Source organism: Bos javanicus, chromosome 14 (genome assembly GCF_032452875.1).
Source record: "Bos javanicus breed banteng chromosome 14, ARS-OSU_banteng_1.0, whole genome shotgun sequence".
In the NCBI taxonomy this organism is placed as follows: Eukaryota; Metazoa; Chordata; class Mammalia; order Artiodactyla; family Bovidae; genus Bos; species Bos javanicus.
In genome coordinates, this window is record NC_083881.1 from 77,211,087 (window position 1) to 77,280,914 (window position 69,828).

The 69,828-nt window shown below is 42.2% G+C and overlaps 1 protein-coding gene across 1 annotated transcript; it reads left to right on the plus strand.

The window, feature by feature from the left end:
* The first annotated feature begins 21,266 nt into the window (after nt 1–21,266).
* Nucleotides 21,267–31,984, plus strand: LOC133260764 (carbonic anhydrase 1). Its single transcript, XM_061439456.1, has 7 exons — nt 21,267–21,392; nt 21,878–22,075; nt 23,553–23,671; nt 26,394–26,489; nt 27,750–27,812; nt 30,280–30,435; nt 31,295–31,984. The coding sequence occupies exons 1-7, from the start codon at nt 21,356–21,358 to the stop codon at nt 31,409–31,411; spliced, it is 786 nt and encodes a 261-aa protein (XP_061295440.1). The 5' UTR covers nt 21,267–21,355; the 3' UTR covers nt 31,412–31,984.
* Nucleotides 31,985–69,828: the final 37,844 nt, after the last annotated feature.

The window sequence follows — 69,828 nt, forward strand, 5'->3', positions numbered from 1 at the left end:
AAGTCAGGTGTGTTGGAAGCTTATTTCTCCTGTGCAGGGTCTAAGGGTTGGAATGCCTGAAAAGTGAAAGTGTGAGTTGCTCAGCCGTGTCCAGCTCTTTGCGACCCCATGGACTATACAGTCCATGGAATTCTCCAGGCCAGAATACTGGAGTGGATAGTCTTTCCCTTCTCCAGGGGATCTTCCCAAACCAGGGATCGTACCCAGGTCTCCCGCATTGCAGGAGGATTCTTTACCAGCTGAGCCTCCAAAAATCCTGAATTGGGTAGCCTATCCTTTCTCCAGGGGATCTTACTGACCCAGGAATCAAACCAGGGTCTCCTGCATTACACACAGAGTCTTTACCAACTGAGCTATGAGGGAAGCCCTTGGGATGCCTGATGTGGAGCTCAAATCTCTTGCTTCTCAGGGAGATAATCACGCCTTTGTGATCCTTCCTGACTGTGGATCACTGGGGCGTGGATACTGTTTTATCCTTGGCATGACCATGTCTCAGTTTTTCCAGCTCGCCTCAGTGATATCCTTTTACCCTGTGTTGTGGAGTCTCTGTTTTTCTACTTGTTATCTCCCTTTCAGAGGGAATTATTCCACGTGCAGCTGTAGGCTTGCTGTGTCTATGGGAGAAGATGAGTTCAGGATCTTCCTAGCCCACCATCTTGAACACAACTCTTAGGCCAAATTTGATATTTAAGTGTCATTGGAACACATGTGTGCCTTTTTTCATGGAACAATGGTATTTCAACCTATAAATTAAATGGTTGGCTTGATTTTCTATTTAAGATATGACTATTTAAGAAGTGAATATTTCAAACATGATGGGTAAAGACTCTGAAAAAACAACACGAAATCTCATCTTTTAAGTTTTCCTGGAAGGATTTATGGGAAAAGGACTATGTAATTTCTCCCCACAGACTGGATGATGGAGACTTAATGAAGCTTAAACTGTTCTTTCTGTATCTTTGTGTCTTGTTCTTGTTCTTCTTTTTTTTTCTTCCATTAACCAAATGCTACAACCAGGAAACATAATCTGTCTTGGACAATTATCACATGCTCACCATGTTCCTCCAAAGAATTCGGTCTCCTCAGTGGTATGTCATATATAACTCTAGTAAATGGGTTTTGAGTCAGCTGTGCTGACCTTCAGTCCAGTTCAGTTCAGTCACTCAGTCGTGTCTGACTCTTTGCGACCCCGTGAATCGCAGCACGCCAGGCCTCCCTGTCCATCACCAACTCCCGGAGTTTACTCAAACTCACGTCCATCGAGTCGGTGATGCCATCCAGCCATCTCATCCTCTGTCATCCCCTTCTCCTCCTGCCCCCAATCCCTCCCAGCATCAGAGTCTTTTCCAATGAGTCAGCTCTGCCAGAGGTGGCCAAAGTACTGGAGTTTCAGCTTTAACATCAGTCCTTCCAATGAACACCCAGGACTGATCTTCCTTAGAAAGGACTGGCTGGATCTCCTTGCAGTCCAAGGGACTCTCAAGAGTCTTCTCCAACACCACAGTTCAAAAGCATCAATTCTTCAGCGCTCAGTATTCTTCACAGTCCAACTCTCACATCCATACATGACCACTGGGAAAACCATAACCTTGACTAGATGGACCTTTGTTGACAAAGTAATGTCTCTGCTTTTTAATATGCTGTGTAGGTTGGTCATGACTTTCCTTCCAAGACAGTTTTCAGAGAGTCTAGACATCCCAGGGTAACTGAAGGAGGTCATACGGGTCATAGTGGAATAAGCTGTGTTATAAATTCCACCTCGTTGTCAACTAGATGTAACGTGCCGTTGCAAGCCGCTTCCACTGGGTTCTTGCCCAGAGGAGAGAACAGAACCTTTGATACAATCGGTCTGTTTCTCCAGCTTCCCTTCAGCCTCACTTCTATCTCCACGTCAGGCTTTCTTTTAGTTTGAAACCCAATGTTTTACTCCTTTCAAACTCTCCCCACCAGTTAAAATAATAAAGGTCCATTTGGGATCATTCGCACTTTGTTGAACCTTGTTTTGCTTTGTTAGCTATTTCCAGTATATCTGTTTTTTGGTGTAGTTTATATTTCCCGAAGTCTCACCCACCAACCTGTAAGGACACATTAAGTCACTGATTTCTTGATTGGATCTGCTGGAATAAGATTCTCTACTCTCTGACCCCAAATGAAACCTCACCCCCCATTCATCCTTGGAGTCCTCTAGGTTTGTCATAGTTTTTCTTCCAAGGAGCGTCTTTTAATTTCATGGCTATGTCACTGTCTGCAATGATTTTGGAGCCCAAGAATACAAAACCTGCCACTGTTTCCTAGACAGCATATGAAAACAGTAGAGACATCACTTTGCTGACAAAGGTCTGTATAGTCAAAGCTATGGTTTTTCCAGTAATTGTATAAGGATGTGAGAGTTGGACCATAAAGAAGGCTGAGCACCAAACAATTGATGCTTTTTAACTGCAGTGTTGGAGAAGACGCTTGAGAGTCCCTCGGAGTCCTAGGAAATCAAACCACTCCATCCTAAAGGAAATCAACCCTGTATAGTCATTGGAAGGACTGATGCTGAAGCTGAAACTCCAAACCTTTGGCCACCTGATGTGAAGAGCTGAATCACTGGAAAAGACCCAGATGCTGGGAAAGACTGAGAGCAGGAGGAGAAGGGGGTCTAATTATGTAATTGGTATTATACTATATCTATTATTATCCAGTTTAAATTTTTGCTTAGTTATGTTTTTGAAATGTATCTGTTTTGATGCATATAGTTATGTTTACATTCCACTGTATGACAATGAATTTGTCCATTTTCCTGTTGGATGACATTTGTTTCCAGCTTTCAGCTATTAACCACTAAAAATAATACTTCAATAATTATTTTTTCCTTCTAATGGAATTTAAAGCAATTATAGTGTGGAAAACTTAGAATAAGGAGGTGTTCTTCGGAGATTGTGGTTATGGTTGTTGGGGAAGGTCAAAGTACTTGGCTTGGGGTAAGAGAAGGGTGGTAAGAAAGAATTGTTTTCCTAGAATATCCCCTCCTTTCTTGTACCTTCTTCCCGACTCTAACAACTTTTGCCTCCTCTCTTTCTGGCACCAAGACTCCCCTAAGTAGCCATGAGAGCCAACCTAATCTCTTCTAGTACAATAGTCTGCGTTTGGAATTTCTACCTCTGTGAAACTTTGAACAAAGTGGTATAAACCAACCAAACTTTATTTTTCTCATCCATAAAATTTAAAATAATATTAATAAGAGTGTTATTGTGAAAAGTAAGAGATAATATCTGGGATCTTAAGGCAGATTAGACTCTTCCCAAACAAAACTGGAGTATGTCCCCTCCTGTTGAATCTGGGGAGCTCTGTGACTTAGCACCTCTTTATATGATTTTTCTAGCAGGGCAATCAACTTTTTAAATGCAGACTCATGCCTCCAAGAGCTTATTCCTGGATAAAGAAAGTTGAAGTTATCAGCCTCAAGGCCTGAGCCTGGAAATCGGTGCAGTCTCTTTCACCCAATTCCACTCGTCAAAGCAGTACTAGAAACTGGAACACTCTATTAACTGGTCTCATCAATCATAAATCCTTTCCTTACTTCAAAGCTATTAATAATTTTCCACCTCATTTAGTATAAAAGAACTTTACACGTATATGGCCCTGAATGACTTTTTAAGTGTCTACTTCTTTAAAAGCATTTCGTATCAGTTTCCGCTGTTCACTGTGCTTCAGTTTTTGTTTCCATTCTTTTGCAGGTAGCAGACCACCCCCCAAAATCTGTGATTTAAGGCAATTATTTTTTTATCTCACAATTGTGCGGTGTGGGGGATCAGGGGGTCAGGAGGGCTGTTCTGGTTTTGCCTGGGCCCACTCCTGCAGCTGTGTTTAACCAGAGGCTCAGCGGGAAGCTAAACTCTGTGGGCACCCTTGGGTGATCAGGCTTGGCTCTCCAAGTGGTGTTTCCATTTGCGGGAGGCAAGACCAGGCAGGCTCTCTCTCAAGGCCCACCTGTGTTCCAAATGAGTGCTTATCAAGCTTCTGTTGTTCGCTGATGTCCCACGAGCCAATGAAGTCATGCAGCCAAGCCCAAAGTCAATGCGGGCGGGGGGGCGGGGGGTGGATTTCACAAGGGCATGAACACCAGCAGGCAGGGCTCCTTGGGGGCCATTAGTGTGACACGACCCAAAGGCCTGATTTCATTGCCTAGACTTCACCAGGTTCTTTTCTACCCTAGGCTGCATCGTTTCCTCCTTTACTCATGCAACAAATACTTAGATACCCACGGGTACCGGACATTGGGGCTCTTAGGAAGTTTTCCTTTTAAGAGGGGAAACACAGCTAGCAGGTGCAAAAGTAAGCAAGGTGATTTCAGATGGTTATAAGAGCGCTGAAGAAGTCAATCAGATTAGCGGGGAGACAGTGGCCGGCAGAGGTGGAGACCTTGAGTTGAGCGAGGTCAGGAAGACTTAACAGACAGCTCGGGACCTGAAGTCTGCATGAGGAGAAGGAGCCAGCCCGGGGCGGCGCAGGCGCGGAGGGCTCCAGGCAGAGGAGCAGCCCGCCCTCCGCCAGGCCTGGGCCCTCCAGCCGCCTCTTCACGCCGCGGGTGCCGGCTCCTCTCGACCTGAAGGCCACTTCTCTCGCTTGGCTCTCTCTGTCTGCCTAACCTAAAGTAGCCTATTCTCGCCCTCACCACTCCCTACCTAGTTTAGTCTTCTAAAGAACTTACAATTTTCAGGTATTTGGTCATTGTTTACTTATTACCAGTCCCCAGTAAGCTATAATTCCCATGAAAATAGGGTCATGTCCCAATGTTTCTTGAATAATTTCATCAGTCAGTTCAGTTCAGTTCAGCCGCTCAGGTGTGTCCGGCTCTCTGTGACCCCATGGACCGCAGCAGCCCAGGCCTCCCTGTCCATCACCAGCTCCTGGAGTTTGCCCAAACTCATGTCCATGGAGTCAGTGATGCCATCTGATAGAACTATGATTATTCAGCATTCACAAATATTGGGTAAGCAAACACATAAATGAATTAAGATAGTCCCAGTCTGAAAGGGTGACCACAAATGCCTGGCGTGGGACAGGTTCCCAAGTCCGATTCTTGATGAGCCCAGACTGCTGCAGTCCTGCAGGCTGGTTGGGGCATCCGCTTTCCCGAGGTTTCATTTTCAAAGCTCCTTGGAGCTTCCTGGACTCTGAGTCTTGGTCAACACTGCCGCGATACCTCAACAGGTTTCCATCGTTTTAAACCCCAGAAAGGAGACTTGGGAGTCTGTTTCCTTAAAAACTCTCCAGAGATTCTTATACAAAATTCCTACCTCTCTCTCCTGCTACTTTCAAAATTCTTCATGGGGAAAAAAGAAAAAGATTTTAATTCTTTATCTTTAGACACCACCTGCCACGAACATTGATAGAGGGGTCAATCATCCGACTTTGCTTACCAGAGAGCAGACACTTGAAGCATAATATTAGTAGCCCTCCCTTCAATCCTGCAAGGTAGGAATTCTTTTCCTCATATTCCAGGTGGGGAAACAGACTGTCAGAGGTCAAGAAACGTGCACAGTCTCATCTCAGGGCTGAGTGGAAGAGCAGATAATCAGACTCCTGAGTCTAGAGCTGATGGTGTTCCTACCACCCACATTGCCATTATGCTGACCCACTTCACGCAGGAGAGGGAAATACAGATCCACCATGGCTTGCTCCCAACCCTGAAATCCAAAACTTTCTGCAAACCAAAAACTTTTCTGCAAAAATCTGACCTGACTTGGCCTGAACTCATTTGTGAACAAAACTTGACCTGAACTGAAATGAAGCTAATTATACTCCTTTTTGGTATACAAATAGTAAAATGTTAAATTGCAGGGTGCTCTTCCACCTCCTTAGTGCCCCATTAGGTCATTATGCATATAATATCTGCCCTGTAATCCTCCTTAAGGTCTGAAAGTTCTAAACTCTGAAGCACACGTGGTCCCAGGAGTTTCAGATGAGCAACCAGGAATCTGTTATATTTGTGAGTGATCCTATCATCCACAAAGCTTTTACAAACTGGAAGTAATTTTTTCTCATCTTCTTCTCATGCCCAAAGAGGAATTGAGAAAATTTTCTAACATGCCTTATTTTCTTGCTTTTTATAAAACCACTTCATTCTGTGGTTTCAAGGTATTAGCTGTACTTGATGTCAAGAGAAGTTTGCGGTTATTTGTTCGAGAAAAAAAAATTTAATTTTAAAAATTAATAACATGCTAAGTGGGGGAGGTGAAGGCCAAAAATGTATACAGAGTATGCTAACTGTATTCTTTGAAAGAGAAAATCTTCAGTTTTTTTCATGTGTGTTTATCAACTAGAAAATTATGAGCAAAATTGATAACTGTGGTTCTCTCTGCGATGATTGAGGGAGATTTTTTTCTTTAATTTCGTACCCTTTTATACCTGTAAGTTTAGAACCACATGAACTTATTATCCACCAAGAAACTTATAGTCATAAGTAAACATACCCACGAATGATTTTTCACAATGTGTGAGAGACTCGAGACACAGGTGCCAAGTCAGCGGAGGTACAGTTCACAGCTTGTGTCAGTCATTCTCGCGGCACACAGTTGATGGCCCATGTTTTCCTTGCTTTCTCCCATTCCCATTTAGGACAGGTGTTTCCCTCATCTTCCATCCCTGAAGAGCACGTGCTGGCCTTTGTTTCTGGCTCATGCCAGCCTTCCCTCTCTGCTGCTTCAGTCTCGGAGAGTATTCTTCTCTGGCCAGAGCTCTCAACCCCTGGCCTAAGTGGTCATCTGAGCCAGGGCAGAATGAGAGGGTCCTGAACAGGAGGCTGGGCAAAGCTGGTGGGCGGGGTGGTCAGAGCGGGCCCACAGGTCGCAGCAGGCAGCGGTCGGTCTGTGACGGGCACCCCAGACAAGGGCAAGGGCTGGGCGCACCACGGGGATGGGGGCTGAGGTGCAGAGACCAAAGCCACTGTGGCTGGCACCCAATGAAACTGAAGCTGGGGTGCAAGTGTTGGCTTGACGTTCAAGCTGGGCACGTAGAACAGAGTTCAACTTCCAGAAAAGACAGGCTCACACATGTTTACGCCAGAATCGAGCTATAGCATTCCCGCTGGACTGGAGAAGACTCTTGAGAGTGCCCTGCACTGCAAGGCGATCCAACCAGTCCATCCTAAAGGAGACCAGTCCTGGGCGTTCATTGGAAGGACTGATGCTGAAGCCGAAGCTCCAATACTTTGGCCACCTGATGCGAAAAAAGGACTCATTGGAAAAGAACCTGATGCTGGGAAAGATTGAAAGCAGGAGAAGGGAACTACAGAGGATGAGGTGGGTGAATGACATCACTGACTCAATGGACATGAGTTGGAGCAAAACATCTGGAGACGGTGAGGACAGGGAGGCCTGGCGTGCTGCAGTCCATGGGGTTGCAAAGAGTCAGACGTGACTGAGCGACTGAACTGAACTGAACTGGACTAGTTTAAGCACTTTCCCCCCAAGGAAAATGAGAAAGCTCAGGATTCTGTACTGTGCTGCTTGTAACAGAGTGGATGAGATTTCCTCCCCTCCCTCACGCAGGGCTGTCCCACCCAGTTTTATACTCTAAGAAGCAACAGATCATGGAAATCCCTGCAAACTTGCATTGTCCTTCCCCAAAAGTTGGGTTGAAATGATCTGGGGACAGCCTTGACGGCTAAGGAGGCAGGCTGGTGACCTCAATGGCAGTGTGGGTGCAACGGTGAGTCACACACTCAACCCACAGCTCATTGCAACAACCAGAAGTCATGGTGCCCAACTGCCGTGGTACCTTTTGTCTTACGCTTTGTTCATATTGTGATGAGGGGATTAACTGGGCTCAATTTAGCTTTGTGTAGACACTGCAGTTCAAGGCTTGTCCGTAGCTGTATTTCAACCCTCCTAAATCTAATAGACTTAAAAATCTCTCAGGGGCCTCCATTTAGCATCCATCTTTTCACTGGCTCAACAGGAGCCTGACAAAAATAATATAATGCTGCCTCACCTCTAGGTTCTCTGCAGAGGGAATGGAAAGAACTGGACTTTCCAGCTCACTTTGAAAGAGGCAAGTGGGAAGGAGACCGAGAGCAGACCATAAATCTGTTGCTTGAGGCAGGACACCTGCCCTGTCAGTCTTTGCTCCATCCAAATGGAAACATGGGTGATCTAGGATTACCCTCCCGCAATGCCGACGGTCAACGCACTGAAAGGTCACGTCTATTACGGTTGGCGTTGCTCTCCCCGCTGAGCTGCTTTCTGAGTGGACGTCATACTCATCTCATGCAGAAGGCATGTTGTCCATGCCAGAATGCTGCTGCTAATATTTGATCTAATAAAAGACACCCTATCTTTTCTTCAAGCTTCATGACGTCTAGCTGCTGTTAGATGATCATTCCTTTCTTCTTCATCATTCCAACTTTGTGTTCTAAGGACTTGAATCCTTCAGCAAAGTTTTACTTGCCACCTCTCATTTTAAAGTGATTCTTTTAAAAAGATGAAAACGAAAGAAAACAGCTTTATTTGCAGAAGTAACTTTATGTGAATAGTCGGTGTGCCTTTGGAAGGAGCCATTGGCCTTTACTAATACTATCAGCTTCCCCAGCAAACCACACGTTGCTGTTTGTGTAGGATTGTAAGCGGGGAGAGGAAGGACTGGAAACACAATCTTCACCAAAAAATAGGATCAAAACATGCAGCAACAGCTGGAACCAGCTGCGAGCAACTGCACAGTAGAATCCTGTCCAAGTCCACAGACGGAAGTCTGAGCACTCTTGGAGCCTGGAACAAGAGGAACAACAGACCGCTTAGTAAGAATGTCACACGTAAACCCAGCCAGCTAGCACCCCCAGAAATCGGCAACAGGAGGAATTCATCTTCTTAGATCCAATCACTGGGTAAAATCAGCCCTGTTTGTTCTAGGAAGTCCACGCACATGAACTTCATGCTAACTGGAGCTTGGTTCTCAGCCACTGGGACCCTTAAGGACTCCTTTGGACTCTGTGGATCTCCATTTCAAAAGCGTTATTGACATGAAGCTGGGGAGCTTTTTCCTGAAGTTCTTTCTCATCAGACTGGTTCTGGCTGCCTCCCGGGTGATGATGGAAAACCAAGGTGCTAGCCAGCATGTCATCCCCTCATTTTGTAATCATCAGGCAGTTGCACAAAGGTTATGTGGAACTTTCCCAAGTGGTCAAAGGCACAGCCCCGGGCAGTCTTCAAGGATTTAGGACTATTAACGCACTCCCCAGATTGCATATTAAGGAACTCCACCGCCGGCCAGGTAAACGAGGTATGAGGGAATACAGTCATCACCTTTTCACTCTCAACCATGACCTTTGGAAACCCAAGGCCTTTCAAGTCACAGTTGAGAACTGCTGCTTGGCTAACCTCTCCAACATTTTCTGATCCCAAAAAGGAGCCGTAAGAAACCGCAAGGAAGGACCCTGAGCACTCTTGCCGTGGAGTCATTGCTAAAGGAGAAGCATTTTATCAGAGATGCTTAAGAGTCCTTAAAATCCTTCACTTATGGCCAAGTCCTTCTTAGAGATCAGCTTAATGTAAGTTCCATGTTTAGGTAGCTCTCATTTGCCTCAGGGCTTTCCAGGCGGCACTAGTGGTAAAGAATCCGCCTGCCAATGGAGGATATGTAAGAGACACGGGTTTGATCCCTGGGTTGGGAAGATCCCCTGGAGGAGGAAAAGGTACCCTACTCCAGGATTCTTGCCTGGAGAATCCCATGGACAGAAGAGCCTGGAGGGTTACAGTCCATGGGGTCACAAAGAGTCAAACACAACTGAGAAATTTAAATAACAGCAACTAAACAGAAATTTAAATAATAGCAACTAAACAAATAATCTGAATATGGGAGACAAGACCTGAAGGGACTTTCATTAAAATCTTGCTATTTGGTCTTTAGCGCAAAGGACAAGACTCTTTTATGAAATCCTGTTGTAGGGATTCTAATGTAAATTTTCTTTTTCTTCTTTTAGCCCTAGGAATAGAAGAGAGGAGGATATATTATGGTCCATCCTGTGCTCTGATCCTTCACCCTTAGGACTAGAAGAAATAAAGTAGACTTTTGCATGAATGTAGAAATATGTTTACCAGCTACACCGGAAACAGGGAGTTGAAGTCATGCAGAGCTTGGTTTCTCCAAAGACATGTTGGAAGTGTGGGCACTGAAAGAGTGTCGTGGGCATTTAACTCTCCTGTCCAAGTTAACCACAGTCCATGCAGTTTCCCATCATCAGCAGTACACTCAGTGGAAAAAATCACAGCTGTGTTTTACTGTGCATCAGCTATGTGCCTGTATCTCTAATCCTGATACAAAAAGAAAAACCTTCAAGAGAGTACTATCATTAAACCAGTTCAAAATAAATAATACAATGATTCAGAGAAATTGGGATAGACAAGTTTTAGTTAATGCTAACGACTGAAACAGCCGTGAAGCCGTGACAGTCTTTAGAGCCCTAGGGAGCATCGTGTTAATAGCAATGGCTTCGTCCCCATTAGGTGGCTGTGTTCACCCTCTTAAGATCAATAAGCAGAATGCCGACAATGTGCGTCCTCTGAGCACTCCGAGTCCCTCTGCACACCACTATTTCAGGTGGTGGTCTTGCCACTCTCCTTTGGTAGCCTCAGGAAGACGAGGATCAGTTAACGGTAAACTAAATGGCAGCCTCCGGCATGCAGCCGTGGGTATTTCCACTACTAAAAGGCATTTGGTTATTAGGTTTGTCTTCACTTAATCATGGACCTGACTTGAACACTCGATTCAAAATCCCCTGCAGAGCAAGCTATCACTCTGTTGTTGTTAGCATGTTGACCCAATAGATAAAAAAGCATTAAAAAAGAAAAGAATGGAAAAAGGTTTTCTTTTCTGAAGTCAGGAACTAGTAAAAGGCTCAAAGGAGTTTTAAAATCTTAGAGAGATTAAAAGCTAGTAAAAAAGTAAATATTTCTTTCAGTGGCTGCTCATATTTGTATTCTTCCTAAAGGTGGAAGACATGTCAGGAAGATGACATTCCTCTTAAAAGAGTTTTGCAAAAGTGTCTAAATGTATTTGATCAGAGATGTTTTCTTTGAAGCATATCTTTCATTAGTTAGATTGTGAAGGCTGATTCATATAGCCCCCAGATGCATCTGAAAAGGCTGCAGTACCACTAATGCTGCTGCTGCTAAGTCGCTTCAGTCGTGTCCGACTCCGTGCGACCCCATAGACGGCAGCCCACCAGGCTCCCCCATCACTGGGATTCTCCAGGCAAGAACACTGGAGTGGGTTGCCATTTCCTTCTCCAATGCACGAAAGTGAAAAGTGAAAGTGAAGTCGCTCAGTCGTGTCTGACTCTTCGGGACCCCATGGACTGCAGCCCACCAGCCTCCTCCATCCATGGGATTTTCCAGGCGAGAGTACTGGAGTGGGGTGCCATTGCCTTCTCCTACAATACCACTAATACAATACCACTAATGCAACGCCCCTGAAAGAGCTTGAAGTTTGTTAGCAGTCCAAACTGGCTCGGGTCATCTCCCAAAAGTAAGGGACTCGATGAGACATGCATGTGCATTTTCACTCACGTGTCCGTGACTCCAAAGCCAGTGATCTGCAGCCTGTATGTTACAAACCACAGGGTCAAGAGAGGACGTATTCAGTCGCAAACTTGTTTTAGAAATCTAGCCTTTGATAAAAATGGTTTGAGAGCTAACAGAATTATTTGGGAAGTCAGGAAAAAATGTTTTTAACTCTTCAAATAACTTTTTGGTAGATGGACCCCAACAAAGTTTGCATGAAAGATGTTACAAGGCAGTTGATGTGACTGACTTCCACCCCCTTGATATTTAAGTTTGAGAACTTATCTCCTTTTGTGTTTACATGTGGGATTTAGTTTAATCTGTGGCAAGCAGATTTCTGTTACACAACTGTTTGAATTTCAGGCCACATGCAATCACTTGAATTATTTTACTTAATTTCATGTATTTATCTTATGTATTTACCTGAGAGTTAAAAATCAAACTTTTTTGAGGCTGAAGTTAATCATTTACATTTGTGCAGTATTTTAAGGTTTGTAAAGCATTATACATACTATTTTCTTTTTAGATGAAAAATATTGTTTAACTATGTCATCTGCTATAGAGGAGTTCATTAATTCTCTAAACATTATAGTAGATAAGACATAAATATTATTTTGTCTATTTTGAAAATAAATACAAGGATAACACACTTAACCTGCTCAAGTTACCCATTCATCTAGTAGAAGAGGCTCAACAATTAGCTTTAAAGTGCATAAGCCTATATTTTCAGTGTATTCAGTATATATCTTTCCAATCAGTGATTTTTAACATGTATGACAATCAACTAGACATATTTAAAATGTAATGTTTTCAAAAGCAAGAAATTGTAAGAAACCAGAGCCTCTATGCTGTGGATTAAAAGTCACTTTGGTTAACCTGGTTATTAGAAAAATATTCATTAGTGAATTTTAAAACTGCCTTCAGAAATAAAAATAAAATGTTCCAATGCAGGAAATATCAAGTTAAAAGTTTTTCTTTAAGAGTTAGGGATTTATGAAATTTGTATGTCAAAACTTCAAACCACATTTCAAGAGTTAAGTTTTGACACTTACAAGATATCTAAAAATTTGACACTTATAAAGACCAACATTCTCACTCTCCCAGCAGTGACTGACAGACACACACGGGTCCCTTCGTTCCTCCATTAATAGAACTGAAAAGGGAAAGCTCTGTTTTCTGAGTTCCGAATATGAACATGAGTTTACCTCCGGCAAAGCTCATTCACACCTGAGTTCAGACCAGTGCATTTGGGTGGGCGTAGTTCCTGATGATGGAGAAGGCAGTGGCCCCCACTCCAGTTCTCTTGCCTGGAGAATCCCATGGATGGAGGCGCTTGGTGGGCTGCAGTCCATGGGGTCGATAGAGGTCGGACACAACTGATCGACTTCACTTTCACTTTTCCCTTTCATGAATTGGAGAAGGAAATGGCAACCCACTCCAGTGTTCTTGCCTGGAGAATCCCAGTGATGGGGGAGCCTGGTGGGCTGCCGTCTATGGGGTCACACAGAGTCGGACACGACTGAAGCGACTTAGCAGTAGCAGCAGCAGTTCCCGATGAGGGTTCTGTTCTTCCAAGTCTTTATAAAAATACAAGAATTAAAGTTCAAAATGACCACTTAATAGTTCTCTCTAAACTGTTTATTGAACACCACAATTTACCATGCCTGTTATAATTAAAGTTAACATAGTGAAATAAAAAAACAATAAAATAGCCCATTGTTATCAAGGGGTCACTATAGAGATGGTTATAGGTATCAAGCAAGTAAACAAATAAATTTCAGAATGGAAAAGAATGAATAATTTCAAGATGCAACAAAGATAATGAAAGACCTAAGATGGAAGGAAGTAATAGAGTGAGAGCTGGGCAATATGTTCAGTTTGGAGGTCAGGAAACCTGTCTCTGAGAAGGTGATATCTGAGCCTGTGGAAAGACCTGGACACAGAGAAATCCAGACAGAGGGGAGAGCAAGTGCAAAGCCCTACAATGGGAACCCTGTGGTGGGGGTGGACACAGACCTCCTTGGAAAGGATGAAGCTGGTAAAACGGCTGGTTACAAGGGGAGAGAAAGACCAGTTTGGAAGAAATAATCCAGCCATTTAAATTGATTCAGCAGAATTTCCAATTGTCTTACTGCAGAAATGTCCGAGCTAATATTACCATTTTCCATGTCCCACTTCTCCACTAGAATTAAGCTTTCTCTTGTCACCCTAAACAATATCAATTCTGGAGAAGCAGGGACATTAAGAAGCGATGTGAGAGTTATGCCAATTTAATAAACATGACACTTGATTTTCACTATGTATATTTCCTAATTTTAGGGAAAATATGGGTCCCAGGAAATCCACGCATCCTATGGAATACTAAGATTATAGAACTGCTACTGTCTTTTGGAATTTCTTTTCAGTGGCATTTACAGATTTCTACCATAATGAGACATCATTTTTTCACATTCTTAGTTCCTTCTCTACCAAAGAACTATTTTTAATTATAAATTTAAACTTGGAACTCATCATAATTTACTTGCCCTCATAATAGTTCATGTTCTCAATTTTAAAATATGAAAGTAGGAATCAGAGGAAAATGTTCATTTAAGAGACTAGGAGAAAAAAACTCAGATAAGAAACACTAAGACTTTAAAATGTAGAGTCGCCTAACTATGGTTTTCAAATGTTGTGAAACACTGAGAAAATGTCTCTACATTTTAGGGCCCTAAAATTATCTTCGGTAAAGTTAATTGATGCTACTCAATAAATAAATGTCATCAGCTATTCAGTTCAGTTCAGTTCAGTTCAGTTGCTCAGTCATGTCTGACTCTTTGCGACCCCATGAATCGCAGCACGCCAGGCCTCCCTGTCCATCACCAACTCCTGGAGTTCACTCAGACTCACGTCCATGGAGTCAGTGATGCCATCCAGCCATCTCATCCTCTGTCGTCCCCTTCTCCTCCTGCCCCCAATCCCTCCCAGCATCAGAGTCTTTTTCAATGAGTCAACTCTTCGCATGAGGTGGCCTAAGTACTAGAGTTTCAGCTTTAGCATCATTCCCTCCAAAGAAATCCCAGGGCTGATCTCCTTCAGAATGGACTGGATGGATCTCCTTGCAGTCCAAGGGACTCTCAAGAGTCTTCTCCAACACCACAGTTCAAAAGCATCAATTCTTCAGCACTCAGAAAGTTTAAAGCAAAACTTCTATGGACAGTCTGTTAAAGATGGTCATGTGATAAAATAGGGAAGAGGATGCGCTTTGGGGTTTTAGATTCAAATCCTGCCTTGTCCACTGGAATATCCTGAGCCTCAGTCATTCCTTTTTAAAAGTGGAGTGAGACTAACCTAACCCCAAGTCTTCTGTGAGAACTGAATTAGATCATCGTTTTTAATCTTATTCAGTGACCCATAGTTTTTTTCTAGTCTATTGCAATACTCCTAAACGTGTGCATCGTAACTAGCTGGCCTTAATCACAGTAAATCTTTTGTGTTCAGATGCTCAGTCATGTCTGACTCTTTGCACCCCATGGACTGTAGCCCACCAGGCTCCTAGGTCCATGGAATTTTCCAGGCAAGAATCCTGGAGTGGGGAACCATTTCCTCCTCCAGGGAATCTTCCCAATCCAGAGATCACATCCATGTCTTTATGCGCCCTGAATTGGCAGGCGGATTCTTTACCACTAGCACCACTTAGTTCGGTTCGGTTTAGTTCAGTTCAGTTCAGTCGTTCAGTCGTGTTCGACTCTTTGCGACCCCATGAACCTCAGCACGTCAGGCCTCCCTGTCCGGAGTCCCGGAGTCCAACTCCGGAGTCCACCCAAACTCCCGGAGTCCACCCAAACTCATGTCCACTGAGTCAGTGATGCCATCCAGCAGTCTTAGGAAGCACATAAATCTTTTAGCCTCTTTATAGTTCTTTTTGTTTGTGTGTTTGCTGCAAGAATTTTATTTACTGCAAAGGATGGTCAAGAGATAAAATTAGGGCATATGGTTTAAGAGTAAAGATAATATCAACATTTTAGCTGTAAGTTTTTTTTCAGTAAATATTTGACTTCTAAAATTCCATTTTAGAAGGTTAAGAAAGCAATCTTTCTTCCCTCTCCCCCAGCCCATTAATACACTTTCATCAAATTTGAAAATTAAACCAATGTAATTGTTAAAATTAAACATTCTGCACACCATTCTTTCAACATTTAAAATTTTTTATTTCAAATACTACAATATTTTATTCCTATTTTCTCCATTTTCTGACATATAGCTTGATACTTCTAAATGTTATCAATTAACCAGTACTCTATCAAAATTGACTTATGTAGTTTTACAGTACTTTTAAAATATATATATGTTTTTCCATCAGCTTACCTGCTCCTGCTTCAGTTCCAAGTACCTATGGATTTCTTTGGAATATTCTAACAGGGCTTGGGAAACCTTCTACATATGTGCTTGCATCCTTGATGGTTTTAAAGGAATAAACTGTTTAAATCAGAAGAGCAGAGTTCAGTGTAGACTAAACTCTTCAGTATGCAAAAGCAGTCCAAAGATTATAAGCTTCGAAAAATGTCCTGTGAGGATGTTACAGGTGAAAGTGGAAGGAACACAAAGGGAGACATTTGGATTTAGTGCCGATATTAAGCTAAAAGGTGACGTTTGTAAGCAGAAAAACTGGTGAAAGTAAATGAGAGGCGTGTCAGGATGTAAACCACAGGTGCTCATTAAATTGTACATCTTTCTCTATATAGCTTTCTGCTTGTGGTCGTAAACAAGCACACCCAAGCTACATAATCGAATAAAGGGTCATAATGGTTAGGATTCAAGCCAATTTTGTGCCTGAACTTTAAACAAATTACCATTCCTATATGAATGTTAAACATTCATGTGATGAATTGTCATGTAATCATGAAATAAAGAGGGAGTTATCTCTTCTCAAATAGGTTGATTAATACAGTAGTTCAACTTAAAGTTACTTTTAACAAAGTATCAGTCAGCAGGCATCTTAACTAGACGAAACTTAGCAACTGAACAAAGAAATAAAAGCAATAAATGACAAAGCGTAGCCTATTTCTATCCCTCTATGTGCTTCTGGGCAACCTGAGACTCTAAATCTAAAATAAAGTAACCTAAGGGTCAATACCTTAAGAGTTCCAAAAAATAGCAAGAAGAGATAAGAAAGCCTTCTTCAGCAATCAATGAAAAGAAATAGAAGAAAACAACAGAATGGGAAAGACTAGAGATCTCTTCAAGAAAATCAGAGATACCAAAGGAACATTTCATGCAAAGATGGGCTCAATAAAGGACAGAAATTGTAGGGACCTAACAGAAGCAGAAGATATTAAGAAGAGATGGCAAGAATACACAGAAGAACTGTACAAAAAAGATCTTCACGACCCAGATAATCACGATGGTGTGATCATTGACCTAGAGCCAGACATCCTGGAATGTGAAGTCAAGTGGGCCTTAGAAAGCATCACTATGAACAAAGCTAGTGGAGGTGATAGAATTCCAGTTGAGCTATTCCAAATCCTGAAAGATGATGCTGTGAAAGTGCTGCACTCAATATGCCAGCAAATTTGGAAAACTCAGCAGTGGCCACAGGACTGGAAAAGGTCAGTTTTCATTCCAATCTCAAAGAAAGGCAATGCCAAAGAATGCTCAAACTACCACACAATCACACTCATCTCACATGCTAGTAAAGTAATGCTCAAAATTCCCCAAGCCAGGCTTTAGCAATATGTGAATCATGAACTTCCTGATGTTCAAGCTGGTTTTAGAAAGGCAGAGGAACCAGAAATCAAATTGCCAACATCTGCTGGATCATGGAAAAAGCAAGAGAGTTCCAGAAAAACAACTATTTCTGCTTTATTGACTATGCCAAAGCCTTTGACTGTGTGGATCACAATAAACTGTGGAAAATTCAGAAAGAGGTGGGAATACCAGACCACCTGATCTGCCTCTTGAGAAATCTGTAGGCAGGTCAGGAAGCAACAGTTAGAACTGGACATGGAACAACAGACTGGTTCCAAATAGGAAAAAGAGTACATCAAGGCTGTATATTGTCACCCTGTTTATTTAACTTCTATGCAGAGTACATCATGAGAAACGCTGGACTGGAAGAAACATAAGTTGGAATCAAGATTGCCGGGAGAAATATCAATAACCTCAGATATGCAGATGACACCACCCTTATGGCAGAAAGTGAAGAGGAACTAAAAAGCCTCTTGATGAAAGTGAAAGTGGAGAGTGAAAAAGTTGGCTTAAAGCTCAACATTCAGAAAACGAAGATCATGGCATCCGGTCCCATCACTTCATGGGAAACAGATGGAGAAAGAGTGGAAACAGTGTCAGACTTTATTTTTTTGGGCACAAAATCACTGCAGATGGTGACTGCAGCCATGAAATTAAAAGACGCTTACTCCTTGGAAGGTAAGTTATGACCAACCTAGATAGCATATTCTAAAGCAGAAATATTACCTTGCCAACAAAGGTCCGTCTAGTCAAGGCTATGGTTTTTCCTGTGGTCGTGTATGGATATGAGAGTTGGACTGTGAAGAAGGCTGAGCACCAAAGAATTGATGCTTTTGAACTGTGGTGTTGGAGAAGACTCTTGAGAGTCCCTTGGACTGCAAGGAGATCCAACCAGTCCATCCTAAAGGAGATCAGCCCTGGGATTTCTTTGGAAGGAATGATGCTAAAGCTGAAACTCCAGTACTTTGGCCACCTCATGCGAAGAGCTGACTCACTGGAAAAGACTCTGATGCTGGGAGGGATTGGGGGCATGAGGAGAAGGGGACGACAGAGGATAAGATGGCTGGATGGCATCACTGACTCGATGGACGTGAGTCTGAGTGAACTCTGGGAGTTGATGATGGACAGGGAGGCCTGGCATGCTGCGATTCATGGGGTCGCAAAGAGTTGGACACGACTGAGCGACTGATCTGATCTGATCTGATCTGAAGGGTCAACACTGACTATTGGTCATCTTGAGACAGACTAGTCTGGATCCACCAAGTCAGTCCTTCTGCAAACAGAATCAAGTGAAGATTAATGGGTATTTGTTGACAGTGGAAAGTCAAGGAAGAAGACAAGCACTGGAAACAAACAGATCTAGGTTTAAACCCTCGCGTGACCCAATGTACACATCCACTTACAAGCATTTATAACCCTGCGGAGTTGTCTTCAGTTTCTTCCTGTGTGAAATACAAATGTTGATGCCTGATTGGCTTATTGTGAGAATTAATGATTTGCTGCACATAAGCTTTTAGCATAGCATTTGAGATATCCTGGACCCTCAATAAATGCTATCTTTTAAAAGATCCCTCTATGTAATAATTTTTTCCACTTACTAAAGTGAGGAATGGAAACTCAGGTGTCTTCCCATTCTACGTCTGAACCGGTGGGCTTTCAGCACCCAAAAGGGGCAGAAAACCTGGCTCTGATAAGCCTGGCTAAGAGCTATGACAGACCCTCTTCCTTCAGAAAGCCCAGGGAGCTCACAGTACGCGAATATGGAAGGAGGTATGACTCCCAGGCATGGAAAGCGCTACTATGAAGGCTTTTTTCAGGTTGCGTTTCCTCTGAGCACATCTAGAGCCTTGGAAATGCAGACCTAGCCAAGATCTGACACACATTCATTACTCTTCTTTGCCTCCTTGACAAGTCCTGTGAATCTTCTCATCACTCAACAGCTGGCAAGTCTCACCTCAGTGCAGGCTTCAGCTGGACTTAAGAGGATCATGGGCAGAGATGGGAAACTGGGGATCAGCCACCTCCTGGCTCGGCCAGCGGGGCCTTCAGCGGAGATGGAGGCAAAGAAAGCAACTAGATGTGGAGGCTGGAGCCTTGGCTTCTCCCTGGTTGTGGTGAACCCCTCAACTTCTCTCAGCTGCAAAATGATAACTCATTGTATAGGATTTTTATGTATGGTGTTGATGGTAAAATAATATGAAAATGCCCTATAAATCGTATGTGTGTGTGAGCACTCAGTCATGCCTCACTCTTTGGGACCCCATGGACTATAGTCCACGAGGTTCCTCTGTCCGTGGAATTTTTCCAGGCAAGAAGACTGGAGTGGGTAGCCGTTTCCTCCTCCAGGGGATCTTCCCAACACGGGGATGGAACCCTCATGACTCTTAATCTCCTGCATTAGCAGGCATGTTTGTTTGGGGTTTTTTCCCTATAGATTGTATAGAACTATACTAAAGAAAGGCTTCTATTTGAATATTTGATGTGTAAAAAAGTATTGCGCTGTATGTAATTTCAGTCTTAATAAAATGTTCTCCATTTATGGTGGCTCTAGGGAGAAGGAACTGGCAACCCTCTCCAGTGTTCTTGCCTGGAGAATCCCAGGGACAGAGGAGCCTGGGGGATGCTGTTTGTGGGATTGCACAGAGTTGGACAGAGCTGAAGTGACTTAGCAGCAGCAGCAGTGGTAAAGAATCCACCTGCCAATGTAGAAGATGCAAGAGACACAGGTTCAGGAACCCCTGGGCCAGGAAGATCCCCTGGAGTTGGAAATGGCAACCCACTCCAGTATTCTTGCCTGGAAGAATTCCATACAGAGGAGCCTGGCGGGCTACAGTCCAGGGGGTTGCAAAGAGTTGGAAACGACTGTGCTCACACATAAAACAAATCTCCATTTGTGAATTCTAATACTGCTCAAAAATGAGGAACTTTACTCTCATCTTGTATGTATTTGAAATGTACTGTCATCAATAATATATTGAGTTGGCCAAAAAGCTTGCGTTTTTCCCTAAGAATTTACAATATACTACAAACTGCAAACCCAATGTATTACAAATGACTCAGTTCAGTTCAGTCGCTCAGTCATGTCCAACTCTTTGTAACCCCATGAATCGCAGCATTCCAGGGCTCCCTGTCATCACCAACTCCCAGAGTTCACTCAGACTCACGTCCATTGAGTCAGTGATGCCATCCAGCCATCTCATCCTCTGTCGTCCCCTTCTCCTCGTGCCCCCAAACCCTCCCAGCATCAGAGTCTTTTCCAATGAGTCAACTCTTCGCATGAGGTGGCCAAAGTACTGGAGTTTCAGCTTTAGCATCATTCCTTCCAAAGAAATCCCAGGGCTGATCTCCTTTAGGATGGACTGGTTGGATGTCCTTGCAGTCCAAGGGACTCTCAAGAGTCTTCTCCAACACCACAGTTCAAAAGCATCAATTCTTTGGTGCTCAGCCTTCTTCACAGTTCAACTCTCACATCCATACATGACCACAGGAAAAACCATAGCCTTGACTAGACGGACCTTTGTTGACAAGGTAATATTTCTGCTTACAAATGATTAGTGGTTCTCTTATCTGATTTTAAATTAACATCATGATATTGGTTCTGATCTGCCTGTAAATATGCAAATTATTCTCCTGACTCAATTCCTGTTGCTAGTATTGCTTGAGTGTCCAGCAAGGGTAAAAGCTGGGAATCTCAAATGCACAGTCCTTTTTAACTGGAAATTCAAAGCATCATGTGTGATAACTCAGCCATATCTTCTACTAACATGAGAATAACTGGGCTTGGTTTTGCAGAAGCTAAGATTTTTATATTTCTCTTCAACAATATAAGAGAATAAAGCAATTGGAATTGACCTTACCTTTGTGAGCTTTTATAAACGATACCTTTTTTTTAACATGCATATACTTCCTGATAGATAAAGATGATGAAATAGTGGGCTGAGTGACTAACACACATGCACAAAGGCAGAGACTTTCTATAAAAACCCTGTGAACTGCGGTTTCAGTTGTCTATCGCACACTCAGTTACAGTCAGTTATTCCAGGTATTGTCTTTGTTTTCAGGAAAAGAAAACTAAGTAGAAGATCATGGCAAGTCCTGACTGGGGATATGATGGTGAAAACGGTAAGCATTCTTCTGCTCATGTAGATCAAATAACGGCTTCTTCCCTTTTCCAGGAAAAGAGATATTGAGCACTTAAAATAACAGTAAAGTCATAGATCAGTGGTTTGAAGTGCCTTTGACTTATACCAGCTTTGCATACATTCTCAACAGTTGTCCTTAGGGCCCATGATTGTCTACAAAATGTATTCTGCCTCTTTTCTCCTCTCTGCCTCTCAGCCTCTCTCCCTCCCTATGTATAGACAGGTCTATTTCTAACAGCAAAATATGTACAGTCTGATCCCATAGACCATGAGACTTCTGTCGACAAAGACACTACTTGCCAGTGTGGCACAGAAAAGGGGCATTCTCACACCTGGGATTTCCATTAAGCTAACCGAATACCATTTGAGATACCTGAATAAATCCTAATCTAGTAAAACTATATTCCTAAAACTTGGACTCAAGCATTAGATCAGTTTTGATTGTAATCATGTTCGTCCTGGTAGGTCCTGAACACTGGGGCAAGCTGTACCCCATTGCAAATGGAAATAACCAATCTCCTATCGACATCAAAACCAGTGAAACCAAGCGTGATCCCTCTCTGAAACCCCTCAGTGTCTCCTACAATCCAGCCACAGCCAAAGAAATCGTCAACGTGGGACATTCCTTTCATGTAAACTTTGAGGACAGTGATAATAGATCAGGTGAGCCAAAAGATCCTTCTAATTTGTGTCTTTGACTTTACTGGGGAATGTAAACAGTAGGGCTTTCAGAAACACGAACACCCATATGCAGTGGGTGCACACGGGTAGCATTGATGCCATCTACTGAGGTATCTTGAAGTTTTAAAATATTTCCAAGTGTTAAAGGTGATTCTGGGGACTCCCAGCTCGGTCTTTTTTTAGCCCTTCTCCTTCTCAGTGACTCTATTCCATCTCTTCTGGTTTCCAATATCTTTATGCTAACTTTACACCCTCTGAATAAACAGTACTTTTTCACAAAATTCTGTGAACCATCATGAATATAAAAACTGAAAAGGCAAATATTTTCTAACTGAGATGAGGTTGGAGAAGCGCATTAAGGAAGAAGATGTGCATCTTCCAGATGAAGAGTATATTTATTTTTTGTGGCCAGGAAAATGGCTCCATAACAATGAACTGCTTCAGTTCAGTTCAGTTCAGTCACTCAGTCATGTCCGACTCTGCAACCCCATGAATCATAGCATGCCAGGCCTCCCTGTTCATCACCAGCTTATGAAGTACTTGGGTACCAGCATAAAAAAAAAACAACAAAAAACTGGTCTTGGGTGTATCTTGCATGGAATCATTCTGTGCATAAGTATTTTTGTCTAGCTTCCCCTCTCCCTATTAGATCATAGTAACTGAATTATCTTCATCTCCCAGAATCTAGCATACTTCCTCGCTCACAGGAAAATTCTCAAAACTGTTTACTGAATAATTTACTAAATGGCAATTTCATAAATCAGCTCTACTGTCAAAAGGCAAAGTTAGTCATAGCACTTTCCTACAAGGTTCTGAGCCTAAGTTTTAGACATCCTGGGGCTACGTCCTTTGTTAATATTGGATTAGGTCTGCTACTACGTGTGTTTTATTACTCATATGGTTGGACAGACTCTCTAAAGCAAAATGATCCTTCCGTGTTAGAATTTTAAAAGTGACTCTATCCTCCTGCTGGAACTTTCTTTTGGTCCCTGGCTAGGGATTCTGAGTAAAGCTGTCAGAATACCCTCTTGTATCTTAATCAGTTACAAGATATGTGCAGAGTGATTTGTTACTAAAAATAAATTGCTAGATATCTTAATGCATACTGTCCATTACTGTCTGTTGAAAGAATGAATGAACTTATAAACTAAAGCAGAATCAAGGAAAGAGCTCTAATCCTAGAATTCACTCATCTTCCAATATGTTTTCCTGAAAACAGGAAAAGATAAGATTATCGCCCATGTGCTGAGAACCATGTAACTCACGCACCATCTGAAGGTGCTCTGCACATCTGAAGCCCATCATTGTGGACACGGGGAAAAACCAACAAGACGGAAACTTTAGACTACTGTTTATTTTCATTTCTACTCGCCCCAATTTAATGTTAATTTGTATTAAATGCAAAGACAAGCTGGAGCTCATGACTGTAACACTAATAGCAGTTTCCTTTTTCTTCTAGTGCTGAAAGGGGGTCCTCTATCTGAAAGCTACAGGCTGCGGCAGTTCCATTTTCACTGGGGCATCACAGATGACTGTGGCTCTGAGCACTTAGTGGATGGAGCCAAATTTTCTGCAGAGGTAATGTAGCGTAGTAAGTGAGGGGAGAGCTACACAGAGCCCTCCCGGAAGTAGCACCCTTATACCATGTGGATGTGTGTTAGTCGCTCATCCATGTCCAACGCTTTGTGACCCCATGGACTGTAGCCCGCCAGGCTCCTCTGTCCATGGGATTCTCCAGGCAAGACTACTGGAGTGGGTAGCCTATCCCTTCTCTAAGGGATCTTCCCCACCCAGGGATCAAACCAGGGTCTCTTGCATTGCAGGTGGATTCATTACCTGTCTGAACCACCAGGGAAGCCCCCCTTATCACTTAAGACACAATTTCAATGGCTCCAAAGGAATGAACATTTGGGGGCCTATAAAGAATTCCCTTGCTCATTTAAACTTAAACAGTGACACACTGCATTTGGCAATAGGGGAAACTTTTTCACGTGAGGGAGGCAGGTGAATTTGCAGTCAAACTCCTGGGCCTCAGAATCCGCTTTCATTTCAGAGTGTCTCAGAAACTGCTGCCTGACATCAGGCTATCCTCAAGGGGAGTTGCTGCTCTCCTTTTAAAGCTCTGAGCCCCAGGGGGAACACACCATCATTCTCTTCTCATTTAAAGGTTCGAGTGTGCACACACCCACAGCAGAGGTGTAGCCAGGCCAAGACACTCCATTAGATTCGACTAAGAGGGCCAGTTTAACCTCAGGAGTCATCACAACGAGTAGCACACTCTAGACGAGGCTTTGGGGCTCCCTGGCAGCAGGCCACTACCCTCTGGCCTCTTGACTTGCCTCCACATGGAAGTCTGTGATTCAGTTCAAGACATTCTGCCTGATTATCCACAGTAAAATCAAGAAAATGTGCATCAAACTCTCAACAGAGGGTATAGAGACTGAAAACAAAAAACTTTTGTTCTTTGTATGCATGACTATTCAATAAGTTTGTACCAGCACAGACTGGTTGGGTTTTTTGCTTTACTCTTGTAGAATGAATCTGTAATACACATAGTTTTGCAACAATCTTTTTTTTTTTTTCATTTACCAATGATCATGATCATTTTTCCAAGTCAGTAGGAATTCCTAAAGTCTGTACGGTATTTCCATGTATGCATATGTTAGAATTTATTAACTAACTCCTACATAGGAACAATTGCAATGCCTTTCGCGTTTCATTCTGCTGTTGTTTTTTGTTCTTTACCAAAAAAATGGGTAATAAATACACTTGTACAAATATCTTACACACTGGTGAAGGCAATTGTATAGGGCATTTTTGTAAGAGGGATTGTTAGGTTCAGAGTATGTGTAGTATTCATTTTGATACAACACTTGGGAATAGTATACAACTAAAACTTACTTTATGTTACACTAGAAAGCCAGGCTAGGAACTTTCAATGGTGCAGAAATCTATTACATGTTTCGTTTTTTCCTATTTATTTTTCATAAAATTGAAAGTGGACTGAAATCAAATGGGCTGAAAGTCTAAATTAGCAATAGTATTACGTCTGGGGGAGGATATTTGGCTGTATCTAAGAAATCCGGCAGTGGGTGATGGACAGGGAGGCCTGGCCTTGCGGTTCATGGGGTTGCAAATATTCAGACATGACTGAGCGACTGGACTGAACTGAACTGAAGAAATCTGAATCAATGAATCTCCTATCTAATTTGAGAAAAGTGAAGTTAATCCAGGCTGGAGGCGACAGGGACTAGTCACTAAGTTTGACATATGAGAGGGTAGGGAGGGTGGGAGGGAGACCAGGAGAGGGGAGTGGTGGGGAGAAAGACAGAGCGGAGACAGAGAGGAGACGTGTGGGTGGCGGGGAGAGGACTGCTTTGGTTTAGAGTCATCCAAGCGACCCAGTGATCACTTGACATTAGGTGGTCAGAAAAGACTTTTTCAGGAGTAGCATTTGAGTTCAGCCATAATTCAAGTCAAAATCTTCCCATTTTGACTTGACTTCCCAGAGGAAAGTCAGCAGTTATGCAAAGCCTTAAAGCTGTGGACTAAGTGCAAGGGTCACATCCATGCGCTGCGCGGAAGGATGGATGCCAATCAGTGGAGAAGAGTAAGAATGAATAACTGCAGTTTTCGGTTGAGCAGTCAGATGGAAGGTGATGCCTTTTCTTAAAGCAGGAAATTGAAATGGATCTGGAAAAGAGAAAGTCAAGAGTGCTAGTTTAGCTGTGTTAAGTTTGAGATGCATATCAGGCATCCATGTGGAGATATCAAGAAAGCATCAGGAGACGTGCACACGCACTTGGATATACAGGTCTAGAGTTTCACAGAGAAGGTAGGCAGGGGATGTTGGTTTGAAAGGTGTCTGGATACGATCAGGAGAACCTGCCCTTGGCCACCACTCCAGACATCTCAGGAGCCCCTTCTCACAAAGTTACCGGGTACCTCAAGTTAGAAAATTATTTCAGTTTTTGTCTCCAAACTAGTTAGCTAGAAATACTTGATCTTCTCACACCAAACAGAGAGGTGTTTGGTTTTTTTGTTTTGATATTGTGGAAAAAAGAAGTTCTACTTACTGGTTCCAGGATTTGCAATGTGCCCACTCTCTTCAACTCTATTTTCTTAAGAAAATCCTTCTTAAAAGTGCAAACATAGCCCTTCCTATGCCCTGGATAAGGGTCACACAAGTTTTGTTTACCCAAGCCAAGATGTATCTGTATATATCAACATGTTAAGGTCTAACCTGCTTTTTCCCTTCACCGTGGTGTGAACAACTGCTCCATCACGCTGTGTTTTTTAGCTTCATTTAGTTCACTGGAATTCTGCCAAGTACCCCAGCTTCGCTGATGCCGCCTCGCAGGCTGATGGTTTGGCGTTGATTGGCGTTTTGGTGAAGGTGAGTCGTAGAGTGTCTCGGAGCTCTGCTAAATTTATTCCTTACCAATCAGACCGCAAACTAGGGTGAAATAGAGCAAAGGGATGTTTGGTCTCTCTTTTTTGAAATGTGCCCGTCTACTAGTGACTGCACAGGTGAGCAAGCAGGTCTCTGGTATGTTTGTTCCGCTGGACTTTCCCCTCTTGAAGAGAGAAAGCATTTCAGGCAGAGATGAAATGGGAAGCTGTTGGTGGAACTAATTTTTTTATTTTTCAGCTCACCTTTCACTTTTCTTCTAAACTTTCTACATCACAGAGTCAGGAGTTTATCAATTTAATTCTCACCAGGAAAAAAATATGAAGAGGACTTTTGTCCCATAAAGACAGTTGAACTGATATTTAATATGGAAGATTCAAATCTTCTGTAGGAGAGTCCCTGAAAAGTCCTATAGGGAAATTTACTATTAAATTCAGGATATTTGGGTGACTAACTTTTGGAATTATAGTAATTCTAGTGAATCTTTATTGAACACTTGTAACATACCATTCATTTCACTGATTAGAATTAATAGAACAGACCAAAGATGTTTGCTTTTGTATTTTAGTTGTGCTAAATTCCTGTATTTTGACTTGCATATCTTTTCTTCAGTTACTGGTTTTAATTCTTTTTTTAATTTTATTTTATTTTTAAACTTTACATAATTGTATTAGTTTTGCCAAATATCAAAATGAATCCGCCACAGGTATACATGTGTTCCCCATCCTGAACCCTCCTCCCTCCTCCCTCCCCCTACCATCCCTCTGGGTCGTCCCAGTGCACTAGCCCCAAGCATCCAGTATCGTGCATCAAACCTGGACTGGCAACTCGTTTATTACATGATATTTTACATGTTTCAATGTCATTCTCCCAAATCTTGCCACCCTCTCCCTCTCCCACAGACTCCATAAGACTGTTCTATACATCAGTGTCTCTTTTGCTGTCTCGTACACCGGGTTATTGTTACCATCTTTCTAAATTCCATATATATGCGTTAGTATACTGTATTTATGTTTTTCCTTCTGGCTTACTTCACTCTGTATAATAGGCTCCAGTTTCATCCACCTCATTAGAACTGATTCAAATGTATTCTTTTTAATGGCTGAGTAATACTCCATTGTGTATATGTACCACAGCTTTCTTATCCATTCATCTGCTGATGGACAACTAGGTTGCTTTAAGTAACTAAATAGGATTTTACTTGGTAACCGTTTTTATCTCACACTTTATTTTTTTAATCTCCAGGTGGGTCAGGCCAACCCAAACCTTCAGAAAGTACTTGATGCCCTAAAAGCAGTTAAAAATAAGGTAAATAGACTCATTAAGTTAGTTTAAATCAGAGAACAAGAATCTACAGAACCTCAGAAATCATTTAATTGCATATTTGATGTGAGGAGTAGGAAGTCCTGAGCAAAACCATCAATCCGAAAATCAAGGTGCTGCTTACACGTTCCTGGTTTCTGAGGTCTCTGAGCAGTGATTTATTTGGGTTTCATTTTTCATAGTTACTGCTTATCTATTTCAGCAAGATGAAGCCTGTAGAAGAATAGTTTTCATAGCCTTTTCATACATTATAACTATGATGCCCACTGTCAGCTGAGAAAAAGATGAGTTTTTCTGATATATTTAACCTTAGTTTCACCATTTTGACAATAAAGAGTTAAATCATTGTCAGAGATTTGCCATTGACATTCACAGTTTGTAGAACTATCATACCTTTATATAAAATAAATCTAGTTCATGTTGAGTCCAAATAAATTACACTTTTATAAAGTGAGAAAGTTTACAGGTAAATAAGCACTCAATTCAAGAATGTAAAAGATGATAAATGAAAAGAAAGTAGAAGGAAATGATTAATTAACATGAAGTAAAACATTAATAAAATAAGAAAGGAAATGAATAAATACAGGTAAAATTTTATTAATAAAGTGAAAAACTAATTCTTTGGGGAAAAAACAACCAAAAAAGGGCACTTTTGGCACATTTAATGATGGGGGGAAAACAGAAATACAACAAATTATTACAAATAAGGTAATGGGTGTTAATTCAAGATGCATTGGAAGGTTTTAAAAGAGAAAAGTTTGTACAGTGGACCCTAGAGCAACACGGGTTTGAACGGCACAGGTCCAGTGACCTGTGGATTATTTTTCTGATAAATGCTTGCTCCAGCACCACACAATGGTCCCTGAAATGAACCTGCTGATGCACAGCCACGATTATGAGGGACGACCATAAACTTATGTGCGGATTTCTAACTGCTCAAGAGGTCAGCACCCCAACCCCTACATTGCTCAAGGGTCAGCAGTACCACACTACATGAGCAAATTCGAAAATTAGATCACATAGATGAATGTCTAGGAAAACATAGAGAAACTGACTCAAAATATGTGGAAAGTCTAAATAGACCAATAATATAAAAAGAAGTCAAAAAGAGTAGTTTAAAAAAAATGTACCTAGTAAAAGAAACCCTAGGCCCAGACCACTTTATGGGCAAATGTTACACAACTTTTAATAAACAATCATGCCACTTTGAACTAAACTGCCTAGATTAGGGGACCAAAAAAACCTAATTCAAGGAATTAATTTAATTTAATGAAACTTAATACACAAACTGGGTAAGAACACCACAAAAAGGATATCATAGGCCAATCTTACTTAGCAGTGTAGCTAAAAGAAATATTAAAATAGATTACAGCAAGTCATATTCAACAGTATGTTAAAAGAGCCATGCTTTCAAACTAGTAGAATTTACCCAAAGCATGCAAAGATGATTCAGTATTAGACTATCTCCCAATACAATCCATTACATTAGCAAATTTCACTTGTTAGATGCTTGAAAAATGTTTGATTAAAATTCAATATCCATTCCTGAAGAGTAAAAGAGAGAAAGAAAAATATTACTCTAAAATTTAAACTGAACTTAAGAAAGAATATCAAATAGAAATTTGAAACAAGCATCAAACTTTGTAGTGAAATATTTGAAGCATTTTCATTTCAATCAAGAATAAGACCAGGGTGTCAATTGTGACCACCACAAAAGAACATTCCAATGATTGTCCATTCAATGTAGTTAAATAAGGAAAGAAATGAGTACATATTAGGATAAATATTAGAAAAACAGAGACAAAGCTATCATCAAGTGTAGAGGATACGATCATTGACATCCACCCTGAAAACTACAAAATCAACATAATTAATTCACAAGTTCTAATCAAGTTGACTACATAAAATATTAACATATGAATATCAATTTATTTGTATATACCAATATGACCAATCAGTAAAGAAACAAGAATAAAGAATATAGATGATAAACAAATGTTTAACCTCTGCTTACACTTAGCCAAATGAAGAAGGAAGAAGATAGATCAGTCACAATTCTAGTGTAGTGTATTTTCAGTCATGTTACTTTTATTGTTTGTATCTACAAACATGTTGTTGTTTAGTCACTAAGTGGTATCCGATTCTTTGTGACCCCATGGACTGTAGCTCACCAGGCTCCTCCATCCATGGGATTCTTCAGCAAAAATACTGGAGTGGGTGCCATGCCCCTCTCCAGGGGATCTTCCCCACCCAGGGATCAAACCTGTGTCTCCTGCATTAATGGGCAGCTGAGCCACCACAAACATACCAGTCATGCAATACTATATAGTAGAAAAACTGATTAAATTCTTTGCTAAGACCTATCTACCAAATAATATGTATGTCATATATGCAATGATGTAAATATTTTACATCAGGGCATAATGATACATTGCTTATCTTTTTCTTTCAGAACAAGAAAGCTCCATTCACAAATTTCGACCCCTCTGTCCTCCTGCCTCCATCCCTGGATTACTGGGCCTACTCTGGTTCACTGACTCACCCTCCTCTTCACGAGAGTGTCACCTGGATCATCTTTAAAGAGACCATCAGTGCGAGCTCGGAACAGGTAGAATGTCAGAGGGGCATGTGCGGGAATTGGAAGTGCAAAGCAGGAATATCAGTTCAATTCATACTGAGAGCAATTATTACTGCCATTCGATTTTAGAGAATTCCCTTTGCCTTTCAACTGAAAAAGATTTATTAGTGACATCAGGTCTATTTAATAGTCAAAAAGTAGAGTGTATTTATAAGCACTTTTTTTCCTCTATGTAGAGATTCAGAATTCCTGCTCTTCTTTCACCTTAATAAGGAAAAATCCAACCTCTTCAGGGAACTGTGACTCTCCAGTGGCATACCTTGATCATTGACATTGGTTTTCCGTTCTTTTTTAAAGCTTAAGCTCTTCAATATTCAGTAAAATATCTCATTAATCATTGTTTATAATTTTGATAAAAACTGCCATTGATTGAGCAGCTCTTTTCATCAGGTGCCTTACGTACATTCTGTCAGTCAAGTCTCACAGCAAACCTGCAGTGTGACCTGTTGGTATAAGAGCTACCACTTCTAATAAGCTACATGCCAAACGCCATTCTAAGAACCTTATCTGTGTTGAGCCATTTAGCCTTCACCAAAACACAATGAAATAGTACCGTATGGAAACATAGGCGCCAAGCAGGGAAGTCTCTTACCCAAGTGTGAGGAAGCTGGAATGCTAATCCAGTCAGTCATCAATAATTTAAGCCAAATGCTTGGTGCAAAGACATGTGGAAGAACTGTTGGCTTCCTCCCTTTCCATCAGTGAAACTATTGCAGTCTTCAACCTGATTTTCTAAATAACATTGCATCAATCATATTAGGAAAAAAAAAAGTGTTCTGTGTGACATCAATAGTTTTTGCTTCTCTAAACATGTTATCCTTCCCCCAAGCTGGCGCAGTTCCGCTGTCTGCTAGCAAATGCTGAAGGCGATGGAGAACTCTGCATCAAGCAGAACCACCGACCACCCCAGCCTCTGAAGGGCAGGACAGTGAAAGCTTCATTTTGATGGGCCCAGGAGGAAGCTCATCTTCCCTCAAGAAGCACAGCTCTGCTTCTGACATAATCCTAGAAAACAAGCTTTAAAAACACGTTTATTTCAATACTAGCAAGACAGCCTGCTTGCGAATTTACTCTGCAGAACGCAAAATCTTTTTCTTCTTTCTGTTGAGCTCAAATAGTAATCTGGAAGTTCACTAAACTTCTGCTTAAATTCAAATCTATTGCATTGACTTCCTTATCTTGCAATTAAGGCATACTTGATTTCTTAATGACTTTTATCCCTTCCCATTTTATTCCATTTAATTGGACCAAAAAGCATTTTATCCCTTTCTTCTTGTCTATTATGTACTATACTTTTAAATGGCATTAGGTTTCTACTCTATTTACATTCGAGAGTCTTATGCTTTCATTTGCAACATTATTCTGATGCAATATCAGGTCTATTACTCAAATATAATGACCTAAGAGCAGCTTGAGATGAAATGTTAAGAATTCATTTGCTTACTCTTGAAGACAAATATGCAGCTACGATGACAACTGGATTTTGTATTATGATGAAATAAATGGCCCAACATTGCTACCGTTTGTGTGCTCTATTATGAAAACCATGTATCTCCTATAAGAACTGACACTTCTGGTTATTCCTCCATCCATTAGCAAGGCCAGTGGGGCTGTTCCATCATTATAACTAGTTAGCCTACATGAAGAATCTGTACGTCAAATTTGGAAGAAAAATCACCTGTGACTTATTTTTAAAAATAATGAAGGAATCACTTGACTTAGAATCATATAGAAACATCACATAATCTTCTAGTCTGGTGTGTACTTAACCTGAAGTCAGTTCTTTCTGAAGCCATATCTACACTCAGAATTCTACAAATCTTGTGTCCAGCATTTAGTTTTGTGATTTACTTATTTCTCTTCTTTGAGAAATCATAATGGCGATCAAAACCCACATCCATTCCCATGTTCCAGTCTTGTCTAATGTCACAGAACCAGTCAAAACTGCTCATGTAATCATGGTTAAAAAGACAGACAAACCAGATTCTTTATTGCTCTGAGGACATTAAATTCCTAGGAGACATCTTTGTACCTCAAAATCCTAGGAGACATTTTTGGAAATTTTATTTGGGCCCAGAATTTAAGTGAATCTTTATTAAAAATGGAAGGGCCAAGGAATACTTCATTTATCTCAGCCCCCATAAGCATTTTAAAGAATTAAATACTTTCTTTGCAAACCTACTCTGACTGTGTGTTTTAATATATATTTGCCAGATATTGAGAAGGCCTGAAACAGGCTTGATAAAATTTTCAGCTTAAGTTATCAAAGGTCAACATGAGGGCCAAAGAAAGAGGAGTATGATTTTAAGAAATACCTTTGCAAAGAGGCTCAGGACCTATAACATTTGAAAGTATTTTCTGAAAATAAATTGAACAATTTAAAAATAAATCTCATGGCAAGGATAAGAAAAGGACCTGACTTGATGACCCATATTTCTTTTTTAAGAAAGTTAAAAATGGATTCCAGGATTTAAATGCATCTGTAAGTCTTAGTATGGAAAGGGCAAAGAAGTGACAGAAGATATATGATGCTCATCAAACCTTATCCCTTAGCTAAATGCCAGTTGGAAAGCATGGTTCCAGGTTACTTGCTTCTGCCAGAATTTCCCATATTTGGCAGGGCTTGCGAGGTGCATTATGGGAGCTATCCACGTTTCTCTGAAGTAGCCGATAAAAGCAGCTGCTGAGAGGAGGCATGTGGACAAGACATCGGATCACCTAAGCGTGCAGCTCGAATGTTTCTTTGACTCACGTTCCTGTTTTGTGCCCTCTCCCTTTGTTGCCAACTTAGGTGGAGGATTTGAACGTCCTGCAAGGATTCTCTGTCTCTTCCCCGATGTTTGGCAGCTGACTTTCTTTATGCCAAATCTGCTGGGCTTCTACCCATCCAGAATAACACTGCCAGCTGATGGCCTCAGCAATAGGTTTAAGAGTAGAAAGCTGCTTCTACTCCCTGGTGTCTTTTGTCTTAGGACCACGCTCGTCATAAATATCACGCTGAGCTTTCATGAAACCCTTTAGTTAATCTGTGAGTCCAGGTACCTCCAGCTGTTTTCTAAGTTATTCATTTCGATAAGCTTCAGCAAAATAACTCTGAAAGCATTAAATTCATCAAAGAGAATTAGGGCAAAGGAAGCGAAGGGGGGAAATGTTGAAAGATTTAATTTCCTGACAGAACTCAAAAGAGAAAATTGTCCTTTCTTGTAATTCTGGTTGTTCTATATTAGTGGTTCTTCACCCTTTGGCGATCATGGATTCCTATAAATATGTGAGTAAAGCTATGAAACTTCTCCCTACCTCCCCACAAAATGAAAAGAATTCTACATATGTGAAATCTGACTTAGATTTCTAGAGTATTTAGGGACTCATTCCCTTCTTTGGTTTCCCATAACAAAGTCAATCCTGGACCCCAGGACAAGATCCTGACTCTAAAGTATATATTTAAAAAAATGAACTACCACGGACTCCGGGTTTCTATCTCGCTTCTTAACATTTATTTTTGCTTTTGTGCCTCATTTTTTATAGCAGGTTCTTAGAGATAGAATAACAGTGTATTTCCAATATAGCTCATGAATTAACCCTTTGCTGTTTTTCTATTTTCCAAATATTATTTTGAGTTGGTATGAGGTCCCATTGTAAAAGAGATGAAAAATTAAAACAAAAAAGATAATCCAAACCTCTGTGAATTTGTTCATTTATTTGTGGGCAGACTAACCAAGAATTATAATGAGAGTATAAAGGCTTAGAAGAAAAATATCTTTTGAGGAAGAGATCATCAGATAATAATGGGTTCAAATAACTGAAAGTCATCGACACTCTTTGTATCTAAGACCAGGAAAGCATAAGGAAATACTTACATTCTGAACATTATCTTCATGATTATCTACAAAAACCAAATACTTAGTTACCTACTATTCTCTATGAGTCATTGTACTAGGATTCCCTTATTACTCTTATCAGATTTGGTTATTTTAAATTTCACAAGGTAGACAAAGAGAAAGACAGGCATAGATAAACATGAAAGCTGCATTTACTCCAGGACTGCTCCATTTGACATAATGGAAACATGGATGTGGATGTTTAACCTACTGCAAGAAAATAGTGGATTTTATGTTCCTAGGCTTCTGTGGACACATTTATAAAGCTAAAGGGAAATGTATAAAATTAAAAAGATCTTAATAGAAATGTAACATACTTGAAAGAAGTTAGGAGAAATGGCCTCACGTATTTCTGCTTACAAATACCACTTTTAACAGAGAAGTAACTCATAGGAGTAACCTAAAGTCTTAAAGATATGTGCATACCCTCATTTTGAATCTTTACAAGTATCTTTAGTATCTTTATCCTAAAAGTAAACTGATGGACAAAGGGTAATGTTTTCAAGCATTAGAATGCTCAGAGCCCAAGTGCGCTCACTAGAGGTTTCTCAGAAAGGCATGTAGGCTAATCCCCTTACCAGGAGAAGGTAGAAATAGCAATTATGTCAGAGAGGAATAACCTTTAAGTGGCCTTATTTTTTCCCCTCAAAGACTAGAGAATATAACTTTCCCAAACCATCAGCAAATATTTTAATACCCTTTTAGAAGCAGATACAAGCCAAGCTATTTGGATATGTTATTTTCCATCATTTTATTAAATCACCCAAACTGCCAGCAAAAACAAACAAGCATACCATGCAGAAATAATGTTTAGTTATTCAGAAAAAATTAGTTAGAAAATTAGTTACTTTGGTGTATCTCACTCATACCCCATAATAAACCTGAGATGGATTAGATTTTTCAATGAAATAATGTTATAAAAATAAGTAAATATTTAAATATATGGTAAAAGAACTTTTTCTCAAATACCAAAGCACACACTGAGAAATAACCTGAATATGTAGGTCAAACAACAATAACAAAATATTATAATGAAAAGAAAAGTCGTAACTGGAAGAAAAGGAGAAGACAGTGGCACCCCACTCTAGTACTCTTGCCTGGAAAATCCCATGGACGGAGGAGCCTGGTAGGCTGCAGTCCATGGGGTTGCTAAGAGTCGGACACGACTGAGCGACTTCACTTTCTCTTTTCACTTTCATGCATTGGAGAAGGAAATGGCAACCCACTCCAGTGTTCTTGCCTGGAGAATCCCAGGGATGGGGGAGCCTGGTGGGCTGCCGTCTATGAGGTCACACAGAGTCGGACACGACTGAAGTGACTTAGCATAGCATAGCAACTGGAAGAAAGTGTTCAATAGAAATGCCAGCCACAGGAACAAGGCCTTTCCTATAGAAAGAGTTTTCATTATTTGTCAACATAAAAATTGAATTCCTAAGAGAAAATAGCAAGAAGACATACATAGGCAACTCTGTAAAGAAGACAAATAATTGACAAATGTGTTAAAAAATCCTCAGTCTTAATCATCAAAGAAGTATAGCTTTAACAATGTTCTCTGATTCTTTGCATATAATATTGGTAAATGTTTTTAAAATAATACACAGAGTTGTCAGTGATGTAAAGAAATAAGAACTGCCATACATTGCCGAAAAGAGCATAGTCAGTCCATTCATGAATAATGCAAAAGTTGTATTCCTTCTCCAGGGGTTCTTCCCAACCCAGGGGTCTAACCTGCATCTCCTGCTTTGGCAGGAGGATTCTTGCCACTGAGCCTCCAGCAGGGTGGAAAAGGTCAAACGTGGCCCTGACTAACTGATGCCACCTCTGCACTTGAAGTGATTCCTTTGGTTCCAACTTTTCAAACACAACTTGGATCACTATAATCCTCTATGTCTATTCCAAAAGGTAATAAACAGAAATCTCAACAGAACAGAGTCTGGAGACCAGAATAGGGTGCTCTCCCATCCTGTGACAGTAGCAGAGCCCAGCAAGAAGTGGAGCCAAAGACCTACCTTCCCTGATGAGGACCCGGTTGGTGGAGAGCAGTGGGTTCTGTTTCCTGTAGCCTCCTAACTTCCTTCCACTCCCCGTAAAAGCCTTCTTCCCTTGTCATTTGGGGTCGGGGGCAGGGAGGTGGGGGGGTTTGGGGGGGTTGGGGTGGGACTTGAATGTGGCTCTCCAAGGCTGCAGACACCGAACTGCAATTCTCTGCTGATCTTAAATAAACTTTTGTTTTTCTTTTTTCCTGGGGAAATAGCTGGCAGTCTCTTTGGTTTAGGTCAACATTCAGAAAAGATCCCCGTAGGTATTGGGGCTCGTGAGCAAACAGGTAGGACACCCACAATTGAGCTCATTAGGCTCACTGCTTGTCTCGCTGACCCTGGAGCATGAAGGTTTGCTTGTCTCCTGGGTCCAAGCTTACACCATTCTTGTATTTGAAGTTCTTCAGGCTTTATCCAGAATCTGTTTCAAGGTTTGATCCTTTCTGGTTAAGACTTCATTCCATACTTTTGTCTCTGAGGTCAGTTCAGTTCAGTCGATCAGTCGTGTCTGACTCTTTGTGACTCCATGGACTGCAGCACGCCAGGCCTCCCTGCCCATCACCAACTCCCAGAGATTGCTCAAACCCATGTCCATTGAGTCAGTGATGCCATCCAAGCATCTCATCCTCTGTTGTCCGCTTCTCCTGCCGTCAATCTCTCCCAGCATCAGGGTCTTTTCCAATGAGTCAGCTCGTTGCATCAGCTGGCCAAAGTATTGGAGCTTCAGCTTCAGCATCAGTCCTTCCAATGAACACTCAGGACTGATTTCCTTTAGGATGGACTGGTTGGTTCTTCTTGCAGTCCAAGGGACTCTAAAGAGTCTTCTCCAACACCACAGTTCAAAAGCATCAATTCTTCAGTGCTGAACTTTCTTTATGGTCCAATTCTCACTTCCATACATGTCTACTGGAAAAACCATAGCCTTGCCTAGACAGACATTTGTTGACAAAGTAATGTCTCTGCTTTTTAATATGCTGTCTAGATTGGTCATAGCTTTTCTTCCAAGGAGCAAGTGTCTTTTAATTTCATGGCTGCAGTTACCACCTGCAGTGATTTTGGAGCCCTGCAAAATAAAGTCTGTCACTATTTCCATTGTTTCCCCATCTATTTGCCATGAACTGACGGGACCAAATGCCATGATCTTAGTTTTCTGAATGTTGAGCTTTAAGCCAACTTTTTCACTCTCCTCTTTCACTTTCACCAAGAGGCTCTATAGGTTTTAGTTTTCTGCCATAAGCGTGGTGTCATCTGCAGTTCTACATAGGTTTTAATTGCAGTTTAACGTATTAAAGCTGCCAAGTTTAAAAACAAGCTTTTCTGAAGCTTTCAGTTCAGATCAGTTCAGTTCAGTCGCTCAGTCGTGTCCGACTCTTTGCGACCCCATGAATCACAGCACACCAGGCCTCCTTGTCCCTCACCAACTCCTGGAGTTCACCCAAACTAACGGCCATCGAGTCGGTGATGCCATCCAGCCATCTCATCCTCTGTCCTCCCCTTCTCCTCCTGCCCCCAATCCCTCCCAGCATCAGAGTCTTTTCCAATGAGTCAACTCTTCACATCAGGTGGCCAAAGTACTGGAGTTTCAGCTTCAGCATCAGTCCTTCTAATGAACACCCAGGACTGATCTCCTTCAGAATGGACTGGTTGGATCTCTTTGCAGTCCAAGGGACTCTTAAGAGTCTTCTCCAACACCACAGTTCAAAAGCATCAATTCTTCGGCACTCGGCTTTCTTCACAGTCCAACTCTCACATCCATACATGACAACTGGAAAAACCATAGCCTTGACTAGAGGAACCTTTGTTGGCAAAGTAATGTCTCTGCTTTTGAATATGCTATCTAGGTTGGTCATAACTTTCCTTCCAAGGAGTAAGCGTCTTTTAATTTCATGGCTGCAGTCACCATCTGCAGTGATTTTGGAGCCCCAAAAAATAAAGTCTGACACTGTTTCCACTGTTTCCCCATCTATTTGCCATGAAGTGACGGGACTGGATGCCATGATCTTTGTTTTCTGAATGTTGAGCTTTAAGCCAACTTTTTCACTCTCCTCTTTCACTTTCATCAAGAGGCTTTTGAGTTCCTCTTCACTTTCTGCCATAAGGGTGGTGTCATCTGCATATCTGAGGTTACTGATATTTCTCCCGGCAATCTTGATTCCAGCTTGTGCTTCTTCCAGCCCAGCCCATCTCGTGATGTACTCTGCATATAAGTTAAAAAAGCAGGGTGACAATATACAGCCTTGATGTACTCCTTTTCCTATTTGGAACCAGTCTGTTGTTCCATGTCCAGTTCTAACTGTTGCTTTCTGATCTGCATCCAGGTTTCTCAAGAGGCAGGTCAGGTGGTCTGGTATTCCCATCTCTTTCAGAATTTTCCACAGTTGATTGTGATCCACACAGTCAAAAGCTTTGGCATAGTCAATAAAGTAGAAATAGATGTTTTTCTGGAACTCTCTTTTGCTTTTTCCGTGATCCAGCGGATGTTAGCAATTTGATCTCTGGTTCTTCTGCCTTTTCTAAAACCAGCTTGAACATCTGGAAGTTCATAGTTCATGTATTGCTGAAGTCTGGCTTGGAGAATTTTGAGCATTAGTTGACTAGCGTGTGAGATGAGTGCAATTGTACAGTAGTTTGAGCATTCTTTGGCATTGCCTTTCTTTGGGATTGGAATGAAAACTGACCTTTTCCAGTCCTGTGGCCACTGCTGAGTTTTCCAAATTTGCTGGCATATTGAGTGCAGCACTTCTACAGCATCATCTTTCAACATTTGAAATAGCTCAGCTGGAATTCCATCACCTCCACTAGCTTTGTTTGTAGTGATGCTGTCTAAGGTCCATTTTACTTCACGTTGCAGGATGTCTGGCTCTAGGTGAGTGATCACACCATTGTGATTATCTTGGTCGTGAAGATCTTTTTTGTATAGTTCTGTGTATTCTTACCACCTCTTCTTAATATCTTCTGCTTCTGTTAAGTCCATACCATTTCTGTCCTTTATCGAGCCCATCTTTTCATGAAATGTTCCCTTGGTATCTCTAATTTTCTTGAAGAGATCTCTAGTCTATCCCATTCTGTTGTTTTCCTCTATTTCTTTGCATTGATCGCTGAGGAAGGCTTTCTTATCTCTTCTTGCTATTCTTTAGAACTCTGCATTCAAATGCTTATATCTTTCCTTTTCTCCTTTGCTTTTTGCTTCTCTTCTTTACACAGTTATTTGTAAGGCCTCCTCAGACAGCCATTTTGCTTTTTTGCATTTCTTTTCCATGGGGATGGTCTTGATCCCTGTCTCCTGTACAATGTCATGAACCTCCGTCCACAGTTCATCAGGCACTCTGTCTATCAGATCTAGGCCCTTAAATCTATTTCTCACTTCCACTGTATAATCATAAGGGATTTGATTTAGGTTATACTTGAATGGTCTAGTGGTTTTCCCTCCTTTCTTCAATTTATGTCTGAATTTGGCAATAAGGAGTTCATAATCTGAGGCACAGTCAGCTCCTGGTCTTGTTTTTGCTGACTGTATAGAGCTTCTCCATTTTGGCTGCAAAGAATATAATCAATCTGATTTCAGTGTTGACCATCTGGTGATGTCCATGTATAGAGTCTTCTCTTGTGTTGTTGGAAGAGGATGTTTGCTATGACCAGTGCATTTTCTTGACAAAACTCTATTAGTCTTTGCCCTGCTTCATTCCGTATTCCAAGGCCAAATTTGCCTGTTACTCCAGGTGTTTCTTGACTTTCTACTTTTGCATTCCAGTCCCCTATAATGAAAAGGACATCTTTTTTGGGTGTTAGTTCTAAAAGGTCTTGTAGGTCTTCAAAGAACCGTTCAACCTCAGCTTCTTCAGCATTACTGGTTGGGGCATAGATTTGGATTACTGTGATATTGAATGGCTTGCCTTGGAAACAAACAGAGATCATTCTGTCGTTTTTGAGATTGCATCCAAGTACTGCATTTCAGACTCTTTTGTTGACTATGATGGCTACTCCTTTTCTTCTGAGGGATTCCTGCCCACATTAGTAGATATAATGGTCATCTGAGTTAAATTCACCCATTCCAGTCCATTTCAGTTCAGTGATTCCTAGAATGTTGACATTCACTCTTGCCATCTCTTGTTTGATCACTTCCGATTTGCCTTGATTCATGGACCTGACATTCCAGGTTCCTATGCAATATTGCTCTTTACAGCACCGGACCTTGCTTCTATCACCAGTCACATGCACAACTGGGTATTCTTTTGCTTTGGCTCCATCCCTTCATTCTTTCTGGAATTATTTCTCCACTGATCTCCAGTAGCATATTGGGTACCTACTGACCTGGGGAGTTCCTCTTTCAGTATCCTATCATTTTGCCTTTTCATACTGTTCATGGGGTTCTCAAGGCAACAATACTGAAGTGAACTTTTTATAAAGTTATCTAGAATAAAACTCACACAAAGTCTATTAAGTGACTTACAGACTCTTGCAAACGCTAATCTTGAAGTTACATTCTGGGTACATACTGGTGCAGGCTGCTGTAGCATGAAGACCATATTTGGCTTCCCCCGCCTGCAATGTGAGAAATTCCTTCTACTGTAATGATAATAGGGAGGCTGTGTCCAGCCAAGCAGGGTTCACTTTCTTAACTCATAGAGGTTTATCAGGTCAGGTAAAGTTTCAGAATCATTTAATCTCACCTTTCATCACCCAGTAAGGTGGAGCCTAAACTATCTACTTCTAGATTTATGTGTCTGTAATTTTTGCATGTTGCTGCAAAATGAGTAAGTTTACACCCACATAAAACCATGTTTCTGAAATATAGAAGTTGTTGTTGTTGTTTAAACTGATGCAATATAGTCTCTTGAGCAGATATTATGAAGCAATTCAGATTGTCACCCATTTATAGGATGAAGATGATCGAATGAATTGTTCTGCTTCCTGTGGCTCAGCTGCACCTCTGAGGCCAGAGTCTTCCTCGAGCCCCTGCCCATGTTTCTGCCCACCTCCCCAATGCAGCTTGGGTCTCTTAGCTGCTGGGGCTTTTTGCATCCTTCTCTTGGCCATACAGAGAGAGCAGAGGGCAGCCTTCAGAGCCAGCAGCAGCTGTTGCTGCCAGTCCCATGACCAGAAGCTGAAGACCCCCCTCCAGCCTTCTCAGGCTGCTCCTTCACCACGTACCCCTTGGCTGGCACTGCAAGCTGGCCAGTGTTCAGGGTACTTTAATAGTTTCACCTCGGTCACAGTTTATGACATATTGAACGTTGAAACATTTATTCTCCAGTTAGGTTTCAGGTTTCTAGTACTAAGATTAGAGCAAGTCTTAAGTAAAGAGACAGTATCCCTTTCCTGAAATAGGTGTGCCAAGACTCTGGCCCATTTTCCTGAGAGGAGATGATTCTTAGCTTAGAGTGTACTGCAGCAGTCCTCCTTGACTGAAATTGCTGTCATTCCAGCTCCAGCTACATATTCTGGTCGCCTCACATTGCTTGTTCTCAGAGTCACAAACGTCCCACGGAAATAAAGAACAGACTCAACTCACTTGTTTATCCATCCCAACATTTGACAATGTTGATCTGAGGATCTGTTAAGAGTAGTGGAAGATTACTAACATCTTATCATCTAGTAGAAAGACAAGTATACACATAAATATAACCAAGGTTTTCATATGAAAAATGTCATAAGAAAGATATAAAACAAATTCTACAGCCACCCAGAGATCTTTTCCACCTTGGGAGATTTACTAATTTCATGAAAGACTTCATTAAGGAAATACTTATCATCTGAGATTTACATTGAATAATGACTGGATTTTCCCAAGTGGATTTGTGTGTTTGGACTGGAAAGCTGGATGTCCCACATGTAAAAGCAGCACACAGCAAAGCCTGAAGGTGGAGAGAAACACAAAATCAATTTGAGGAGAACATATAATCCTGTTTTACTAAAATGTAAAGAATATAAAAGGAACTAGCAAGATGTAAGACTAGAGAAACAAGTTTGTAGCCCAGGCTGTGATGCTTACTTTTTATGAAAAGTATTGGGAGCTGTTGAAAGTTAACAGTCCAGAAATGAGCTGAATGGAACCAGGCCTCGGGGCAATGATCCTCACAGGAGGACCTGAGCTGCATTGAAGGGGACAGAGGCTCAGGCAGTGAGGCCTGGGGGATGCAAAGTCTTGTCAACAGGTGAAAGGCAATGCAAAGGGAAAGGCAGGAAGGCGCCAGAGGTGTTGTGGAGGCAGAATTTACAGCATTCACGTGTGGTGGTGGTGGTGGTTTAGTTGCTAAGTCATGTCCGACTCTTTGACCCCATGGACTGTAGCCCACCAGGCTCCTCTGTCCATGGGATTCTCCAGGCAACAATATGGGAGTGGGTTGCCATTGCCTTCTCCAGGGGATCTTCCCAACACAGGAATCAAAGCCCGGTCTACTGCATTGCAGGCAGATTCTTTACTGACTGAGCTATGAGGGAAGCTCAGCTTTCATGTGTGGAAGCCTAACGAAAGAGAGGGGATCGTGAGAAGTCCAGGCCTGGGGCCTGAGCCCCCACCCCCGGGCTTCGTGGCAACATTAACTGATAACTGGAGGCAGGAGAAGGACCACGAGACCATCTGCAGGCGGAAGACTGAGTACCAGCCAGTCACTCAGTCAGTGCCAATCTCACAGCAGAAAGACTGAGCAGAGTGAAAGGTCGTTGGTGAACCGCAAAAAGACACCAGTATTCTTGGTCTCCGGAAGAGAAGAATTCAATCCAGGGCCAGAGACGAGTCTTGATCACTCAGAGCTTTTGTGCAATAAAGTTTTCTTAAAGTATAAAGGAGATAGAGAAAGCTTCTGATATAGACATCAGAAGGCGACAGAAAGACTGCCCCCCTGCTAGTTTTTAGCTCAATGTTACAAAGTCACTAGCAGTCTGTTAATGAAAGGAATGTCTTAAAACTCAGAACAGCAACAGGCCTCTCCTCCATAAGATGTATTTTGGGATAATCTTGGCACCAGAGGAGTCATCGAGGGCCATGACAATGCTTGACTTGAATCTTGTAGAATGGAAGATTACCATACAAATAGTTTCATTTACACAGATTAGGGGAACAATGTCTGAGTATAACATAATGGTTTGTTAAGTCGGTTCTGAGCCATTAGGCAGAACGGACTTGAAGACAGAGTCTGGGGTAAATGCATGGTACATTACCATAGCTTAAGACAAACATCTCCATAAGAAAAATGCATTGGTTAACTCAAGGTTTGAAAATAGTTAACTTCAGGTGGAACCAGGTGTCATTATGGCAACACCATATTTTAAGAGAAACCTCCTTTTAAATTTGTATAGAGAAGGGGAAAAAATATATCACTAAATTGTTTCCTCCTTCAGCTTAAGAGAGAGACAAAAAATGCCCGACACTTGCAGCTTATTTCCTCTGCTTGGAGACCCCTGGCCTTCCTGCCTGTTACCCTCTCAAGAGGAGCATTCAGTTAAAAGAGGAACATTTTGTTAAAGGGGTTTGAGACAGGCTAATGTGACTTATTTGTATACCACATGTCTATTTCCTGGAAGAATGTAAGCTTCACAAGGACAGGAATATTTGTTGAATCACAATGAAGATGGTCGCAATCAGGATTCAGTAATGCATGTAAAGCTGATCTTGGGCCTTGCTTAACTAAGCATAAGGTTGAGTTCACTTACAACCAATATAGGTCGCAGGTTTGAAATGCAGCATTGGCTATTGTCAGATATCAATTATCAATGGCAGTGGCTGTTGTCAGATGTACGTTTCCAAAAACTTTTGAATAAAGTTGATTATAGGATTTGGGGGAAAGTAAAGAGTAACATTTTCATAGCGACGCCTTGCAAGTATGTAAGTCTACACCTCTTAAGTGATTAACAGGCGGGACACTTGACCACGTTCATCACCTGCATGAAGGGAAATATTTATGGTGCTCTGCCCCAGTGCATGGCACTCCACCAGCGGTGGAAAAGATACGGAAACAAGTTAGTGTTTCAATTAGCTACTGAGAAATTGGAGTTTCTCCCGTGATTAGGAAAAGTAACAAGAGCTACCTGAAGCCAAAGCATTGAAAAACAAAAGCGTTCCCTTCCCTTTCTCCTTAAACTGTGAGGAGATGAACATGCACCCAACACCAGCCATGATGACGGAGCAAACCTGTGTGGGTTTATAACAGCCCTTATAAAATAAAACTCACATCAAAATCAACCTGACTCACCTTTATGCAACTGTGCCACAGGGGAATTAAGATGAACAGTGCACATAAATGACTTTATTGGTAATCGTGTTGCCAAACCACACGTTTTCAGCTCTTCTTAACCACTTCCTCTTACATATCTATTATTGGCATCAGCATTGATATTTTCTTCAAAATAGTATATGATATATGTTATCTTTCTAAAAAATCCAAAAGAATCAAGGGATGACTAATTAGAACTTGAAAATCCAATCAGATCTCCAGAAGAATCAATATAGAAAAATCCACTCCCTTCTGCTCTACCAGCCACAGTCAATGAAAAAATGCAAATCAAAACTGTAATGAGGTTATCCCCTCACATTGGTCAGAATGGCTATCATCAAAAGTCTACAAGCAATAAATGCTGGAGACAATGTGGAGAAAGGGGAATCCTCTTGCACCCTTGGTGGGAGGGTAGATTCATACAGCCTCAATGGAGAAAGTATGGAGGTTCCTTTAGAAACTAGGAATAAAGCCAGCATATGACCCAGAAATCCCATTACTGAGCATATACCCTGAGAAAAATCACAATTCAAAAAGACGCATGCACCCCAATGTTTATTAAAACACTGTTTATAATATCCAGGACATGGAAGTAACCTAGGCGTCCACTGACAAATGAATGGATGAAGAAGTTGTGGTGCATATATACCATGGACTATTTCTCAGCCATAAGAAGGAATGAAATTGGGCCTTTTGTAGTAATGTGGATGAACCTAGATAAAATGTGTCATTTTATCTAGATGAACCTATCATAAAAGGGAAGTGAGTCAGAGGAAAAAGAAAAACAAATATTGTTTTTATTTGTATATTAATGCATATATATAGACTCTAGAAAAAATGGTACTGATGACCCTATTTGCAAGGCAGAAATAGAGATGGAGATGTGGAGACTGGACTTGTGGACACAGTCGGTGAATGAGAAGGCGATGAGACCAGCGCTGACATAGGTGCGCTGCCACATTTGAAACAGACAGCTAGTGGGAGCTGCTGCAGAGCACAGGGAGCTCAGCTCTGTGATGACCTAGAGCGGTGGGGTGGTCAGGATGGTGCAGGAGGGAGGGGGCATCTTATGCTTTAGCTGACTCATGTTGTTCTACAGCAGAAACCAATACAGCATGGTAAAGCAATTATCCTCCCATTAAAAATCTAAGAAACCACAAAAAATATCCAAAGAGCAATATTCTTTACAATACTAAGGAAACTATTACTTTAGCATATTATTTCAAGCACCCTAGGCCTGCCCCAACACACACACACACACACACACACACACACACACACACAACTATACCTGCAATTTAGAAAGCAAAATCTCTGGATCATTTTAAACTCCAGATGAAGTTAATTTCCCTGACTCTCCTTTCTGAAATATACCAAGGCAATCATGTCCAGGGCTGAAATCCATCTCTTTCCCCCATTTAGTCAGTTTCCTCCTCAATACCCCACCATCACTATCAATGTGCACCCCTATTAATGAATCTTTGAGAAGCTGTTCCCTGCTCCCTATCTGTGGTCAGCTGAGTTGTTTTTGTTGTTGTTCAGTGGCTAAGTCATGTCCAGCTCTTTGCAACCACATGGACTGCAGCAATTTTCTTGAAGAGATCTCTCATCTTTCCCTTTCTGTTGTTTTCCTCTATTTATTTGCATTGTTGATTTAAGAGTGCCTTCTTATCTGTCAGGCTTTGCTGATAGCTCAGCCTGTAAAAAATCTGCCTGCAATGCAGGAGACCCCAGTTTGATTCCTGGGTCAGGAAGATCCCCTGGAGAAGGGAAAGGCTACCCACTCCAGTATTCTGGCCTGAAGAATTCCATGGACTGTATAGTCCATGAGGTCTCAAAGAGTTGGACAGGACAGAGTGACTTTCACTTCCGCTTTCTTTCTTATCTCTCCTAGCTGTTCTCTGGAACTCTGCATCCAGTTGGGTGTATCTTTCCCTTTCTCCCTTGCTTTTCACTTCTCTTCTTTCCTGAGCTGTTTGTAAAGCCCCCTCAGACAGCCACTTTGCTTTCTTGCATTTCTATTTCTTTGGGATGGTTTTGGTCACTGCTTCCTGTACAATGTTGCAAACCTCTGTCCATAGTTCTTCAGGCAGTCTGTCTACCAGGTCTAATCCCTCGAATCTATTAATCACCTCCACTGTATAATTATAAGGGAATTATTTTAGGTCATACCTGAATGGCCTAGTGGTGTCCCACACTTTCTGTAGTTTAAGCCTGAATTTTATTCTAAGAGCTGATGATCGGAGTCACAGTCAGCTGCAGCTCTCGTTTTTGCTGACTGTATACTGTACACTCATTTCAGTCTTGACTATTTGGTGATGTGCTTGTGTAGAGATATCTCTTGAGTTGTGGGAAAGGATGTTTCCTATGACCAGTGCTTTCTCTTAGCAAAACTATATTAGACTTTGCCCTGCTTCATTTTGTACTCCAAGGCCAAACTTACCTGTTATTCCAGGTATCTCTTGATTTCCTACTTTTGTATTCCAGTCCCCTATGATGAAAAAGACATCCTTTTTTGGTTTTAGTTCTAGAAGGTCTTGTAGGTCTTCATAGAACTGGTCAACTTCAGCTTCTTTGGCATTAGTGGTTGAGGCATAGATTTGGATTACTGTGATACTGAATGGTTTGCCTTGGAAATGAACCAAGATAGTTCTGTCATTTTTGAGATTGCACCCAAGTACTGCATTTCAGACTCTTGTTGACTATGATGGCTATTCCATTTCTTCTAAGGGATTCGTGCCCATAGTAGTAGATACAACGGTCATCTGAATTAAATCCACCCATTCCCATCCATTTTAGTTCACTGATTCCTAAGATGTCAATGTTCACTCTTGCCATCTGCTTGACCATGTCCGGTTTACCTTGATTCATGGACCTGACTTTCCAGGTCCCTATGAAATATTGTGCCCTACATCTCAGGCTTTACTTTCACCACCAGACACATCCACAGCTGGTCATTGGTCAGCTGAATAATGGCCCCCAAAATCATCAAGCCCTAATCCTCAGAAACTATGAATTTGGTAATTTACAGGGACTTTACATTAACTAAGATCCTTAGTTAAAAAATAAACTCTCTCACTGTTTCCTTTGTTTCCCCATATATTTTCCATGAAGTGATGGGACCAGGTGCCATGATCTTAGTTAATCCTTAGTTAATCTCAGATTAATAAACCTGAGATTGTAGTTATTCTGAATTATCCAGGTGGGCCTGATATAATCACAAGGTTCCTTATAAGCCTGAGACTGAGAACAGAAAGAGAAAAGATGCTAAGCTTCTAGCTTTAAAGACAGAAAAGTGGCCATGAGTCAAGAAGGGAAGGCAGTGTCTAGAATCCAGAAAAGGCAAAGAATCAGATCTCCCCTAGAGCCTGGCAAATGAATGCAGCCCTGCCAAAACCTTAATTTTAGTCCCTTAGACTCATTTCAGAGTTCTGACCACCAGAAGTGTTGAGAGTAAATTTGCATTGTTTTAAGCTGTTAAATTTTGGTAGTTTGTGACATCAGCAGTAGAAAACCATTAATACTATATTTCTTCTATGTATCATTTGCCATAAATCCTGGACCATGACGCTGTGCACTGCCTACTGAGACTGCAGTCAAAATCAGTGTGTACTTCAGTATGAGAGCAACTGGAGGACGCAGTACGAAGAGCACTGACTCAGAAAAGAACATGTGAAGTGAGATGCAAACGGAGCTTCTAGTGAGGAACACCTGTTGCACTTCAGCCATTGTGCTAAATGCTTTACATACGTTACCTCTCCATCTTCTTGTGTCGGTCAGTTCAGTCGCTCAGTCATGTCCAACTGTTTGTGACCCCATGGACTGCAAAACGGCAGACCTCCCTGTTCATCACCAACTCCCGAGATTACCCAAACTCATGTCCATTGAGTCGGTGATGCCATCCAACCATCTCATTCTCTGTCATGCCCTTCTCCTCCTGCCCTCAATCTTTCCCAGCATCAGGGTCTTTTCAGATGAGTCAGCTCTTCGCATCTGGTGGCCAAAGAATTGGAGCTTCAGCTTTAGCATAAGTCCTTCCAATGAACATCCAGGACTGAATTCCTTTAGGATGGACTAGTTGGAACTCCTTGCAGTCCAAGGGACTCTCAAGAGTCTTCTCCAACACCACAGTTCAAAAGCATCAATCCTTCGGTGCTCAGCTTTCTTTATACTCCAACTCTCACATCCATACATGACTACTGGAAAAACCATAGCCTTGACTAGACAGACCTTAGTTGGCAAAGTAATGTTTCTCCTTTTTAATATGCTTTCTAGGTTGGTCAAAGCTTTTCTTCCAAGGAGCAAATGTCTTTTAATTTCATGGCTGCACTCACCATCTGCAGTGATTTTGGTGCCTCCCAAAATAAAGTCTCTCACTGTTTCCATGGTTTCTCCATCTATTTGCCATGAAGTGATGGGACCAGATGCCATGATCTTAGCTTTTTGAATGTGAGTTTAAAGCCAACTTTTTCACTCTCTTCTTTCACTTTCCTCAAGAGGCTCTTTAGTTCCTCTTCACTTTCTGCCATAAGTGTGGTGTCATCTGCATATCTGAGGTTATTGATATTTCTCCTGGCAATCTTGATTCAAGCCTGCACTTCATCCAGACTGGCATTTTGCATGATAATTGAGGGTGGGATGAGAAGGGGACGACAGCGGATGAGATGGTTGGATGGCATCACCTACTAAATGGACATGAGTTTGGGTAAACTCTGGGAGTTAGTGATGAACAGAGAGGCCTGCAGTGCTGCAATCCATGGGGTCGTGAACAGTCAGACACTACTGAGCGACTGAACTGAACTAAACTGAACTCTGCCTGTAAGTTAAATAAGCATGGTGACAATATACAGCCTTGATGTACTCCTTTCCCAGTTTGGAACCAGTCTGTTGTTTCATGTCCAGTTCTAACTGTTGCTTCCTGACCTGCATACAGATTTCTCAGGAAGCAGGTCAGGTGGTCTGGTACTCCCATCTCTTTAAGAATTTTCCACATTTTGTTGTGATCCACACAGTCAAAGACTTTGGTGAAGTCAATAAAGCAGAAGTAGATGTTTTTCTGGAACTCTCTTGCTTTTTCGATGATCCAGCGGATGTTGGCAACAGATGTTTTCTTGTGTATTAACCTTTTCAATATCTTTGAGATATACAGTGCTTGTCTTCTCTAATAGTACTCTTTTATCACAAGCTTATCATTTAATCATTATTTGTAAAAGTCCTAAATTCTAAATTGGGCAATCTTTCCATCACCATGCATGGGCCAGTTCAGTTTCTTTGAGAGTCTTAGCTCAGCAGAAGAGTCACAGGTTCAATCCCAGTGGCCCAAGCCTCAGAAGTGTCATTGGTACCCATTCTAAGGGCAATGCCACATCTGTCTCTAAGACCCAGCTCTTAATTTGGGGGTTAGGAGAGAGACTGTGCATTTCCTGAAAGGATCAACTACCTGTTGCATGATCAGCATTTTCTCTAAGAGTGAAATCTTTCCACGGCCCAGTGCTTTGGCAAGAGAGAAATCATGGCAAAGGGGAAGTGCTATGAAGCTGGGGGAAAGTTCAGTTCAGTTCAGTTCAGTCGCTCAACATGTCTAACCCTTTGTGACCCATGAACTGCAGCATGGCAGGCCTCCCTGTCCATCACCAACTCCTGGAGTCCACCCAAACCCATGTCCATTGAGTAGGTGATGCCATCCAAACATCTCATTCTCTGTCATCCCCTTCTCCTCCCACCTTCAATCTTTCCCAACATCAGGATCTTTTCAAATGAGTCAGCTCTTCACATCAGGTGGACAAATTATTGGAGTTTCAGCTTCAACATCAATCCTTCCAATGAACATTCAGGAATCATCTCCTTTAGGATGGACTGGCTAGATCTCCCTGCAGTCCACGGGACTCTCAAGAGTCTTCTCCAACACCACAGTCCAAAAGTATCAATTCTTTGGTGATCAGCTTTCTTTATAGTCCAACTCTCACATCCGTACATGACTACTGGAAAAACCATAGCCTTGACTAGATGGACTTTCTTAGTAAAATAATGTCTCTGCTTTTAATATGCTCTCTAGGTTGGTCATAACTTTCCTTCCAAGGAATAAGCGTCTTTTAATTTCATGGCTTTTAATTTCATGGAGGAAAGTAGATAAACTTAAAAATATATTATAAAGGGAGAAAATATGAAACCTGCTAGTGGTTGGTACATAGGTTCTATCCAAAGAAATGCTCAAAACAGACTTAGAGTTCTTCCTGAAGAAATAGGGAGGGCAGTTAGTGCCATTTATAGGCGGAATACTGAGAGGGAAAATTGCTGGGCCGGGAGAGAAGAGGTACATTTTGTACATGCTAACTTTGCTAATGTCTGCTTTATTCTAAAACGAGCTTTAAAGTTGAGTGTCCAGGATAAATATGTAGCTACATATGTTTCAGGTATACAGTGTTATATTTGAACACCTGTATACACTACAGAGTCATCACCATTGACTGTATTATCACAAATAGTCACCATCCATCACCATACAGTTGACTGCCATCACCCACTCTGCCCAACCACCAACCGTTTTCCCGTCTTGGCAACCACCAATCCAGTCTCTGTATCTATGAGTTTGCTTTTTATTTTGTTTTATTTATTTGTGAGTTTGCTTTGCTTTTGAATTCCACATAGGCGTGAAATCATATAGTCCGTGTCTTTCTCTGTGTGATTTATTTCACTGACCACAATGTCCTCAAGGTCCATCCATGCTGTCAGGAATGGCAGAAGTTCACTGCTTTATATGACTGCTGTTTCATTGTGAATATACATTTACATACACCATGTCTCCTTTATCCACTCACCCGTCTGTGGACACTGAGGTTGTTTCCATATGTTGGCTACTGTGAATAATGCTGCAATGAACACATGTGTATATATCTTTCTGAATTATTGTTTTCATGTTCTTTGGATAAATACCCAGAAGTGAAATAGCTAGGTCACATCGTACTTCTCTTCTTAGTTTTTTGAGGCATATTCATGCCATTTTCCATCGTGGCTGCACCAATTTATAGTCCCATGTTCTTTGCAGGCAAAGATGGAGAAGCTTCATACAGTCAGCAAAGAGAAGACTTGGAACTGACTGTGGCTCAAATCATGAGCACCTTATGATAAAATTCAGGCGTAAATCTAAGAAAGTAGGGAAAACCAGCTGGCCATTCAGGAATGATCTAAATCAAATCCCTTATGATTATACAATGCAGGTGATGAATAGATTTAAGGGATTCGATCTGATAGACAGAGTGCCTGAAGAACTGTGGACAGAAATCCATGACATTGTACAAGAAGCAGTGACCAAAACCACCCCAAAGAAAAAGAATGCAAGAAGGCAAAGTGCTTGTCTGAGGAGGCTTTACAAATAGCTGAGGAAGGAAGAGAAACAAAAGGCAGGGGAGAAAGGGAAAGACATACCCAGCTAAATGCAGAGTTCCCGTGAATAGCAGGGAAAGATAAGAAAGACTTCATAAATCAACAGTGCAAATAGAGGGAAAAAATAGAATGAGGAAGACTAGAAATCTCTTCAAGAAAACTGGAGATATCAAGGCAACATTTCGTGCAAGCGTGGGCACAATAAAGGACAGAAATGATAAGGACCTAATGGTTAGGGTTAGGGTGATTATTATTATGAATCAGTACCGTTTCTTTCAGTTTAAGGAAGTCCCTTTTAACATTGTTGGGCCAGTTTAAGAGTAGTGAACTTTCTTAGCTTTTGTTTGTCTGGGAAACTTTTAAACTTTCCTTCAATTCTGAATAATAACCTTGGTGGGTACAGAATTCCTGACTTCGAAGTTGTTTTGTTTTTTATTTTATTTTTCTCCTTCTAGTTCTTTGAGTATGTCATGTTCCTCTCTCTGGCCTATGAGGTTGCTGCTGAAAAATCTGCTGATGGGCCTGTATTTAACAATTTGTTTTTCTCTTGCTGCCGAGACAGTCATTTCCTAGGCAGGTTGATAGGGAGTCTAGGGGTCCCCAAGGATAGAGGGGTCTGGAATTCTCAAGGAGGAAGAAAGGACAAACCTTTTTTATACTTCTCTACATTCCTTAGGATTATATAACAATAATGTATCCTGAGTTAGAAAAGGCTGTGGTCCTAGTGTGATTAGATTGACTAGTTTTCTGTGAGTATGGTTTCAGTGTGTCTGCCCTCTGATGCCCTCTTGCAACACCTACCATCTTACTTGGGTTTCTCTTACCTTGGGCTGGGGTATCTCTTTATGGTTGCTCCAGCAAAGCGCAGCTGCTGCTCCTTACCTTGGACGAGGGGCATCTCTTCACCGCCGCCCTTCCTGATCTTCAATGTGGGATAGCTCCTCTAGGCCCTCCTGCACACGCAGCCTTGTCTAACTCAATGAAATTAAGCCATGCCCGTGGGGCAACCCAAGATGGGCGGGTCATCGTGGAGAGATCTGACAGAATGTGGTCCACTGCAGAAGGGAATGGCAAACCACTTCAGTATACTTCCTTTGAGAACCCCATGAACAGTACAAAAAGGCAAAATGATGGGATACTGAAAGAGGAACTCCCCAGGTCAGTAGGTGCCCAATATGCTACTGGAGATCAGTGGAGAAATAGCTCCAGAAAGAATGAAGGGATGGAGCCAAAGCAAAAACAATACCCAGCTGTGGATGTGACTGGTGAGAGAAGCAAGGTCTGATGCTGTAAAGAGCAAGATTGCATAGGAACCTGGAATGTCAAGTCCATGAATCAAGGCAAACTGGAAGTGGTCAAACAAGAGATGGCAAGAGTGAACGTCGACATTCCAGGAATCAGCAAACTCAAATGGACCTGAATGGGTGACTTTAACTCAGATGACCATTATATCTACTACTGTGGGCAGGAATCCCTCAGAAGAAATGGAGTGGCCATCATGGTCAACAAAAGAGTCTGAAATGCTGTACTTGGATGCAATCTCAAAAACGACAGAATGATCTCTGTTTGTTTCCAAGGCAAACCATTCAATATCACAGTAATCCAAGTCTATGCCCCAACCAGTAACACTGAAGAAGATGAGGTTGAATGGTTCTATGAAGACCTATAAGACCTTTTAGAACTAACACCCGAAAGATGTCCTTTTCATTATAGGGGACTGGAATGCAAAAGTAGAAAGTCAAGAAACACCTGGAGTAACAGGCAAATTTGGCCTTGGAATACGGAATGAAGCAGGGCAAAGACTAATAGAGTTTTGCCAAGAAAATGCACTGGTCATAACAAACACCCTCTTCCAACAACACAAGAGAAGACTCTATACATGGACATCACCAGATGGTCAACACCGAAATCAGATTGATTATATTCTTTGCAGCCAAAGATGGAGAAGCTCTATACAGTCAGCAAAAACAAGACCAGGAGCTGACTGTGGCTCAGATCATGAACTCCTTATTGCCAAATTCAGACTTAAATCAAATAAAGTAGGGAAAACCACTAGACCATTCAGGTATGACCTAAATCAAATCCCTTATGATTATACAGTGGCAGTGAGAAATAGATTTAAGGGCCTAGATCTGATAGATAAGAGTGCCTGATGAACTATGGAATGAGGTTAGTGACATGGTACAGGAGACAGGGATCAAGACCATCCCCATGGAAAAGAAATGCAAAAAAGCAAAATGGCTGTCTGGAGAGGCCTTACAAATAGCTGTGAAAATAAGAGAAGTGAAAAGCAAAGGAGAAAAGGAAAGATATAAGCATCTGAATGCAGAGTTCCAAAGAAGAAATAAGAAAGCCTTCTTCAGCAATCAGTGCACAGAAATAGAGGAAAACAGCAGAATGGGAAAGACTAGAGATCTCTTCAAGAAAATTAGAGATACCAAGGGAACATTTCATGCAAAGATGGGCTCGATAAAGGACAGAAATGGTATGGACCTAACAGAAGCAGAAGACATTAAGAAGAGATGGCAAGAATACACAGAAGAACTGTACAAGAAACATCTTCATGACCCAGATAATCATGATGGTGTGATCACTCACCTACAGCCAGACATCCTGGAATGTGAAGCCAAGTGGGCCTTAGAAAGCATCACTACGAACAAAGCTAGTGGAGGTGATGGAAATCCAGTTGAGCTATTTCAAATCCTCAAAGATGATGCTGTGAAAGTGCTATACTCAATATGCCAGCAAATTTGGAAAACTCAGCAGTGGCCACAGGACTGGAAAAGGTCAGTTTTCATTCCAATCCCAAAGAAAGGCAATGCCAAAGAATGCTCAAACTACCGCACAATGGCACTCATCTCACGGTAGTAAAGTAATGCTCAAAATTCTCCAAGCCAGGCTTCAGCAATATGTGAACCGCGAACTTCCAGATGATCAAGCTGGTTTTAGAAAAAGCAGAGGAACCAGAGATCAAATTGCCAACATCTGCTGGATCATGGAAAAAGCAAGAGAGTTTCAGAAAAACATCTGTTTCTGCTTTATTGACTATGCCAAAGCCTTTGACTGTGTGGATCACAATCAACTGTGGAAAATTCTGAAAGAGATGGGAATACCAGACCACCTGACCTGCCTCTTGAGAAATCTGTATGCAGGTCAGGAAGCAACAGTTAGAACTGGACATGGAACAACAGACTGGTTCCAAATAGGAAAAGGAGTTCGTCAAGGCTGTATACTGTCACCCTGCTTTTTTAACTTATATGCAGAGTACATCATGAGAAATGCTGGGCTGGATGAAGCACAAGCTGGAATCAAGATTGCCGGGAGAAATATCAATAATCTCAGATATGCAGATGACACCCCCCTTATGGCAGAAAGTGAAGAGGAACTCAAAAGCCTCTTGATGAAAGTGAAAGAGGAGAGTGAAAAAGTTGGCTTAAAGCTCAACATTCAGAAAACAAAGATCATGGCATCTGATCCCATCACTTCATGGGAAATAGATGGGGAAACAGTGGAAACTGTGGCAGACTTTTTTGGGGGGCTCCAAAATCACTGCAGATGGTGACTGCAGCCATGAAATTAAAAGACGCTTACTCCTTGGAAGGAAAGTTATGACCAACCTAGACAGCATATTCAAAAGCAGAGACATTACTTTTCCAACAAAGCTCTGTCTAGTCAAGGCTATGGTTTTTCCAGTGGTCATGTATGGATGTGAGAGTTGGACTGTGAAGAAGGCTGAATGCTGAAGAATTGATGCTTTTGAACTGTGGTGTTGGAGAAGACTCTTGAGAGTCCCTTGGACTGCAAGGAGATCCAACCAGTCCATTCTGAAGCAGATAAGCCATGGAATTTCTTTGGAAGGAATGATGCTAAAGCTGAAACTCCAGTACTTTGGCCACCTCATGTGAAGAGTTGACTCATTGGAAAAGACTCTGATGCTGGGAGGGATTGGGGGCAGGAGGAGAAGGGGACGACAGAGGATGAGATGGCTGGATGGCATCACTGACTCTATGGACGTGAGTCTGAGTGAACCCTGGGAGTTGGTGATAGACAGGGAGGCCTGACGTGCTGCAATTCACGGAGTCGCAAAGAGTCGGACACGGCTGAGTGACTGAACTGAATTGAACTGAACTGAACCTAATCTATCGGATCATAGACTTTCAAGGGACTTGTGATCTATACTGTTACTGTGTACTGTGGCTTAGGTCCAAAACTTGGATTGGTATTCAAGAAAGCGCCTAGCCTCCCTAGAAATTTAAAGTTCAGAAGCTAGAAGGAGCTCCAGCTCCAAGAACATCTCTGAAGTTAAAGGTTATTCAGAGTGGGACTGCAATGGGTTTTTTCCTTTGGTAACGCCGGCTCTTAGTGGATCAGAGGAGGCTCTTATACTGGTGTGGTGATGCTTGGAAAGAACATCTCAGTTTTATGTTCTTGTTGGTCTTATTGTGGTCAGGAAATACTCAGGGCCATGCACAGGCATTCAGGTGACAAAAATTTTCCCCAGCGGTCTTAGCTTGGGAGGCATTCCAGAAGGTTACTCTGATTGCACCCCGGGTGGCTTCAGAGGCAAGCAAGGTTAAGGGTGAAGAGCTGGATGTCAAGTAGGGATGCTATCAGGTCTACCCCTGGTACATCCCCACCCCATCTCGATGGTAGAACCGGGAGGGATGAGGACGGCTTCTGCTTCAGTAATGGACAGACTAAGTCCTACCAGGAAAGAAAAGCCTTTGGTGTAAAGTCTGTCTACACCCCCATCTAGAGCAGAAAGGGACGCCTCCGGTAGAAAAATGGTGCTGGTCGCTTTTTTTCTCTCTTACACATGGGAGCTAACAATTCCAGCCTCACTCCTTTGAACTGTATCCTGAAAAACTGGGATAGATTTGATCCCCAGGGCTTAAAGAAGACACACCTGGTCTTCCTATGTGATACTGCGTGGCCACGGTATCCATTGGAGAACGGCGAACGGTGGCCCGTTGGAGGATCTCTTAAGTATAATACTGTTCTACAATTAGACCGGTTCTATAAGGAACAAGGGAAATGAGTAGAAGTAGCATATGTGTTGCCCTTTTTCTCTCTGCGAAATATGCCAGACTTAGGTCCTAAGGGTATAGATTTGGGCATGAAACCTTCAGCTCCCTCCTGTCCTCCTACTTTGCCCCCCTACCTGGGGCTCCAAGCTGAGCAAACTGAAGGCCAGAGAACCCCCCTCAGAAGGGTTGCCCTTGGCCTCAGTGGAAATCCAAACTGAGATTCAAACTGCCCACGTGGAGGTCCAAACAACTCCTGTCTCAGTATGACCTCAGACTACTCTGGTTTCAGTAGAAACTCAGACCATTGAAGTAAGAGATGAGACGGAGGACAGGAGACAAAGAGAAAAAGAAAAACAGGTTTCTCCAATCTATCCTTGATCTTATGCACAGAGCAGCCAGAGAGACTGAGGAACAGCCACACAAGCTGTTGCCTCTTAATGAAAACACCCACCGGGAGAAATAATCAGTCTGTGAGAGTTAATAAGTCTTTTTCTTATCAAGAAATACAAAGAATCCAGGAGGATCTGGGAGACTATTTAGAGGACCCAGAAAAATATATTAGAGCTTTTAAAGGTGTTACTCTGCTTTATGACCTCACATGGAAGAATGTGATGTATATCTTGGGACAAATGCTGACTCCCGAGTCAAAGACTCGAGTTTTGGGGAAAGCGGTTGCTTATGGAGATGAATGGCTTGGTAACGAATCAGTAGGGAAGAGGGAGAACGAGATAGCGGCCCTCCCCACTGGGAATCAGGTGGTCCCAACTGTAGAACCAGACTGGGACTACAACACAGCTAAAGGAAAATGGGATCAGAGTCATTTTGTTAGATGTATTCTTGAAGGACTTAGGCAGGTGCCTTCTAAGCCTTTAAACTATGGCAAATTGGTAGACATAGAACAGGAGAAGGAAGCTCCTGGTAAATTCCTAGATAGACTGAGAGAAGCCCTTCGCAGATTCACTGAGGTTGATCCCGAAAGTGAAGAGGGAAAAGTGGTCTTAAAGGAAAGATTTCTCACTCAGTCAGCTCCAGATATCCGCCGTAAGCTATTAAAACGGGCGTATGGACCAAATCAGTCTTTAGATACTCTGTTACAACTGGCTCAGACAGTCTATTATGATAGGGAATATGAGGAAAAGAAAGAAAGGCAGAGAAAGACAAAGGAAAAGGCGGAAGCCTTCACCATGGCTATGAAAAAACGTTCTTAAACAGCCTGAGAAAAATGCCCAGAGGGACCCAGGTGAAAAGGGATGGGCTTGCTATTACTGTGGAAAGGAGGGGCACCTCAAGCAGGATTGCCCTCAGGCATCTAAGCCGCCCCTGGCTCCATGTCCAGTCTGCAATTGACCACTGTTGGGGGCCAGAGTGAGGTACTCCGCCCATGACAAAGGTCATGAGGAAGGAGGCTCGACATACGCAAAGGCGGGATCGAGCCTCAGGAGTCCCCCTGGAAATCCTCGAGCGTCTACCACCATAACCAGAGCCTGCCTACTTTACTACTTTGTGCTCTTACCTACACCTCTGACTTTACAGGGGGCTGTCCCCCACCACCTCTTTCGGAGAAGGAGTTAACCTAGAGCTCCAGTTAATAATAATTCCTGGGCGTGATAAGAGTGTTTTAACCTACAAACTCCTCTGAAGGTTCTCTAGCCTGCCTGACAGGCTCGTCCAGCCACATGTGATTGCTCACAGCCTCCCAACCGTGAGAGGCACAAGATGCTTTAAACCCTCTAAAAACAGGTTCTTTGGAGAAGTTAGAAAACTATTAGTATAAGTATAATGGGCTAATTAGAAATTGTGTTGGTGAAGGGTTTTTCATTTGTTGAGCCAATGTTTGTTGCTAAGTCTCCATATCCCCTGCCCTTACACACATTAATGAATATATAGAATTAACCTTTGATATTAATCACGTTAGACCTTAGGCTAAGTAAATTCTTTCCTTAACTAAAACCCACTACACCCTCACCCTGTAGGAATGTAACTTTACTTGGGTGGCGTCTGTTTTGAGAATAATCAGCCCTGGAGAAATAAGTGTCCTGATTGACTGACCGCTGTCACAAGGAGAGGGTCGTAAATTGTCAGCAGGCCCCCCTGGCCAGAAGATGATGTAACACCCCTGAGACCTCTGTATACATTTGTGTGAAGCACCTGACTTTAATAAAAGTCAGGACTGCTGTCCCCACGTGACTTTTGTATAACATCTCAGTGTATAAAAACAGACTCTGGAAAATAAAGAATTGGGATCAGTTTCTCGAAAGACTGGTCTCCCCATGTCGCTCTCTCTCTCACTCTGGTTGAGTCTCCATCTGGAGCGCGGAACCCACCATGCTTACTAATTATGCCTGGGCTTCTAAGATCCGACCGGGGAGGCCTCAGTGTCTCCTCTCCTTTGGGAGAACGGAAGGACGCCTGCGGCCTACGTAAGTGGTGCAAACTTCTTGTCTTGAAGTTTTATTGGTCTCCCGCGTAAACCAAGCTACTCAGCCTCTTTTCTCCACTGAATTTTCCTACTGAGCTATCCTCATCCTATTACTCTTTATATCTTTGATAAAATATTTAAATAAATAGGTCGCCGACGCCGTCCCCGCTTCGAATACCCTGGATCAGCCGGGGCAGGACCCCGGCAGACCACACTGGAAAAGAGACTGCCCCCAGAGGCGTAGGTCTCCGGGGTCGGACTCTCAAGACAATCAGGACTGAAGGTGCCCAGGGGTCCCCACACAAGCTCCTGTCCTAATTACACCTGAGGAACCCTGGGTATTAATAATTGTGGGGGGCCAATCCATCGATTTCCTTCTAGATACTGGGGCAACTTATTCTGTGCTTACTGAAGCCCCTGGCCCACTTTCTTCCCCATCCGCTTCTGTAATGGGACTGTCTGGACGAGCCAAAAGGTATTATTTCAGGTATTCTTTATCTTGCAACTGGGATTCTGTGCTGTTTTCACACGAAAGTTTCTGATTGTGCCAGAATCTCCCTCACCCCTTTTGGGAAGGGATATACTGAGCAAGGTCCATGCCTCTGTTTTCATGAATATGGAGCCCTCCCTTTCTCTCCCTTTAGTTGAACAAAATGTAAATCCTAGAGTATGGGCTGATGGAAAATCTGTGGGCCAAGCACAAAATGCTATTCCTGTACTTGTTAAGCTCAAAGACCCCCACGTATTCCCACATAAGAAGCAGTATCCACTGAAACCTGAGGTTAAGGAAGGATTAAAACCCATCATCGAAAATTTAAAGGAGCAGGGACTATTAATTCCCTGTAACAGTCCTTGCAATACCCCTAGTTTTGGGTATAAAGAAATCAAATGGTAAATGCAGACTAGTTCAAGATTTACGAATAATAAATGAGGCTGTAGTTCCTTTACACCCCGTGGTGCCTAATCCTTATACTCTATTGTCTGAAATTCCTGAACGAGCCAAATATTTCTCAGTAATTGATTTAAAAGACGCCTTCTATTCAGTGCCTTTGGCGGAAGAAAGTCAATTTCTGAGGCCCTGAGAGAATTCAACCTACACTAAATCATCGCCTACCTATGACTTTAAGACAATTGAGAGGCTTTTTGGGAATCACAGGTTACTGTCACATTTGGATTCCAGGTTATAGGGAACTTGCCCGGCCTTTATATAAACTTATAGCTGAAACTCAGCAGGCCCAAACCGACAAACTGGTTTGGTCTCCAGAAACTCAAAAGGCTCTTAAGGTTCTTCAGACTGCTCTTCTGCAAGCTCCAGCTCTGAGCTTGTCCACAGGGTCAGAATTTAATTTGTTTGTCACTGAAAGAAAAGGTGTGGCATTGGGAGTTTTGACACAACCCCGAGGGCCTCACCAGCAACCTATTGCTTATCTAAGCAGAGAATTAGATGTAATTTCACGTGGGTGGCCCCACTGCCTAAGAGTAATTGGGGCAGCGTCTTTATTAGCACCTGAAGCTTTAAAAATAATTAATGGATGAAACCTTACTGTACTGACTTCTCATAATGTGAGTGGAATCTTAAATTCTAAGGTTAATATTTGGATGACAGACAGTAGGCTTCTTAAATATCAGTCATTGTTGTTAGAGGACCCATAACTAAGCTTAAAGTTTGTGGAAATTTAAATCCTGCCACTTTCCTTCCTGAGAAGGAAAATGAAGCATCTGATCACGATTGTTCCCAATTCCTAACTTTAAACTATGCAGCTCAGGAGGATCTAAAGGATATCCCATTAGACAATCCTGACGTGGAAATATTTACAGATGGCAGTTCTTTTGTTCGGGGTGGAAAGCGTAAAGCAGGTTATGCCGTGGTGACTGCTGAACAGGTTTTGGAAGCAAAATCTCTCCCCCAGGGAGTCAGTGCTCAGTTAGCGGAGCTTGTGGCTCTGACCCGAGCTCTAGAGTTAAGCAACGGGCAGCGGATGGGCCTGATAAACTATGTGAGTCTTCTTCTGCTGACTCCAAATATCCTGAGTCTGCCGTTTGATCCTCAAGACAATGTCTTCCTGTCCTGGGCTCACTCCTATGCTGCATTCCATAATCGGTCTAACTGCTGGGTCTGTGGAGCACTCCCCTCTTCATCAGTGGAAGGCTTCCCATGGTGGACATCTCCACTTCAAGGAAAAGACTTTCTCCAAGTCTGTGAATACCTTCGACAACAATCACATGCGATGCCTCTTCTTCATCTGATGACATCTTCCAACCCTAAAATGGACTGGTGCAACACTTTGTACTCTAACTATGGGCATAATGTGACTTTTAATTTTGATTCTGAATGTTGTGTTTTTGCTGTTTGCTCCCTACATCTGTAACTATACAACTGGATTTGTTTCAAGCCGCAAAAGCTTTTAGGTTACAAATGATTGCTCAAACTCCTGCTACTGCTGCAGATTCCTCCAGCTACTATTTGGGGCCCCTGGATCAGATATCCTCAATAGAAGGATTAGGAAAATATGTTGCCTCACAAATTTAAGGACAACACCCCTTGTCAGCTCAGAAGGAGTTATGGAACGAGAACGATGCCCCTTTTCCCTAGGCAACATAATTCTCCTAAAAGAAAAGGGGGGAATGAGAGAGTCATTTCCTAGGCAGGTTGATAGGGAGTCTAGGGGTCCCCAAGGAGAGAGGGGTCTGGAATTCTCAAGGAGGAATAAAGGACAAACCTTTTTTTCATTCACTACATTCCTTAGGATTATATAACAATAATGTATCCTGCCTGAGGACAGTCTCTGGATTAAACCTTCTGGCTAATTCTGTTATCTTAAAATGTAAATTATGGGACTAGGTTTGGTGAGGTCTTTACAACCTCCAGACATCCTTTGGATTCATTGGAGAGTATATAACTTCATTGCTAACACTAGCAAGGGGGTACTCTTTCTGCCCCCTTCTGATGCCTATGTCAGAAGCTTTCTCTATCTCCTTTATACTTTAATAAAACTTTTTTACACAAAAGCTCTGAGCGATCAAGTCTCATCTCTGGCCCCAGATTGAATTCTTCTCCTCCAGGGGCCAAGAATCCCAATGTCTTCGCGTGATTTAACAATAACTTTTCATTACTTTTAGGATTTTTTTTTCTTTTATTTTTACCATCACAATTATAATGTGTTTTAAATTCTAATATTTTACTTTTACCATTTTAGTTATGTGTTTTGGTAAGAATCTCTTTAAGTCCACCATATCTGAAACTCTCTAGCTTCCTGGACCTGAATGTCAGTTTCCTTCCCAGGTTAGGGGAGTTTTCAGCTGCTACTTCTTTAACTAATTTTTCTTTCTCTTCTTCAGGGACCCCAATAATGTGAATATTCTGCTTGATGGTGTCCCAAAGGTCCCTTAGAGTATCTTCACTGTTTTAAATTCCATTTTCATTTTGCTGCTCTGTCTGGGTGAGTTCCATTGTCTTGTCTTCCAGATCATTGATTCATTTGTCTGCCTCATCCAGTCTGCCGCTGAACGGGTCTGGTGTATTTTTCAGCTCAATTATAACTTCTGCTGGCATTTGCTTGTATTTTCTGTCTCTGTTGAAGTTCTCAGTGTGTTTGTCCATTCATTTCCCGAGTTCAGTGGGCATTTTTATGACCTGACTTTTAACATCATACCAGGTAGATTGTGTGTCTTGGGTTTTTTTAGTTCTTTTTCTGAGGTTCTGTCTTGTTCTTCTGATGGGGACCTATTTCTGTGTCTCCTCGGTTTGCCTAATTCTCTGTTTTCTGTTCTTGTGTCCGGGGTAAGTCAGCTGCCTCTCCCAGACTTGAAGGGGTAGCCTTGTGTAGGACGTGCTGTGGGGCTCAGACGTGGGCTGGCACCTGAGCCGATGCTCGGGCTCTCTCTCCTATGTGGGCTGTGTGCCCCTTCTTGACAGGTCAGGGCTAAAGCTGCTGCTGCAGGGCGCTGGTGGCCAGGGATAACTGCTGACCGGCAGACCCAGCATGGCCCAGACACAGCAACGGCAGAGCTGGATCTCAGAACTGCAATGGGACCTAGCCACAGGAGTTGCCAGCTGCTGGTGGATGGGGTTATTGCCCAGTCAGCTGTGAATCCTGTCTGGGTTGCAGTGGTAGAGGAGGCTTTCTGGCGGTGTGCTTCCAGTACTAACAGATTAGATGGAGGTTTACAAAATGGAATCTACCATGCCATTAGCAAGGTGGCTCCGGCTGGTGTTGAGAGAGTTGAAGCTTAGGGCCCTTTAAGGAGGAGGTGAACCTTCTCGCTCATGCCTTTCTTAAGCCTTGTGCAACAATGGATCTTGCAGCAAAGCTGATCTTTCTTTAGGTCTGGAGCTAATGAATACACAGCACAAAGTCTTACTCATGGAAATACTTTCTTAGGCTCTATATTAATGATTATAATTGTTACAAATCTTGCCTGGGAACCTGCCTCACAAGACTTGCACCCCTGATAACACAGCAGCAGCATCTCTCACCCAGAGACCTTTCCTGGAACCCATTCGCCCTGGCTAAACTTGTGCCAAAATTATCTCAGGATGTATGCCTTGGGAAAGGGCCTGGTGGAATTTTACAGACCTCGAGATCTTCTTTTCATTTGTTCTCAACAGCCAGTTGAGAAGTATATAATAACCTGCTTAAACTAGTGAGGGTTGGTACTCTTTCTTCCACCTGCTGACATCTGTGTCGGAAGCTTTCTCAGTCCTGTTTCATTAAATAAACTTTCACTGCACGAAGTTCTGAGTGACTGAGACCCGTCTTTGGGCCCAGAGTTAAGTCTTTTGCTTTGGAGACCATGAACTCTGCACCTACCGCCATCAGCCACCAGTGTCTCAGTCTCCAGAGAGAGCATCCTGACTGGTGTCTGCCTCTCTAACATACACTCCAAAGTTAGTAAGTGGATCTCCTTTACTTACAGCCTGAAATGACCAATGTAATGTCTCTGTGATGGTTTTGGAGTCAAGTGAGTCTATGTGCAAGCCCTCTAAAACTGACTTTCCCATCCCCTGTAGTTTTAATAATTTTCCTGAATTTCCCATTGATTTTCAAAATCAGGTGTGTTAGAAGCTCATTTCTCCTGTGCAGGGTCTAAGGGTTGGGATGCCTGAAAAGTGAAAGTGTAAGTCGCTCAGCCGTGACCAGCTCTTTGCGACCCCATGGACTATACAGTCCACGGAATTCTCCAGGCCAGAATACTGGAGTGGGTAGCCTTTCCCTTCTCCAGGGGATCTTCCCAAACCAGGGATCGTACCCAGGTCTCCCGCATTGCAGGCGGATTCTTTACCAGCTGAGCCTCCAAAAATCCTGAAATGGGTAGCCTATCTCTTCTCCAGTGGATCTTCCTGACCCAGGAATCAAACCAGGGTCTCCTGCATTGCACATGGATTCTTTACCAACTGAGCTATGAGGGAATCCCTTGGGATGCCTGATGTGGAGCTCAAATCTCTTGCTTCTCAGGGAGATAATCATGCCTTTGTCATCGTTCTGACTGTGGATCACCGGGGCGTGGATACTGTTTTATCCTCAGCATGACCATGTCTCAGTTTTTTCTGCCCATCTCAGTGATATCCTTTTACCCTCTGTTGGGGAGTCTCTGTTTATCTACTTGTTATCTCCCTTTCAGAGGGAATTATTCCACATGAAGCCGTAGGCTTGCTGGGTCTATGGGAGAAGGTAAGTTCAGGATCTTCCTAGCCCACCACCTTGAACACACCTCTTAGGCCAAATTTGATATTTAAGTGTCTTTGCAACACACGTGTGCCTGTTTTCAGGGAACAATGGTTTTCAACTTATAAATTAAATGGTTGGCTTGATTTTCTATTTAAGATATGACTATTTAAGAAGTGACTATTTCAAACATGACGGGTAAAGACTCTGAAAAAACAACACGAAATCTCATCTTTTAAGTTTTCCTGGAAGGATTTATGGGAAAAGGACTATGTAATTTGTTCCCAAAGACTGGATGATGGAGACTTACTGAAGCTTAAACTGTTCTTTCTGTATCTTTGTGTCTTGTTCTTCTTCTTTTTTTTCTTCCATTAACCAAATGCTACAACCAGGAAACATAATCTGTCTGGGACAATTATCACATGCTCACCATGTTCCTCCAAAGAATTCGGTCTCCTCAGTGGTATGTCATATATAACTCTAGTAAATGGGTTTTGAGTCAGTTGTCCTGACCTTCAGTCCAGTTCTGTTCAATCACTCAGTCGTGTCTGACTCTTTGCAACCCCATGAATCGCAGCCAGCAAGGCCTCCCTGTCCGTTACCAACTTCCAGAGTTTACTCAAACTCATGTCCTTCAAGCCAGTGATGCCATCCAGCCATCTCATTCTCTGTAGTCCTCTTCTCCTCCTGCCCCCAATCCCTCCCAGCATCAGAGTCTTTTCTAATGAGTCAACTCTTCGCATGAGGTGGCCAAAGTATTGGAGTTTCAGCTTCAGCATCAGTCCTTCCAATGAACACCCAGGACAGATCTCCTTTAGAATGGACTGGTTGGATCTCCTTGCAGTCCAAGGGACTCTCAAGAGTCTTCTCCAACACCACAGCTCAAAAGCATCAATTCTTCAGCTCTCAGCTTTCTTCACAGTCCAAATTTCACATCCATACATGACCACTGGGAAAACCATAGCCTTGACTAGATGGACCTTTGTTGGCAAAATAATGTCTCTGCTTTTGAATATGCTATCTAGGTTGGTCATAACTTTCCTTTCAAGACAGTTTTTAGAGTCTAGACATCCCAGGGTAACTGAAGGAGGTCATACCGGCCATGGTGGAATAAGCTGTGTTATAACTTCCACCACGTTGTCAACTAGATGTAACATGCCATTGCAAGCTGCTTCCACTGGGTTCTTGCCCAGAGAAGAGAACAGAACCTTTGATACAATCGGTCTGTTTCTCCAGCTTCCCTTCAGCCTCACTTCTATCTCCACGTCAGCCTTTCTTTTAGTTTGAAACCCAATGTTTTACTCCTTTAAAACTCTCCCCACCAGTTAAAATAAGAAAGGTCCTGATGGGATCATTTGCACTTCATTGAACCTCATTTTGCTTTGTTAGATGTTTCCAGTATATCTGTTTTTTAGTGTATTTTATATTTCCCGAAGCCTCACCCACCAACCTGTAAGGACAAATGATTGGGTCTGCTGGAATAAGATTCTCTACTCTCTGACCCCCAATGAAACCTCACTCCCCATTCATCCTTGGAGTCTTCTAGATGTGTCATAGTTTTTCTTCCAAGGAGCAAGTGTCTTTTAACTTCATGGCTGTGTCACTGCCTGCAATGATTTTGGAGCCCAAGGATACAAAATCTGCCACTGTTTCCTAGACAGCATATGAAACAGCAGAGACATCATTTTGCTAACAAAGGTCTGTATAGTCAAAGCTATGGTTTTTCCAGTACTTGTATATGGATGTGAGAGTTGGACCATAAAGAAGGCTGAGCGCCAAAGAATTGATGCTTTTTAACTGCAGTGTTGGAGAAGACTCTTGAGAGTCCCTTGGACTCCTAGGAAATCAAACCAGTCCATCCTAAAGGAAATCAACCCTATATAGTCATTGGAAGGACTGATGCTGAAGCTGAAACTCCAGTACCTTGGCCACCTGATGTGAAGAGCCAACTCATTGGAAAAGACCCTGATGCTGGGAAAGACTGAGAGCAGGAGGAGAAGGGGGTGTAATTATGTAGTTGATAATATACTATATCTATTATTATCCAATTTAACTTTTTTGCTTAGTTATGTTTTTGAGATTTACCTGTGATGATGCATATAGTTCTGTTTATACTCCATTGTATGACAATAAATTTGTCCATTTTCCTGGTTGGGTGATATTTGTTTCCAGCTTTTAGCTATTAACCACTGAAAATAATGCTTCAATAATTATTTATTTTTTCTAATGGAATTTAAAGCAATTATAGTGTGGAAAACTTAGAATAAGGAGTTATTCTTCAGAGACTGTGGTTATGGTTGTTGCTGAAAGTCAGAGTACTTGGGTTGGGGTAAAAGAAGGGTGGTAAAAAGAATTATTTTCCTAGAATATCGACTCCTTTCTCGTACCTTCTTCCTGACTCTAACAACTTTTGCCTCCTCTCTTTCTGTCACCGAGACTCTCCCAAGTAGCCATGAGAGCCAACCTAATCTCTGCTAGTAGAAATAGTCTGCGTTTGGAATTTCTACCTCTGTGAAACTTTGAACAAAGTGGTATAAGCCACCAAACTTTATTTTTCTCATCCATAAAATTTAAAATAATATTAATAACTTGAGTGTTACTGAAAAAGTGAGAGATAATATCTGGGATCTTAAGGCAGATTAGACTCTTCCTAAAGAAAACTGGAGTATGTCCCCTCCAGTTGAATCTAGGGAGCTCTGTGACTTAGCACCTCTTAATATGATTTCTCTAGCACAGCAATCAACTTTTTAAATGCAGACTCATGCCTCCAAGAGCTTATTCCTGGATAAAGAAAGTTGAAGTTGTCAGCCTCAAGGCCTGAGCCTGGAAATCGGTGCAGTCTCTTGCACCCAATTCCACTCGTCGAAGCAGGACTAGAGACTGGAACAGTCTATTAACTGGTGTCATCAATCATAAATCCTTTCCTTACTTCAAAGCTATTAATAATTTTCCACCTCATTTAGTATAACAGAACTTTACACGTATAAGGCCCTGAATGACTTTTTAAGTGTCTACTTCTTAAAAGCATTTCGTATCAGTTTCTGCTGTTCACTGTGCTTCAGTTTTTGTTTCCATTCTTTTGCAGGTAGCAGACCACCCCCCAAAATCTGTGATTTAAGGCAATTATTTTTTTATCTCACAATTGTGCGGTGTGGGGGATCAGGGGGTCAGGAGGGCTGTTCTGGTTTTGCCTGGGCCCACTCCTGCAGCTGTGTTTAACCAGAGGCTCAGCGGGAAGCTAAACTCTGTGGGCACCCTTGGGTGATCAGGCTTGGCTCTCCAAGTGGTGTTTCCATTTGCGGGAGGCAAGACCAGGCAGGCTCTCTCTCAAGGCCCACCTGTGTTCCAGATGAGTGCTTATCAAGCTTCTGTTGTTCGCTGATGTCCCACGAGCCAATGAAGTCATGCAGCCAAGCCCAAAGTCAATGCGGGCGGGGGGTGGATTTCACAAGGGCATGAACACCAGCAGGCAGGGCTCCTTGGGGGCCATTAGCGTGACAAGACCCAAAGGCCTGATTTCATTGCCTAGACTTCACCAGGTTCTTTTCTACCCTAGGCTGCATCGTTTCCTCCTGTAGTCATTCAACAAATATTTAGACACCCACGGGTCCTGGACATCGGGGCTCTTACGAAGTTTTCCTTTTAAGAGGGGAAACATAGCTAGCAGGTGTAAAACTAAGCAAGGTGATTTCAGATGGTTATAAGAGCGCTGAAGAAGTCAGTCAGATTCGCGGGGAGACAGTGGCCGGCAGAGGTGGAGACCTTGAGTTGAGCGAGGTCAGGAAGACTTGACAGACAGCTCGGGACCTGAAGTCTGCTTGAGGAGAAGGAGCCGGCCCGGGGCGGCGCAGGCGCGGAGGGCTCCAGGCAGAGGAGCAGCCCGCCCTCCGCCAGGCCCCGGCCCTCCAGCCGCCTCTTCACGCCGCGGGTGCCGGCTCCTCTCGACCTGAAGGCCACTTCTGTCGCTTGGCTTTCTCTGTCTGCCTAACCTAAAGTAGCCTATTCTCGCCCTCACCACTCCCTACCTAGTTTAGTCTTCTAAAGAACTTACAATTTTCAGGTATTTGGTCATTGTTTACTTGTTCAGTTCAGTTAAGTTTACTTGTTACAACTCCCCAATAAGCTATAATTCCTATGAAAATAGGGTCATGTCCCAATGTTTCTTGAATAATTTCATCAGTCAGTTCAGTTCAGTTCAGCCGCTCAGGTGTGTCCGGCTCTCTGCGACCCCATGGACTGCAGCAACCCAGGCCTCCCTGTCCATCACCAGCTCCTGGAGTTTGCCCAAACTCATGTCCATGGAGTCAGTGATGCCATCCGATAGAACTATGATTATTCAGCATTCACAAATATTGGGTAAGCAAACACATAAATGAATTAAGATAGTCCCAGTCTGAAAGGATGACTACAAATGCCTGGTGTGGGACAGGTTCCCAAAGTCCGATTCTTGATGAGTCCAGACTGCTGCAGTCCTGCAAGCTGGTTGGGGCATCCGCTTTCCGGAGGTTTCTTTTTCAAAGCTCCTTGGAGCTTCCTGGACTCTGAGTCTTGGTCAGCACTGCCGCGATACCTCAACAGGTTTCCATCGTTTTAAACCCAGAAAGGAGACTTGGGAGTCTGTTTCCTTAAAAACTCTCCAGAGATTCTTATACAAAATTCCTACCTCTCTCTCCTGCTACTTTTCAAAATTCTTCATGGGGAAAAAAGAAAAAGATTTTAATTCTTTATCTTTAGACAC

Excerpts from the sequence above, each read along its gene's own strand:
- LOC133260764 (XM_061439456.1), top strand. The coding sequence starts at position 21,356 with ATGGCAAGTCCTGACTGGGGATATGATGGTGAAAACG. Across the intron at positions 21,393-21,877 it reads GGGATATGATGGTGAAAACG|GTCCTGAACACTGGGGCAAG; the intron begins GTAAGCATTCTT and ends TCGTCCTGGTAG. Across the intron at positions 23,672-26,393 it reads GAGCCAAATTTTCTGCAGAG|CTTCATTTAGTTCACTGGAA; the intron begins GTAATGTAGCGT and ends TGTGTTTTTTAG.